General features: G+C 44.5%; 1 protein-coding gene across 1 annotated transcript; it reads right to left on the bottom strand.

Moving 5' to 3' along the window:
* Positions 1-44,365: 44,365 nt before the first annotated feature.
* On the bottom strand, positions 44,366-55,985 carry LOC143363781 (uncharacterized). The gene is made up of 8 exons (XM_076804313.1): positions 55,736-55,985; positions 52,738-54,580; positions 48,488-49,778; positions 46,227-46,434; positions 45,648-46,100; positions 45,262-45,575; positions 44,755-44,980; positions 44,366-44,586 (listed from the first exon to the last, which is right to left on the bottom strand). Exons 1-8 carry the CDS (start codon positions 55,983-55,985, stop codon positions 44,366-44,368), a joined length of 4,806 nt encoding a protein of 1,601 aa, XP_076660428.1.
* Between the last annotated feature and the right edge of the window lie 16,104 nt (positions 55,986-72,089).

Genomic DNA, 72,089 nt, shown 5'->3' with positions numbered 1-72,089 from the left:
TATTCCAAGTTGCACATTGTACATTACATATTTCTTGTGTTATGATAAATTGTATTGTTATTATATATAGATACGCATGGAAAACAAATAACTTTATGTTATAATCAATAATATCTTCTGTGCAGTATTGTATAGTATTATTTTAGTACTCTAGACTTTATATAGTACTCACAAATATTTTTAATTATTTCAGATACCTATTTTTCCAAGAATGCTTTACTACCAGGATTACCACCGTAAGTAATTTGGAACAAATGTCAAAACAGTATTATTTTGAGTTGATTAATGAATTGAAAGTGAGTATATACATTATTCTAGAATTTAAAAAAATTTTTCTTCGAAATATATCTATTGTACAATGAGAACAGAACATATATTGCGTCCTAATGTAAGGCCCTTTTTGTTTGTAGGAAGGAGAAACTAAAAGAGTGGTGTGCTGTCCGTGCTGCCCATGCCTAATGACCTATATTATGTATTATAAATTAATTAAACTCTTCTTAAGCGCCCCCATACCTTATTTTCCATTCGAGGGTTTTATTTCCATTATTTTAAGATTTGAATATTTATTTTTTATTTTATAACAGTTTTGTTATGATAATTGAATTTTATATCATTTTTATTTCCTTCGTGTAACTTGTACAGTTCATTTTTTTAAATTTTATTGTCTATTCGTTTTCTTTCTTAAGATTATAAATATGAAACAAATAAATTTATATAATACAAATATATGTAAAATAAAAATAAATACGTTTGTAAATTCAATTTTCCCTCTCGTCGTTTATTCCGATTTTTCCCGATATTTACTTTCAGAACAAGGTTACCCCTTTCTTATTGCGACGGACCTGCCCTCTATAACGAAGGCTGATCGAAGCGAAAGTGTGGCACGAACAGGCACGAATATGGCGTGGCAGATTTTCTACTGGAATACATATGGTAATGCGGCGGCAGATAGATGGCACTTCCGTGTCAAATTTTAGTGGCAGATTCAAAGCATTTTGCTTACTGGGGCATCAACACTATCTTAAATTTTTTCATATATTTAGCTACTGTTATTATTAATTAAAAAAATTTTTCTTTCATGAATAAATATTTTTTCCACCTCAGCACCATAAGATGACTTTACTAGATGACTTTAAAAAGATATTAGAACTATTTTTAAATAATCTTAATCGAAAACATTCTAGTTTACTCTTTATTTCACCGTGCTACTAATTTTTATGGGCTGTATTGCAGCTCTGTTTAACACTCTTTTACAGCTCAATACCATTGTACCATCCATATTCAAAGAAGAATAATTTTTTGCGACGATCATTGAAAAACAAAATAGTTTCCACATTTCAGTCCTTTAGTGCGTTGGTGACGTAGCGCTCAGCACACCTACCTGTGTTCTATGTCACATCTGGAGTTTTATGGTACGCTAACAATCGCTATTGACTCGTAAGTCAGACCGTACAAGCGAATGCACCCACAACTTCCAGAGACCTGCCTCCAAAACTAATTATAGGAAGGCTAAACTTTTCTTAAGCGTGAGGATACTACGCATGACTAACGACTAAAGTATTACGACTCGCGTGCCGACTACGTCGGCTCGGTCCGGCAACGCTCGGGTTGCTTCGGCATCCCTCTCCATGCATGCACACAGAGATTACTTCCTTTACACGTTTCGTTTATCTTCAAAAACTGAAATATCTCGTGAAGGACTGTAAAAAAAGGACTTTAAAAGAATGTTTAGATAACAGGTGGGCTGTCCTTCCAAAAGGCACCTGTGGCCGATCGAGATGAAACTTGGTGAGTATGTAAAACTCAACATTCTGAATAACTTTTTCCTACACACGTAACCGCGGCTCAGCCATAGTTTCGAAGATATTCGCGGAAAACTGCAGCTACTACTACATTGAATTTTGCCTATACGTGCACGTTCGAGGCGTGCGTATTGTGTTTCCCCGGTGCTTTTCGGAAGTACAGCAGGAGGTATAATTCAAGTTGGTTGGGCTGAGATTGTTGAGGGGGCGGAGTCGACTCAATGATCTGTTTATGTTTTTTCCGCTAGAAATGCGATACGCACGCCTCGGACGTGCACGTATAGGAATATCTCCGAAACTATGGCTGAGCCGCGGTTACATGTATAGGGAAAAGTTGTTCAGAATGTTGAGTTTTACATACCCACCAAGTTTCATCTCGATCGGCCACCGGTGCCCTTCGGAATAATATCCAAAAATTGTTTAATACAAAGAGGGATATAATCCGGTGTAAGTTAAGAAGTAATATCATTGATCTTCTAAGAACTAATATCATTGACTAAGTTAAGAAATAATATTATTGATCGAAAAGCAAAAAATCATTTATTACATAGGAATGCAGATATCGATAGAAATACAGATATAGTAAATGTATACGAAGGCAGCGATGATTGATTTCCCGCTGCCTTCTCTCAATATGTATTATATAATATTGAGCACCTTGGTGAGGAATAGATTGTACACTGTTTTGTTAGGTCTACTTTATTTGTCTATGGTACACGATGGTTCGCGGTGTAAATGTTCGTTCGAGATTTCTCAAGTGATACTTGATGGTTCGCGATATGTTTTCTTCGGAGAGTTCGTCTCGTCCGTCTGCCTGTTCGATTTGTTTCTGGTCTGTCCTGTCGTGTCCTGTCTATCGTCAGTTCGGTTTTTTCGTGATTGGATGATTTTGGATTTAGGTAGGAAAATATAGCGTTTTGTAATTGGACGTGGGTGCATTGGGAGGAGTTTTGAGTTGATGGGAGTGGGAGACTGTCAGGGGTTCCTGGTTTTGTCTTCGTTCGTCAATGGCGTGATTTATTACTGTTTTTCGTTCGTCGTTTCGTTAGTTTGGTCGCATGTGCTGTCCATCTGTCGGGGTCGGGATTGTCGAATTGCGGTGGTCGTAAACTCATTTTTTCGGTCGTTTATAGCTACTTCGCATGTATTTTTAATGGGACATCCCTTTCAGGTATGTCCCTTTGTCGCCTGGAGGAACGGTACGGTGCGATCGACCTTCGGTGTTGCCGTCGCAACAAATTTAAAATTAGTAAATTTACATAGTGATAATGGTAGGGAGTATTTGTCAAACGAAATGAAAGATTATTGCGTTGAAAAAGGCATAAGCTACCACTTAACAGTTCAACGTACACCAACGTATAGAAAGGAAAGGACAGATAACACTGTCCAACAAAATTAAACTTTTTTCGAGTTTTGCAATACCTGTTGGGTGATTCTTATACACTTTGTCATCCTAAAACCGAATCTGAAAGTAGAATTGCTCCATCACGCAACGTTTTCGAAAAATTTTGGTTTTTGTAAAAATGCCCGATTTTGATACAAAACGACGTGTTACGCAAAAACTAAACACGCAAGAAAGTTCAAATTGGAGTCAAGAGATAGAGGGGACTCTCCTCTACATAATCCTCGGCCTGCGTAGAAGTTTTTCGTGGAGATTCATTGTCGTCGACGTTACAACGCCTATAATAGGAGCTGACTTCCTCAGCTTTTACGGCCTCCTCGTCGACCTACGTGGAAAACGGCTAATAGATAGCCGCACGTCTTTGACGGCAGCGGGACGCGTCGCAGAGGCCAACAACAACGGCGTCAAGGCGATTTCCGGTGAATCGAGGTATCATGCTATCCTCGCGGAATTCCCGGATATTACGCGGTATAAATAGGATAACGGATAACGGTACAAATAATAGCAATGAAAATACTTACTTGTCTAAATAATACGTAAATAACCACGTGCAATAACGATGTGGAATAACGCTGTCCAAGGTCCCCAGTTCACATTGCTCGAAGAATCACAACACTAAAGGATAGTTCAGACACGGCGGAAACAGCGCAGTTGAACGAATATGAAGACGTTAATGTAAATAAGCACCGCGCTAACGAAATCGCTCGAAAGTTAAACGAAACACGGCCCTGAACGGTTCTAGGGTAACTGACGAGAAGTCTTCCCCCACTCTGTGACATGTGGTCCTTATTCTTCTGAGAGCGGCACAACCTTAGGTATAGGCCATAAAAAAGATCCCTAACGTTCGAAGCAGGAGTCAACGAATGCGCCCGTAGGTTCTTGGGAGAACTTCGCGTTGCCAGCAATTATCTGGAGCAATCGTACACACACACACGCACGCACGCACCCCCCCCCCACACACACATATACATATGTACATCATCCACGTGTTTGTAATAAATGAAATTTATTTTTTTCGTCATTCCAAACATTAGCAAAATTAAGACACAGTAGTTCAGTTATTGTACAGTATAATAGCCACTATCATAACATCTCCAAAAAATTCAAGTTATTTAGTCTCGAAAAAGACATCCTTAAAACCTCTGAAATAAAACGCCTCGAAAAAGACGTCTTTAAGATGTTTTATTTCATACGTAAAAACGACGTCTCCAAAAAGACGTTGTTACGTATGGAGACGTTCTCCACGTTCATTTCGATTAGAAGTTTTAATCTCTTTTCTGAGAACGAAAAGCGTCTTAACAGGCCCCCTTTATCAATGGAAGCCACTGTATGCCTTCTTTATATCAAAATCTCTAGACACTCCCTTCTGGCATCCGTTAATTAATATTCTGATAAGAAATAGCCCCGATAACCTTCACTAACCCCTTTTACCAAAATCTAGCTGAGGCCTGCTTTTCATTAGAAGTGACAAAAAATGTGACTGTGACCCTACGTGACATTAAATCTTAAACAGAGTACCCCTTTCATTTTCAAGGTATATAAACCCGTTCATTTTCATCCTCTTTGGTTCAGTCGAGTTTCAGAAGTGATTCGGTAACGTCGCGTTACGCGCATAAGAGTCAATTCTAGTGAGATCGGGTTAAAGTCCCTTTCGGATCAAACGTAACCTTATAGATTCCGTTAGTTCGTGTATTCTATTTGGCATTCAATAATTGCTCTCTGACCCCGCATTGCCAGTGCGTCAACACCGTGCATCGTAGGTAACAATTTCTATAATTGTACACTTATTCCATTCACTCGCGACACAACAATTGTAACAATTCCAATTCATAATAAATTGTCTTGTTCGTTAACTCGCGTACCCTTAATTATAGCCTAAAATCCTAATCTAATAATTGAACGTTCCCACACGATACAATCTAACCGCTCGGATTGTATCAATTAAATTATATAGAAGTTACGAGGCTTACTAATACTTAAATTCGATTCAACGAAGATTTCTCCAACCTAGTGGCTCCTCGATTTCGCATCGAGTGCGTCCACGAAATTATACCATCCTAGCGGATCCTCGATTTCGCATTGGGTTCTTCCGTATCCTAGCAGCTCCCTGATTTCGCATCAGGTGCGTCCGCGCTCTTATACAACCTCCTTTCGTATCGGGTTCGCCGCGTGTTCCCTAGTGACTCCCCGATTTCGCATCGGGTGCGTGCACGAAGTTTCATCTTCCTAGTAGCTCCTCGATTTCGCATCGGGTGCGTCTGCGTTTGACACCAACCTCCCAGAGGTTCCCTGATTTCGCATCAGGTGCGTCCTCGACGTCAACTATCCTAGCGGCTCCTCGATTTCGTATCGGGTGCGTCTGCGTACCTAACTAACAATTGAAACCATATTCCTGGGGTAAAAATCCCCTCGCCGGCCTCTCGCGCTGCTCATAGCCCTGGCTCGTAACAGACAAGCAATATGAACATACTGACTGAAAGCATGACAGCAGTGTATGCAAAAACCGTGAATGAATGAATGAATGAAACGGTTTGATTAGTATCTAGCTAGTGGGCTTCTGCCTATTACAGTTATTCCAATTTCTAACCTTCACACGTTTCTCATTACCTGAAAATTGCAATTGAGTAATAATAAAATGGAATTAAAATTGTCTTCTTCATGTTCTCTCTATGTCAAGTTAGAGGCGAATGTTACGTTCCGAACGATTATTATTAGTTTCTAAAACCATTTTGGCTTTATCCGTCGGTAGCACTGTGGTTGATAATTCTTGTAATTATAGGATTTCCCTAATTGATCACAGTGTGGCCTTTGACGTTGTATAGCATTCTAGATTATTCCGCGTTAAATGTATTTATGTAACGAATACCCTTCTTGGAATCAACGCCGTCCGGAAACGTTGCTATGTTTAAGTATTTAGATTAGGATAAAGGCAGAGGTAACGATGCCCGCTCGTCACCTTGTTAGTATTAAGCGACCTCGTCAGTCGGACCATAACATAAGGCGAATATACCAACGGTCGAGGAGAGGCTGGCTTGCGTGGTGTAGAATATGGGAACGTAAGGGTGTTCGGTAATTCATTGCAATTGTGGGATCACCCTAATCGGACACACCAAACGTTCGACTCAGGTATGTTGAGCGTTCAAGGATCTCTTTGTTTACACGGGCTACGCCGCTCGACGACCGTTGGCGAAGCGTACGAAGGAAAGAGAGGAATGCGTAACGCGCGTGGTTGGGCCGTCGAACTGAGACCCAAATTTGATTGGTTAGGTGCGTAGAGAGGGGAGCTGGCCAGCGGGCCGAGCTAGCCGAAACGCGACGAGGAACGTTCCTTCTTCGATGTACAAGCGCGAGGTGCGTATCGAAGTTGTCCGTGAGATCCGTTTAGGCAGAGTTCGTACCAGGTTTTGATTTCACCCGGGCGAAAGTCCTTGATCTTTCGTAAATTAGTTTAGTCTATCTTAGATTCAACTCGTTTTGCCGAGCCTCAGTGCTCGTAGTTTAAGTCTCGGAAATAATATCTTGTAGTAAATTCATTAGCCCCGCGACGGTGATAATCGCGTGGCGCGGTGTGTAACATCAGGTTTTCATCCTGTTAGTTTCAGGTGAATTCAGCAGCGATCAAATATATTTCTCTCTTTCTGTAAGACGTTTCAATCACAAACATATTGTGTTAAGAGAAAGAGACTGTGATTGGCGAGTGTGTATTCCGTTACCATATTTTGTTGCTATTTATTCAGATACCGATTGTTATTTATTTATATCTTGTTTGTTATCTATTTTTATCCTGGTTGTTATTTTGTTATATATACATCTATATATTTTCACCACCGAAGGGAATATACTATCGTTAAAGTGCGCTCGATTGTTTCTCAGAGTTTTGCGTGAATATATATACTTATACATAGTTTAACTATTCGAACCCATAGTCTTTATTTAAAGCCTCCTGTTCCTTTAATGTTTTGCTCGTCGGGGAAGCAGTGTTACAGAGGGGTGTAATTCTTAGACGACTAGAGAGATCCCGCGCTCTCGGTTTAGGATTCTGTCCTTCCGAGAGGCCGCGTAGTCGTCACACGAATAATAAAATAAAATTAAAATACTCTTCTTCGTATTCTCTCTATGTCAAGTTAGAGGCGAATAATAAAATTATTACCAATTTATAAAAAATTATTACCAAATAAAAATTGTAACTTAATCACAGTTTCATTTTTAAAATGAATACATTGTAAGAGTGCACCGCGCCGCTGGCCGTACCGCGGTTTGTATCAGGTTACGGCTAAGTGTTTAGAAGAAGGCGCACGCACTGTTTAGGGTTAGGGCCCGGGTCAGTCACGTGACTTTTCAAGATTCGGTGGTCGGTATCTGCCGTACAGTTTCCTTTACAGAAATGGTATTACCTACAAATATGTAGCTGACTGATGCATACGAGATGGAGCTATCGTCATATTCTATTATGAATCAGAAAGAGAACTCGATTGACGTTGCAACACAAGAGGTGTGTGACGAGGAAGCTAGATTTTACTGCGTTGTCCGCTTTTAAAAGGGCAATGTTGCCGTATCATATTCATACAAACACCGTCGATGATCGCATGGAAAGCGTTCGAGCTGGTTCGAGCGGTTTCTTTTCTTCCTTTCGGATCTGTCGAAATTTGGAGGCTTATTCCTTCTTAATTTAAAATATGGAATTTTCAATTGTAAATAATTGTGTTAAACGATCATTGAATATTGACTTGTTTAAAAATCTTCTTAATTTTTTAAACTTTCTATACGAATATAACACGAATATATGTATATGTAAAATTTACAGAACAAAAGTATTGTTTTAAAAATTACGTTTTTTGTATATTGTTAACAAATGGTAACACATCAATATAATTGATTTGTATTTTAATACGAAGAGTATTATTTTTCGACGTGGAAATGAAAGGTATAAACTGTAACGAGTCCGTTTCCCGGCGGATCTCGTACAACGGTTCCTCGCGGCCGGATTTGGCTCGCCGTGCCAAGGTTCGCGGCGGGATAACGCGAGGGTTACGGCAGGATACGGGCGGTCGGGAACGGGAGATTAACGGCACGAGTTTCTCAAGTGTTCGTCACTGTCCCGGCTTCGCATCTCGGTGGTCGGCGGTCGCGATTCGCGTCTCGCGAGGCGCGTGTCGTATCCCGGCGGGGTCATGGCCGTACGCAGCGGCGTATTCTGGACTCGCGGGTCACGCGGAAATTTCGGCACACTCGCGGTTACAATTTCCGCGGGTAAAATATACTCTCGCGAGTCGTAGCTTACATGCGGCTTCTCGGCGTCGCGAAGGACGATTCCGGTCGTGATCGGGCGGTCGGTATCGGCGGCTAGAGATCGGATCGGGAAAGTACGTCTTATCGCTATGACGGCGGAGAACCGAAGAGAGAGTTTTCCGGCTCGTCTCTCTCGTCCTCTAGGCGAGGGGTGCGGCGCGGCGCCGTTCGCGGCCGGCTTTTCCGGTGTCGTCACGCATCCGGCGCGACGGTGTCGCGTCGTGGCGGGTTCCGGTTCCCGCCAAGATCGGTTCGGCGGCGCGGGGGTGCGCTCGCGGGTACCAACGGATCTCGGTATCCGTCGGTCGTGTTCGGGGCGGTTCGCGTTCGGGGCGCGTACGGCTAGGAACAGGCCTGGTGCAGCCAGGTCTGTTACAAAACAATCACGGCATGATTAAAATATTAAAAATATTAAAATATATTAAAAAGATAAAAATAAGAAATATTATAAAAAAACCCGACTGCGAAAGGAATTAAAAAGAGAAGAAACAAAAAACTAATTTATCAAATAAAATATTGATAACAAATAAAATAAAAAATAAAAAAATAAATAGAAAGTATAAATTATCAATAATTCTTTTCGCAGCAAGATTTTTTGTTTTATTAATAATATTTTTTATTTTTATCTCTTTAGCGTATGTCGCGGTCAGGTTTTTTGTTTGTTTTGTTTGAAACGTGCGTAAATCGCCTCATCTGGATAAGCTCTAAAGGTTCGACAAGGATAGCGAAGAGCCATCCCGAGAGTGAACAAGATAGACATACTACGACGAGCGACCGCGATCGAGCTCTAGCACTTGAAAGCAGAGTTGGGTAAAATATTCATCTAAATAAAAATTTCGAATAACAAATAAAAGATAAAAAAATCTTTACTTGTCGAGAATCGAACAAATAATTTTATTCGACGAGAATTTATCCGACGAATAAAGATAATTTTTTTTATTCGAAGCGGATTTATTCGAACTTCGAATAATTTTTCCATCTTTAATCTGTATCTTTTATTCGAAGGCTTCGAATAAATCTTCGAATAACTTTTGCCAGCTCGAATAAACGGTGACGATTTTCCTGATGAAAATGAGTTCAAATTCGAGTGTAATCGAACAATTTTCATTGATACGTAATGTTACGATAAAAATTACAATCTCATTGAAGATAGTTCAGATGATGTCGTGTTTGGACTCATTTTCATCGGAATAAGCTCTTTTCTTTTCTGATAAAAATTACACCGAACATGATATAATTAGCATCACATTTAATTGACGATTACAAATTCTATCAAATACAAGCTTGCTGCACACAAGTTCTCGTACAATCGACCGAAGCAAGGATGTTTTGTGTGAGTTCTGGGCCAAGGTCGAATATTTTCATTTTATTCATACGAAACTGATCCGATTTCCACATATAATATTTAAATGTTTACTAATCTGTTCAATTCAAATTTTGTAATGTAACAAATACATTGTAATATTTGTTGTAATTTCTTTGAAATAATGCCACAACAATTTCTAGTGGTGGTTCAGAGTCACCACTCGAGTGCAAAGGGTTAACAATTTCTTTTTCTCTTTTGTATAATGTGTTACTGTATGTAAGCTCATCGGTATACAAATGTGATCGCAATTTCATATGATACATGAAGCTACAGCTACGACTATGCTATATGCGTATATGGACAACTGCACATTGCTTGCATGAGTCCGAAACAACAAACTAGCGGAGTATTTGCATGTATAGGAAAATTATATACATATACACACATATACAGACGCACGTTGCCGATGAGCGAATAGGCGTCGAACATAACCACAATCTACGCTTGCAGTTTCCTCCAATCCCACTTCGACAGTCCTTCTACTTAGGCGCCACCTGATGAGCTCCAGCTCAACTAAACTTGTTACATTTTTTGCTCTATATTATCGATATCATGAATTCTGACGCTAGAAAGCCATGCCGAAATGGGAAACAAGTTTTCGCCTTTATTTCGCAACAGAATCAAGACAAATTATAGCTCAATTTGTAGCTGGAGATATTTTCTAATGCGGGCTGGTCTCGACATCATCCAGAAAACTCATCCAATGGCATAAAAATGCTTGAATTCCACGGCACGTGCATCGTCAATGTTTGGCCTACTTCTAACGCTCATATTTCTAAATATCTGCATAATCTCGTCAGCTCATGACCAGCCCGCATTAGATTGAACCTTCCTCTTTCGAATGAGCCCTTTACCAGCGACAAAATATTCCTTTTTAAGGACGAAAACTTGATCCCCGTAAAACCATATTTTGTCGGTAACGTAGTCACTCTACTTTTGGCGCCCCGGGCCCTTAAGGCGCGACGATGCGAGAGGCTGGGACCGAACGACTTTTAGGACTGGAGGACAGTCTCGTCTAATGTAAGCCACGATCCAATAAAGACCATTTTCCTCGATAGGCCATCTGTTATTTAACTCCTGACACATTCCCTAAAATTCAGAAGTGGGATTACACGATACGCGAGTGTAGTTCGATTACAAAGTGCGCAATAAGTTCGCGAAACTAGTTTTGGGATAAGTCCACTAGTTCACTTTGTTAATTGTGCGCGGTCGTGAAAGAACCAAGTGAATTAGTGATTTTTAGTTAAGACATTGACATTTAAGATAAACATTATGACGTCGCTTACGGTAGCAGACTTAAAAGACTTATACCGAGGAAATGATCTGTCGACATCGGGGAGAAAAACCGAACTCGTGCACCGGCTGCTGGAAAGTGCTATTCCAGAATCAGCGTTGCATCTGACAACGCTGCCGACCCCTCAGTGTACTGTGGCGGGGACTGAGACTCAGGAAGAAGTTCAAACGGGGCCCAGTGAACAGTGCGATAGGCCCTTATCTGAGGCTGATTTGTTAAGAAGGGAAAGAGATTTAGCGGAACGTGAAGTTCGATTGTTACGCAGAGAACTGGAACTTGTCCGGCTTTCGCCTTCGAGTAATATGTCGTCGCGATCACGAGAAGTCCGTTGGAAGGACGTCAAAGAATTGATCAGCGACTTCGACGGCAACAATTTCGATGCAGAAACGAGGGTGCAGCAGATGAGGAGACTGATTGCAGCACATGGATTAGACGATTACGCAGCAAAGGCGATGATCTGCAGCAAATTAAAGGACAAAGCCCTGAGATGGTATCAGTCGAAACCAAATTGTGTGGACATGACGTACGAAGAGTTACTCGTTGGTTTAAATAAGATGTACGGGTGTCGACCGAGCACGCTGTCGTTAAGACGTGAATTCGAAAGGGGATTCTGGAAAAGCGATGAAACGTTCACCGACTACGTACATGACAAAGTTGTGCTGGGAAATCGAGTGCCAATTTCAGACACCGAAGTGGTCGACTACATCATCGAAGGAATACCAGACGAAAATTTTAAATTACTGGCTAGAGTACGGGGTTTCCGTACAGTCGAAGAATTAGTGCAGGCGTTTGCCAGGTCAACGCTGCCAGAGGAGCCGAGAAGGCCCAGACCAGTGTCACGACGGGATATCAACCCACCAACAACAAAGGTTACCCGGGAGCGGCATCCGAAAGACCTAAAAGATGTTCGATGCTACAACTGCAACGAGACGGGACATTTTGCGGTTGAATGCAAGAAGCCCAGAAGAGAACGAGGGTCGTGTTTTAAATGCGGCAATATGGGAGACCGCGTCGAACGATGTCCGGCTTCGAGGGACATCAGTTACGTAGTTCCCCACCAAGACGAAGACAGCGATTTTTTCCCTACGGTATTATTGGACATAAAAAAACTACTGAAAGTAATTTTAGGCAATTAGAAATAAGCGCACTGTTAGATTCGGGTAGTCCCATTAGTTTTATTAAAGAAGCTATTGTACCAAGTAATTTGATACGCGATACCGACAAAGCAATTAAGTTCACAGGAATAAATAATAGCGAAATGCATGTTATTGGAAGCGTTGAGGTCCAACTCGCTTACGACGGGATTCCCTATAATATTATGTTGCAAGTAGTCACGGAGAATACTATGCGAAATCCTCTAGTATTAGGGAGAGATTTTTTGAAAAAAGCAGGAATTTCATTTAAACTTAATCATGAAATCAGACAAATAATGAACATCGAAATAGCTTCAGACGACGATAGTCAAACACCGACATTAAACATTAATCCGGAAGTTATGCGAAGTACTCAAGATCAGGTCCGTAAATTGTTTACCGAACGCTATGTGAAACCTATTAGACCAGAACACCCGCAAACAGAAAACGTAATGAAGATTACAGTAACAGATGAAAAACCGTTCCATTATGCCGCACGTAGATTGTCGTATCACGAAAAAACAAGGTTAAAAGAAATAATTGATGACTTGTTAGCAAAAGACGCGATAAGGGAAAGCACTTCCGAGTATGCTTCATCGATAATTTTAGTTAGAAAAAGAAATGGTGAAATGCGCATGTGCATAGATTTTAGATTCTTAAACAAAATTTCAGTTCGTGATAACTTTCCATTGCCCCTAGTAGAAGATCAGCTAGATTTATTAAACGGGAAAAAATACTTCACGCTGCTGGATTTGAAAGACGGATTTTTCCAAATTCGGATGCATGAAGATTCGATTAAATTCACTGTTTTTGTTACACCATGGGGTCAATACGAATGCCTTAAGATGCCATTCGGTCTAAAAGGAGGGCCGTTAAAGTTCCAGCGATACGTTGCACAAATATTTAGAAAACCACTCGAGGCTGGAGATGTTTCTGAGTATTTGGATGATTTTCTTGGACACGATCTTCAACTGCCGTACATCTTTTCATGTGTCTGCCATGTAACGGTAGCGTCTCGCTTGCGTTGAGGCGCGAGCGAGGCGCGCGTTCCCTCCCCTGGATTCGCTCAGCGACCAGGGTTCGTCGGGGAGGGAGGATGAGGTGGTTTAATAACTCAATCTGCGTTGAGAGTGAACAAAACTAATTTATTGTCTTAATGGTATTATAACTGGTGTGTATAAAAGAAATAATAGATAATGATGAATAGAAGTGCAAAAGAAACAAAACAGAAACGGGGAGCGGTCCGCTCATTACTCGCCCGGATTCCCGGACGGTCCGGCGATGGGCTGGCGATGGCCGTTTGCCTGTCCACCGGCCTATTAACAATTGAACAACCAAAAATAAATGGACCGTAAAAGTGGAGCCCGACGCGAGTAGCTTAATCTAATTAATTTACGTATTCTACGCGGGAACTAGCCTAGAGTAACCGCGGGGCGCCGGCACGGTTTTCGGTTTCGGTACGGTACGCGGGAAATGCTGGACGCGGGCGAGCCGTGCTCGCTGGAACGGTGCCTGCCGTCGGACGCCCTCGGCGCGGTTCGGGTAAGATCGCGGTACGCGTAGAGAACGCGGTACGCGGGGAGCGCGGGCGAGCCGTGCTCGCTAAAGCGGTGCCTGAGTCGGGCGCTCTCGGCGCGGTTCGGGTAAGATCGCGGTACTCGTGGAGAACGTGGTACGCGGGGAGCGCGGGCGAGCCGTGCTCGCTAAAGCGGCGCCTGAGTCGGGCGCTCTCGGCGCGATCCCGAACTCTCCCGACTCTCGAGACGTTATTACCACCGCGGCCCAGCGAGATCTATAGTGAATTGGCCCCGGTTTCCTCTGTGGGCTGGGCACGCGGGGCGCGGAGAGGAAGGGATATGGGATCCGCGGAACGCCCCACCCGTCGTCCCCGCCCGACCGCGGCTCGAGCACGTAGGCACAGACGTAAACCTAATGCCTACGGCCCGAAACCGGCGTGGTCGCTCGTCTCCGGTAGTAGACCGAGAGGCGAGTTCCACACGCTGCTGCGGCCGGTCGACGACTAAACGTGCGGAGCGCGACGCAGGGTCCCAGAGGGGAGAGCGGGACGCGGGAACAGGTCCGGGCGGTGGGGATGGCGGTCCGGAGTGTCGTATCTTCGGTGCTCTGACAAGAGCAAGCCGGCGATCGACAGCCTCCCAGGATCCGGTCGCGGTCTCGGTTTCACGTAGGGGACGTAGACCCACCTATGCTCTGCCGATACCAGCGCCTCGTCGTGTTCGCCCGATAGTATACCGCGGCTAGCACGATTTGGCGCGGCTGCGAGAGGATCTGGGCTCGGGTGTTCACCCGAGAGCTGCTCCAGACCAACTCCGCTTCTGGTTGGTTTCGGCGCGATCTTTATAGCCCGAGCGCGGACCTCGTGTGCTCGTTCGCGAGCCTTCGGCGCACGGCGATTGGTCCGCGCCCGGGCCGGTTTCGCGGATTGGCGCGCGGCTGGCCCGCACCGGTGATTGGTGCGGGCTAAGGTACAACTCGGCTCGCAACGAGACACATGTGTCTCGTTGCAAGTGGCAACAGAAACAGTAGAGCATCATTTATTGGTATTAGAAAAAGTTTTTCAATTGTGCGTCGCAAATTAACTAGAATTACGATTAGATAAATGTAAATTCCTACAAACTAGGTTAGAATATTTAGGATATACGATAACAAGCGAGGGTATACGACCCACGGAACGCGGGGTAAATGACGTTAAAAGATTCCCGATTCCTCAAAATACGCGAGATGTACAAAGTTCTCTGGGACTTTGTTCATATTTTCGAAAATTTATCGAAAATTTCTCGTTAATCGCGAAACCGTTATATGACCTTACAAAAAAATCGGTTAATTTTACGTTTGGTTCGGAAAAAGCGCGTGCATTCGATAAATTGAAAAAATGTCTAGTAAATAGCCCTATTTTAAGTATTTATTGTCCGCGCGACACCACCGAATTACATTGTGACGCAAGTTCAGTGGGTTTCGGTGCAATCTTGATGCAGAAAAAACGGGATCAAAAACTTCATCCTGTGTTTCATTTCTCAAAAAGAACAACAGAAGCAGAAACTAAATACCATAGTTTCGAATTAGAGACTCTAGCGATCATTTACGCGTTACGGCGTTTCAGAACATATCTGCTTGGAATACAATTCAAGATTATTACAGATTGCCAGGCCCTCAGCCTCACGTTAAAGAAAAAAGAAACCAATCCACGAATCGCGCGGTGGGTGTTAGAGTTACAAGGGTAAGACTATGTTTTAGAACATAGGTCAGGCTCGAGGATGCGCCATGTAGATGCACTTAGTCGACAAATTCTTATCTTGCACGATAATTCTTTCGATAGAAACCTCGCATTATGCCAGGATAACGACCCTGAAATAGCAAATATTCGTAAAAAATTGGAAAATTCAGAGGATAAATTTTTCGAAATGACAAACGGTTTAGTTTATCGCAAAGTGAGAGATCGCGCTTTTTTTTTATGTTCCTTCTGCTTTGGAAACTAGTATTTTACAAAAACATCATAATGATATGGGACATGTAGGTTTTAAGAAGACAGTGGAAAACGTGCAAAATACCTATTGGTTCCCGAAAATTGGAGAGAAAATCAAGGACCACATAAAAAACTGCCTTAAATGTATTGCATTTAGTCCGAATTCTGGTAAACAAGAAGGAAGTTTGCATGAAATTCCAAAGGATAGCAAACCATTTTATACCATTCATATCGATCATCTAGGGCCGATGGCAAAACAACATTCAGTTAGCAAACGCTATATTTTTGTAATAGTAGATGGATTCACGAAATTTGTAAAATTGTATGCAACAAAAACTACAAATACGGCGGAAGTCATCAAATGTTTCCGAAATTATTTTACGACTTTTAGTAGACCATTAAGAATCGTATCAGATCGGGGTAGTTGTTTCACGTCTCAGGATTTCCAAAATTTCGTAGATGAAAACGGGATAACACACATTAGAATTGCCACTGCCTCACCGCAAGCAAATGGTCAAGTGGAAAGATTTAATCGAACCATTGTACGGATGATAGCAAAATTAGCAGACGAGAGGAATGTACGGTGCGGTGGTACGAAACACTCGACGACGTAGAATACGCGTGCAACAACACGATAAATAAATCGACGGGAGAAACCCCGAGCATATTGTTGTACGGCGAAAGCCAGCGTGGAAAAATGGTCGATAGCATCCGAGATACATTAGAAAAAATAGGTTGTATTATGGACAGTAGAAATTTAGTAGACGTAAGAAATAAGGCGAAGGAAAAAATTAAGCAAAGTTTTGAGGCGAATAAGAAATACCACAACGAGAAACGAAAACCGGCACGGATATATCAAGTTGGAGATAGAGTAATGATTAAAAATTTTCACACAATAGGCGATTCATCGAAGCTAGCACCTTTGTTTAAAGGATCATACGAAGTTGAAAGGGTATTGAGGAATGATCGATACGTGATAAAGGATATCGACGGATTCCAAAACACACGACTTCCTTGTAAAGGAACATGGGCGGCAACGAACATGAGACCATGGGTGTCTCCTCAATTATAAAATGAAAAATATTTAATGTAGCGATCTCATAGCGATTAGGTTTAAGGTACGATATTATAATCACATATTATTTGTTAGTGTCTAGAGTCCTTAGAGATTAGAAAGAAAATTTATAGTTTGTAAAGTGTGTGATAGCAATGTTAGTGCGCAACGGTATGTTTGTGTATACGGGTTAATCGATACGATTAACGGTCAGGATGGCCGAATTGTAAGAGTGCACCGCGCCGCTGGCCGTACCGCGGTATGTATCAGGTTACGGCTAATTGTAAGTGTTTAGAAGCACGCACTGTTTAGGTTAAGGCGCGACGATGCGAGAGGCTGGGACCGAACCACTTTTAGGACGGGAGGACAGTCTCGTCTAAGCCACGGTCCAATAAAGACCATTTTCCTCGATAGGCCATCTGTTATTTAACTCCTGACACATTCCCTAAAACATCGAGTTAGGTTATTTACTATAGTTTCAAGTTGTAAATAAATATACCAATTTAGAGGCAAATAATAACATGAAATTGATATACTCTTCACCATATACTTCTCTTGACAAATTAAAGGCGAATAATAAAATAAAATTAAAATATGCTTTTATCACCTTCACACGTTTCTCATTCGAGCTAATATTCGAGAAAATTGTAATTTAATCATAGTTTCTGTTACGGATTGGGACGGAAAATAAATTATGCTGTACGGGACGAGCACTTTATTCTACCGTCGAACGGCCGTCACTTACACTGAGTAATTTTACAAAGAATATGTACAATGTGAAGCCCACCGGTTGGACTTCAGGTTATAATAAATGAATGAACCGAGAGAAATTATAATTATTCTCAGCTGAGCTGAGGAGAGAATCCCGAAACCGAATTGATGTAGCTAGACCGGTCCCACGACGCGCGACGTCTGAGCTACTATTTAACGATTTTGAGAGAACTATTTCGCGATGTTGACGTTCGGAGATGAACTAACGATCTGATCGTCGACGAGTCGCGAGCGGTTTTCTATCACCGCCGGAATGATGATTTGGCGGAATTTGAACCCGGGCCAATTAGAAGTCTATTAGCGGCGTCGATAATCGATCCGGCGGTGACAGCCTATAGCACGACTCGTCGTCGATCGACTGTCGATCTCGCGGCGACAATAGCACCTGCCAATAGCGGGGCGGCGCGGTGGATCTCGCGTTCGAGATCTGACGCCACGCGCAGCCAATCCCAAACATTCCGCCCGCCTCGTCATTCATTGACGAAACTGCGCAGCATGAATGGATCGGCAACGAGTGGCGTAGTAGAATGAAGAATGTGTCGTGCGGGAATAAACGGTTTAATTTTTAGCCCAGTTCCAAACTGCGTCCTTTGGATCGCTACTAAATCCCCTTCTTTATATTTAACCGCTTCTTTACATTTTCGGTTATGGCCGCGACGATTTTCCTCTTGAATCTTAACAGTATTTTCGGTTGCTGCACGCCTTAAACTATCACGGTTCGCATCGAACATCTCAACGGTTTCTTGTTCGATAAGCGAAAGAATTCTCACATCCTCTTTTTGTCGCATCTTGACACCAAAAAGTATCTCAAATGGGGTCATACCCACCGCACGCTGAAAACTGCTATTTAAACATCGTTGCAACCGGTCGACGTGTTTGTACCAATGGTCGGGGTTATCTAACGAGAGTTTTGTCAACACCGGAATAATGGTACGGTTAACGCGCTCAACTTGTCAATTCGCGCGTGGTACACCCGTTGTGGTCGTATGATGTTCGATGGACTCCGACGCACAATACTCTTTGAATTCTTTCGACGTAAACGCGGTTCCCTTGTCAGAAATAATACGCTTCGGATTTCCGAAAATTTGTTGTTGCGCGACCAACCTACTTAGTACTTCCGCTGTATTTGTCGTCTTCGTTGGGTAAATCCATACAAAGGGCCTAGCCGATTAAGATGGTCAAAACTGCCCTTAGAGGTTTTTCAATGATTAATGAACCATTCGAAAGCTGACCCAGAAAAATCCCTCTGAGCAAAATTTCAACCCCCTATCTTGCCTGTGAGGGTAGTTACAGGGTAAATTAGATTTCGAGCTTTTCCACGCATTTTCCACACTCTGATGCTTCCTAAAATTCTGAAAAAAATGTGGCATATTTTGGATCCTAAGACAGATTTTTGAGAATTTTTTCAGATTTTTTTCTTGCAAACTGTGGTCGTAAAAAATGAAAAACCTCAAAAAAATCGGAAAAATGTACATTTCTCAAAAATATGAAAACATGCTATTTTGCTGTTTAGTGCCCCGATAAAGTACCATAACAGGCAGTGTCCTCAATTTTTTTTAGATTTTTTCTTGTGGGCACTTTTTGTCCAGACAAGAAAAACCGAATTTTTTCGCCGTTTCTGCTATTAGGAGGAAAGTTACACTTGTTGGTTTTACCGCAGGTATATATTAAGTCATTTTAAACATTATTACATTGAAACAAGTAAGTGTTTGGCCTAAAAAATGTTTTAAGAGAAACAATGGATTGTATTTTGTGCGGTATATACCAGAATGTTCGTAACGTTTACAACATCGCCGGTTGGCACAGCAGTTAGGGCGTCGGACTACGGAGCGGATACGCTGGTGTTCGAATCCCGTCGGTGGGAAAGTTTTTTTTTCCATACGTCATCTTTATTTTTTCAATTTCTTATATGGTTTATTCGTGTGATTTTAACAATATTTTTTTAATGTTTTAAAAATATTGAGATAACATTTTTAACTAACTTTTATTTATATCACTCCGATTTTACTTCGAATTTAATGATATTATTTTCTTGGATTAGGCAATAAATTAATATTTATATTATTGTGTTCGTCCACGATTTCCGCCAGATATAGCAATTGCTTGCGAAAATTGGTAAGATTCCGTGAAAAGAATTTTTAAATCTACTTCTGTCATTTCCGGAAAATCCAGAGTATCTACCGAGGATACTGTTTGAAATGGAGTCGTTTTGCAGTTCCAAGTATGTCCAATTTTTGGAAAGGTTTCGTTGTCTACTTGTTTGTGTAGAAGCTGGTACTTTTGACCTTGTATACTATACATTGCCTCTACAACCCAATGAATTTTCGTGACTTTTCGGGAATAATTCGACTCTTTCGTCGAAAGTTGAGAACGATTACCTTTTAAAGCAGGCATGAGAACTCTGAAACCAAGACCTGTTAAATGAGATGTAACATCTCGAAAACCTCTGTCGACAATACAAAAGACTCCCCTTTTCATGATGGTTTTCAATCAAGTAACTATAAACGGAAATACATCCTCATGTACGTTACAATAAAGAGGAATGGCTAAGACTTATTTGTACCTGATACCTCACTTTAAAAATAGTGGTAGTATGTAGCCCTTTTCTTTCAATTTGACAAAAACCAATACTTTGCTGCGTGTTATTTATTCAGAGTTCTTCTCATTTCCTCCCTAAGGGCCTAGCCGAATAAGATGGTCAAAACTGCCCTTAGACGTTTTTCAATAATTAATGAACCATTCGAAAGCTGACCAAGAAAAACCCCTCTGAGCCAAATTTCAACCCCCTATCTTGCTCGTGAGGGTAGTTACAGGGTAAATTAGATTTTGAGCTTTTCCGTGCATTTTCCGCACTCTGATGCTTCCGAAAATTCTGAAAAAAATGTGGCATATTTTGGATCCTAAGACAGATTTTTGAGAATTTTTTCAGATTTTTTGGATGCAAACTGTGGTCGTAAAAAATGAAAAACCTCAAAAAAATCGGAAAAATGCAGGTTTCTCAAAAATATGAAAACATGCTATTGAGCTGTTTAGTGCCCCAATAAAGTACCATAACAGGCAGTGTCCTCAATTTTTTTTAGATTTTTTGTTGTGGGAAGTCTCTGTCAAAAACAAGAAAAACCGAATTTTTTCGACGTTTCTGCTATTAGGAGGAAAGTTACACTTGTTGATTTTATCGCAAGTATATATTAAGGCATTTTTAACGTTATTACATTGAAACAAGTAAGTGTTTGACCTCAGAAATATGTTTTAAGAGAAAAATAAATTCTATTTCGTGCGCTATATACCAGAATGTTCGCAACGTTTACAACATCGCCGGTTGGCCGAGCAGTCAAGGTGTCGGACTACGGAGCGGAAACGCTGGGTTCGAATCCCGTCGAGGGTAAAGTTTTTTTTTTCCATACATCCTCTTTATTTTTTCAATTTTTTATTACATGGTTTATTCATGTGATTTTTGAAATATTTTTTTAATGTTTTAAAAATATTTAAGAAACATTTTTGAATAAAATATATGTAAATATAGTTTTAGAGTATCTATCACTTCCTCGATTCTCTAATTGTATATGATCTTCATTACGGTCCCCTCTAACATTCTTAATATTAAAATTCATTAATCTGGTTTCTAAGCCTCGCGTCTTCATAAATTAGGGAGGAAATGAGAAGAATTCTGAATAAATAACACGCAGCAAAGTATTGGTTTTTGTCCAATTGAAAGAAAAGGGCTACATACTACCACTATTTTTAAAGTGGGGTATCAGGTACAAATAAGCCTTAGCCATTCCTCTTTATTGTAACGTACATGAGGATGTATTTCCGTTTATAGTTACTTGATTGAAAACCATCATGAAGAGGGGAGACTTTTGTATTGTCGACAGAGGTTTTCGAGATGTTACATCTCATTTAACAGGTCTTGGTTTTAGAGTTCTCATGCCTGCTTTAAAAGGTAATCGTTCTCAACTTTCGACGAAAGTGTCGAATTATTCCCGAAAAGTCACGAAAATTCATTGGGTTGTAGAGGCAATGTATAGTATACAAGGTCAAAAGTACCAGCTTCCACACAAACAAGTAGACAACGAAACCTTTCCAGAAATTGGACATAATTGGAACTGCAAAACGACTCCATTTCAAACAGTATCCTCGGTAGATACTCTGGATTTTCCGGAAATGACAGAAGTAGATTTAAAAATTCTTTTCACGGAATCTTACCAATTTTCGCAAGCAATTTCTATATCTGGCGGAAATCGTGGACGAACACAATAATATAAATATTAATTTATTACCTAATCCAAGAAAATAATATCATTAAATTCGAAGTCAAATCGGAGTAATATAAATAAAAGTTAGTTAAAAATGTTACCTCAATATTTTTTAAAAACATTTAAAAAATATTGTTAAAATCACATGAATAAACCATGTAATAAAAAATTGAAAAAATAAAGAGGATGTATGGAAAAAAAAAACTTTACCCTCGACGGGATTCGAACCCAGCGTTTCCGCTCCGTAGTCCGACACCTTGACTGCTCGGCCAACCGGCGATGTTGTAAACGTTGCGAACATTCTGGTATATAGCGCACGAAATAGAATTTATTTTTCTCTTAAAACATATTTCTGAGGTCAAACACTTACTTGTTTCAATGTAATAACGTTAAAAATGCCTTAATATATACTTGCGATAAAATCAACAAGTGTAACTTTCCTCCTAATAGCAGAAACGTCGAAAAAATTCGGTTTTTCTTGTTTTTGACAGAGACTTCCCACAACAAAAAATCTAAAAAAAATTGAGGACACTGCCTGTTATGGTACTTTATTGGGGCACTAAACAGCTCAATAGCATGTTTTCATATTTTTGAGAAACCTGCATTTTTCCGATTTTTTTGAGGTTTTTCATTTTTTACGACCACAGTTTGCATCCAAAAAATCTGAAAAAATTCTCAAAAATCTGTCTTAGGATCCAAAATATGCCACATTTTTTTCAGAATTTTCGGAAGCATCAGAGTGCGGAAAATGCACGGAAAAGCTCAAAATCTAATTTACCCTGTAACTACCCTCACGAGCAAGATAGGGGGTTGAAATTTGGCTCAGAGGGGTTTTTCTTGGTCAGCTTTCGAATGGTTCATTAATTATTGAAAAACGTCTAAGGGCAGTTTTGACCATCTTATTCGGCTAGGCCCTTTATGAAGACGCAAGGCTTAGAAGCCAGATTAATGAATTTTAATATTAAGGATGTTAGAGAGGACCGTAATGAAGATCATATACAATTAGAGAATCGAGGAAGTGATAGATACTCCAAAAAATATATTTACATATATTTTACTCAAAAATGTTTCTTAAATATTTTTAAAACATTAAAAAAATATTTTAAAAATCACATGAATAAACCATGTAATAAAAAATTGAAAAAATAAAAATGATGTATGGGAAAAAAACTTTACCCTCGACGGGATTCGAACCCAGCGTTTCCGCTCCGTAGTCCGACACCTTTTTTTTTTGAAAAACATGTTTTATTGAAGTGGGGATACAATCTTTGGTGTGGAGAGGTAACAATAAACATAGGAAAAAAATACCAAACTAAATAATAATAGTAATAGTGTCTAGCTACTTGTACGTTTGTGTACGTTTCTTGCAGCTAGTCAGTCTTTGGGCGATAGCTTAGAATTAATTACGATCTAAATTATTGCTGGAGTAAAAATAAAGTAACTCTAAACAGACTATGAATTAAAAAAAACGCAGGGGAAAATGAGGAAAAAACCCCAGAAAACAATATCTTTATTTGCTTACAAACTATTACTTATAACTAGAGAGGAGGGTAAACTTTGAAAACTTAACAACGGAGGGATAGAGTGAAGGGGAGGTATGTACGGGGGTACAGGAAGTGCCAGGACCTTAAAGATAGATTTATTGCGGTAAATATCGCAGTCAGGTTTATGTACTAATAGCTTAGGGCTAACGGGGGGGGGGGGGCGCGCGATCTTAAGCTACGACTGTAGAGATCGGATAGATGGGTATCAGTGCGCGATAGCCACCAGTATCTCTCAAGGTCTAGACGGTGGAAGTTGTCGAAGTCCTTCTTTGGGATTGCCGTGGAGAGTTTGAACTTGTCTTTGTTGGTGTAGTAGTCTGTGTGGCGGAACGCGATGCGTTTGTCAGCTTTATTTCGTCTCCAATGGTAAATTAAATTTATGTTGTTTGCGTCTTGGATGATACCTATCTTATCACAGTGGATGAAAGCTCGAGGAGAGGTGTATCCAGTTTCTATTTGTTTTTGGGAGGTTGTAGTATCTTGTAATGCGAGAGATTGAATAATAGGATTATCAATGAATGGAAGGTTGCTGAAATAATCTCTGGTGAGTTTGATGGTGAAGGAATCTATCCTTGGGATATCTGCAGTGTCGTACAGTGTTTTGTTTTTAACAAAATGTTGCCAGTTGGAGTGCTGGGATCTGTAAAGCTTGAGGCAGGCTCTTAAGCATTTCCTTTCGAAACTGCGGATTTTTTCCATTACGGTGTGGTTGATATTCCACCAAGTGGGTGCGGAGTAGGTTAGAATGGGCCTGATGAGAAGCATGTATAGTATGACTTTTGTTCTGTTGGAAATGTGCTTGTTGTAAAAGATTCGGCTATTGGCTTGAAATGCGGTTTTGGCTTTATCAACTTGGATATCAATATGAACGTTGCCGCGCAGCAGGTAGTCAAGATGAATACCAAGGTATTTAACCGTTTTCCTGTGGGGGATGGGTTCTTTGTTGTTTGTACCGGGGGTTGTGGTACGGATCTCAAAGTTTTTGCTGCCTGCTTTAGCTTTTGAGGAGAGGTTGTCAAGCGGTTTTCTAAATAGGATAGTTTCACTTTTATTGGGGTTTAATTTCAGATTCCAAGCTATATAATATTGGTTGATTTTTTCTACAAGTGATTCTAGATTATCGCGAGTGGTTTTGGCTTTATTGCTAGTAGTGTACACAATTAAATCATCTGCGTACGCTAAGGCGGAAGAGTTCGTGTTACAGTTGAGATTAAATAGCCTAGGGAGATCGCTAAGAAAAATATTAAAAAGAATGGGGGAATTAACCGTTCCTTGCTGTAATCCTTCGCTGATATGGAAGATTTCTGACGAAAGCTGGGATCCGTCCCAAGTGTGGAATGATTTGTCTTTAATCATATCCCATATTTGAAGTAAAAGCCATGTGGGGCAGTGCTTCTTTTGAAGTTTATAAAGCAAGCCATTAAGCCACACGGAGTCAAAGGCTTTCTCGATATCTAGGAGAGCTGCGCCTACAAATTGGCCGGAAGGGATGAGAAGTGAGAGGTCTGATAAAAGCTTGTGTATTGCGTGGGTGGTTGAGTGTTTATGTCTGAAGCCAAATTGTTGATGCGGAATTACATTATTTTTCCTACAGAAGTCGTCTATCTTGGAATTGATAATGGCCTCAAAAACTTTGCTTAAGCTAGGAGTTAAACTTATAGGGCGAGTCCGACACCTTGACTGCTCGGCCAACCGGCGATGTTGTAAACGTTGCGAACATTCTGGTATATATCGCACGAAATAGAATTTATTTTTCTCTTAAAACATATTTCTGAGGTCAAACACTTACTTGTTTCAATGTAATAACGTTAAAAATGACTTAATATATACTTGCGATAAAATCAACAAGTGTAACTTTCCTCCTAATAGCAGAAACGTCGAAAAAATTCGGTTTTTCTTGTTTTTGACAAAGACTTCCCACAACAAAAAATCTAAAAAAAATTGAGGACACTGCCTGTTATGGTACTTTATTGGGGCACTAAACAGCTCAATAGCATGTTTTCATATTTTTGAGAAACCTGCATTTTTCCGATTTTTTTGAGGTTTTTCATTTTTTACGACCACAGTTTGCATCCAAAAAATCTGAAAAAATTCTCAAAAATCCGCCTTAGGGTCCAAAATATGTCACATTTTTTTCAGAATTTTGGGAAGCATCAGAGTGCGGAAAATGCACGGAAAAGCTCAAAATCTAATTTACCCTGTAACTACCCTCACGAGCAAGATAGGGGGTTGAAATTTGGCTCAGAGGGGTTTTTCTTGGTCAGCTTTCGAATGGTTCATTAATTATTGAAAAACGTCTAAGGGCAGTTTTGACCATCTTATTCGGCTAGGCCCTTTAGCAAAAGCGTCTACTACGACTAATATATACTTATAATTTTTTCCTGTCGATACCATCGGGCCTTGGTGGTCGATATGATAAGTGTGTTTTGGATCTTCGTTGGGTTCCGTAACGTTGGAACCTTTAACTTACGATCGCGAAATGTTTGAGAAATAAAGTCGGAATTTGTGGGAGAGCTAATCGATTTATTCGTGTTATCACTGCGGTTCTCGGAAAAGAGAGCGAGGGCTCGACGGATTGCCGTGTATATTGACGGGGCTCTCTCCCCTCGCCGCGCACCCCGAACTACTCGGTCCGCCCGAAGTGTGCGGGGAGAAAGAGAGACGAACCGCGACGACGGCCGAGTCCTCAATACAAACAAAGTTCGGCAGTCGCTAATTTGCCGTGTGTGCGTGCGGACGCACAGCGGCACCGAACAGCTGATTGCTCGAACATACCGCCCGCCTCGTTGTCGGGTCGGCAACGAAATAGTACAATGGTTTTCGGATGTTATACAGAGAAGTGAACAGAGTGAACGGCGTGAACGAAGTGAACAAAGTGAACAGAGTGAACGAAGTGAGCTACAGATATTTACAATCATTTACAATATGTACAATGTGCGTCTAAACACCGCCCGCCGTGAAGGGAGTCACGTTTCCTCGCCGGTGGAATGCTCGGAGGAAATGAGCGGTACAAGGCGCTGGATGGCTCTGGTGGTGGTACGGGTAGCGGTCTTCACGACAGCCACACGCACTCGTCCGTCGGATCCCCGATGCACCTCGACGACTCGTCCGAGAGGCCATTTCGTAGGCGGCGCGAGATCGTCCTTCAGGAGCACGACCGCTCCGACGGCAAGATTCTCCCGTGCCCTTTGCCATTTCGGAAGAGTCTGCAGCTGGCTCAGGTATTCGGTACGCCACCGCTGCCAGAAACCTTCCAGAAGTCTGGATACAAGGTTCCATCTCCGTCGGCCTGCGTCGTACGTGATTTCGTCACCCGGTTCTGGAACTGCGCACAAAGAAGAAGCGTTAACCAGATGGTTTGGCGTGAGGAAGGGAGGATCATTTGGATCGTCGGACAAGGCGGAGAGGGGTCGAGAGTTCATACAAGCTTCCACTTGACACAGCAAGGTGGAAAGCTCCTCGAAGGTGAGCTGTTGTTCCCCTATTGTGCGTCGGAGATGCCTCTTCGCGGATTTCACGGCCGCTTCCCACAGACCGCCGAAATGAGGAGAATACGGCGGTATGAACCTCCATTCCGTTCCGTCGGCGGCCAGCAATTCCGCCGTTTCCTTGTAAAAGGTCGATGCAGCGTTGAACATGCGCTTCAGAAGCTGGTCGGCGCCTCTGAACGTCGTAGCGTTGTCACTCAGCATCTGGTGACATCTTCCGCGTCTAGCTACGAAGCGTTTGAAAGCTGCGATGAAGGAGGCAGAGGACAAATCGGACACGACATCTAAGTGGACCGCCTTCGTGCACAGGCACACGAAAACGACGACGTATCCCTTGGTGGTCCGCTGTCCCCTTGCTCTCGTCATGAGCATCGGAATCGGACCAGCATAATCGACTCCGCTGACCGAGAATGCCCTTGCTGGTTGCACTCGCTGGGCAGGCAGCATTCCCATTTGCTGGTTGCTGGTGCGCCCTTGGAGCCGAGTGCAGGTAACGCAGCCTTTTACGACCCGTTTCACCAGCGTCTTGTCTCGCGGAATCCAGTGGCGGAGCCTGAGCGTCGCCCGCGTCAAGTTCACTCCCCCATGGAGCGTCCGAAGATGAGCTGAGCGGATCAGCAATGATGCCAACGGAGACTGTCGGTCGACTATCACAGGATGTCTCTGGTCGAATGAAACTGCTGCGTGGTCCAGTCGTCCTCCCACTCGTAAGACACCTTGACGATCTATAATCGGCCGAAGAGAAACAAGGGTCGAGGTCGATTTGACTATCTTACCCTTCTCCATTTCCGCAAGTTCGTCGCCAAAGTCGTCAGCTTGGCTCATTCGGTGGACGCTCACCCACGCCTCGTCGATCTCAGTGGCTGTCAGGAACCCGTGCTGCGGTGTACCGATGGAGCGAACGTTGTTTGCGAATCGTCGCATATACGCGGTCACTCGGACCAGCCTCAACGCTGACGAGAATCGGAGAGGGTCCCAGGGCGATTCGAAGACGGCTCGCAGACTGGGATGGTCGCCGGACTTCGTCTTCCTTGCCATCGTCGTCGTCACCGTCACTCTGCGCTCCGGAGCCTCGCTCTCGTCGACGTCACATGCGCCAGGCCAATCCTCCTGAGGCCCTGACAACCACGAGGGACCGCTCCACCAGAGGTCATCGTCGACCAGTACCTGCGCTGAAATCCCACGCGTGGCAAGGTCCGCAGGATTTTCGTCTGTCCTCGCGTGTCGCCACTCAACGTCCGGTAGCAGGCGCTGGATCTCGGCCACCCTATGCGCCACAAACGGTTTCCACCTGGAAGCATGAGACCTCACCCAGGCTAGGACGACCGATGCATCGGTCCACGCATGCATAGTCACGCTGTGAGGCCGCATCGAATCTCCTACTGCTCTCAGCAATCGGGCCAGCAGTAGAGCGCCGCACAGCTCCAGCCTGGGAATGCTCTGTGGTTTCGTTGGAGCGACCTTGGTCTTCGCCATCAGTAAGTGCGTCTCGGCCCTTGCACCGGTAACTGGCACCCTTATGAAGACGGCTGCGGAGTATGCCCTTTCCGACGCGTCGCTGAATCCGTGCAGCTCTATACTGTCGCTGGTCGCCGCACGATAGCCAATCCATCTCGGAACTGTGATTCGATCGGTCCTCTCCATCTCGAATCGAAGTTGCTTCCATCGCTCGGAAAACAGTTCAGACAGCGGCTCGTCCCACAACAATCCAGACAACCAGAGGTCCTGCAGCAGGATCTTCGCAGCAATGCTGATCGGAGACAGCCACCCCAATGGATCGAAAAGCCTGGCCGTCTCAGACAAAACCGATCGTTTGGTCCATGGTTGACCTGATGTGGCAGTCCTGAGCTTCGGAGCCGCAAGAGACAGAGTGTCGTTCGCCGTGCTCCATTTGAGTCCCAGTGCTCCTGCCTCTTGGTGACCCTGCAACAATTGAATGAGACCGGAGCTCGACGACAAGTAATTGGTCGCCCACTTATCCAGCGGGAATCCGCCCGCCGTCAGGATGTCCGTGAGTTGACGTCGAGCCTCCTCGGTGTCGTCGATGTCATCTCCTCCGGCCAGAATGTCATCGACATACGAATTCGCTCGGAGAATCGCTGCACCCCGCGGAAATCGAGCCTTCTCGTCGTCGGCAAGTTGAAGCAGTACTCTCGAGGCGAGGTACGGAGCCGACGTCGTGCCGTAGGTCACCGTCGTCAAACGGAAGTCCCGTACTTCCTCGCTTGGATCGTTCCTCCAGACGATCCTCTGCCAGTCTCTGTCCTCTGGGTGCACCTTGATCTGGCGAAACATTTTTACAATGTCCGTCGAAAAGGCATGCCGATGGATCGCCACCTCGTTATTACGGCCCAGAGGTCAGTTTGGAGCTTCGGTCCGGCGGCCAGGTAATCGTTAATGGCACTGCCTCTGCCTGAAACGTAAGAGCCATTAAAAACTACTCTTATTTTGTTTCCAGATGGTTTTTCCCGCCACACGGCGTGATGCGGAAGGTAATTCTCCCCCCCGCCAGTCGAGTGCCGCGAGACGAACTCCATGTGCCCGAGCCGTTCGTACTCCTCCAGAAATTCGGAGTATTTCTGTCGGAGCGTCTCGTCCCTTTCTCGTCTCCTTTCGGACGATAAGAGCAAGCGAACTGCAGCCGATCGCGGAACTCCGACATCGGTGCCTGGGGTGGCAACGAACGGTAAGCGCACAACGTAGCGTCCATCCTGATCTCTGCGGTGCGTATCCTTGAAGTGCTTTTCGCATGCTTCGTCCTGAGGCGTGCTTATTGCACTAGTTGGTACTTCTTCCAGCTCCCAGAACCTCTGCCAATCGTCTCGGAGGTCTCGTGCAGGCTGAACTAGCAAGGATCGCACCCGAGGTCCAGCGCTGTGGTCCTTCGTGGATGAGGTTGTGCCCATCGGCGCCCAGCCGAAGGGCGTTCGAACAATTGGAGGAGTGCCCATTGGTCCGATTCGATTCTCGAGGAGGAGGTGACCACACGCATCTGCCCCGAGAAGTAATTCCACCCTGTTCGGAGAGCGGAAGTCCTCGTCGGCCAACGGAAGCCCGTGGAGGTGAGTCCACTTCTCGTCGTTAATTTCTACCGCTGGAGTCGGAGCGGTAATTTTTCGCGTCACCAGCGCGTTTAACGCGAGTCGGAACTTGGAGTCGCGACTAGACGCGAGTAACACGGACACTTCGTGACGTACCGTGCCCACGTTTATCTCCTGGTATCCGGTCAAATGAACCTCCACGTTCCGGCGCGGAAGACGTAACGCTTGCACGACATCGTCCGTCACGAATGACATTTCGGACCCGGGATCGAGTAACGCGCGAGCGGAGACAGTGCGACCGTTCGGGGACTTCAACTGGACGCGCGCGGTGGCCAGTAAAACAACGCGATTCGACCTGAACGTGTTCACCGAACTTGTGCTTGGCTGCGCGGGAGCTTCACTCTTCCGGAACGCCTCGTGAAGCGAGGTGTGGTGATGACCGCCGCACACCATACACCGGTAGGAAGACGTGCACGCCGCGAGCAAGTGGGTTCCCGAGAAACACGAAACGCACAGTTTATTTCGGTACACAAATTCCTTGCGTTCCGGCGCGCTAAAGGTTTTGAACTGACCGCAGTGCCCTAGCTGGTGATTGTCCGAGCACAGCGGGCACTTCCGAACGTTGCTGGCCTTCGCGGATGGCCCTTTGGTCATTTGCACGGTCATGGCCGTCCTTTGTTCGGATTTTCGCGTCTCCTCTCGCTTGGTCGGTGTTGACGAACACATCGGCTCTTGGGTCGAGGCCAAGGCATGGATGCGTGATTCGAGGAAATCTCGAATCTCCACGAAGGACGGCATGATCGTCGGGTCCGGGAACATCTTCTCCCAGTCCAGGCGCGTCGTCGAGTCCAGCTTCCTGACGAGGAGTGTCACGAACCAGTCGTCCCATGTGTCGACTGGTTTTTTTAGCGCGGCCAGAGCATCTCGAGCTTGACAGAACTCGTCGAGGACTCTGGTCAATTCCTCCGTCGAAGCTCGTTTTACTGCCGGGCAGTCCAAAAGTCTTCCGAGGTGAGCGGTGGTCAGTACACGGATGCCTCCATAACGACGTTCGAGTGCCGCCCACGCCGTCGAATAGTTCGCATCTGTCAGAGATGTACGCGCGATAACCTTCGCAGCCGCACCGGTGAGGCTCGCCTTCAAATATTGTAGGCGTTGGACGTCCTGCAATCGTTTGGAGTTGTGAATCGTAGCGCGAAACGAATCGCGAAACTCCTCCCACCGTAGGAGATCGCCCGAAAACTTCTCGATGGTCAGGGTCGGCAGTTTGGGTCCGGCGTTGCACTCGTGAGACTCGGCTTGAGCCGGAGTTGCTGAGGCGGCGGGCTTCAGGTTTTCTAGCCTCTCCACCAATTCAGAGGAGTTCTGAATGTAGGCTTCCTCGACTTCGTCGTATAGGCCTCTCTTCCTGTAGTTACTGGCGGCGTAATCTGGCATCGGTCTCAGAGCGTTGTGATTTACGATGAAGTTGCGCCAGTAACTTTCCAGCAATTCGATCCTTTTCTTCAGCACAACCGCAGAGAGTTTTGCTGCCCCCAATTTGTCGGTATTGGTAATGCAGTTCTTGATGCGGCCAGCGATCTCCTCCTGAGCGACCACTACATCGCTGAACGTTTGCGGCATTGTTTCGGCAGTTAAAATTCAAAACGAAACGTGAAAACAAACTGATCGAGACGCGAAAGACAAAGGACTTTACGCGTATCGCGGTAAACACCTTGCCTCGGTCGGTTCGAGAGCGGTTGGTGTCCCGGTGGAAGGTCACGGAATTTTCGAATCCGTAACGGTTCGCCACGCGGTCTAAGTACCGTTTTTCGAGAACGGTCTCACGAATTCTGTTCGAAGAATTCACTTGCTCCTTTCCTTTCAGGTGCTTCCTGATTATCTGCGACGGAGCCTCGGAAGATGCTCGATGCACTCGCGGATCACTCGAGGAGACAACGGAAGCGCACAACAGAACTCGCGGTGATGCACAGAATTCTTCGTAATTCTGCGGTGGATCGAGTGGAATAGAGAAATCGGCACACTCTATTCCCGGGTTTCGGCACCAAATGTTTTGGATCTTCGTTGGGTTCCGTAACGTTGGAACCTTTAACTTACGATCGCGAAATGTTTGAGAAATAAAGTCGGAATTTGTGGGAGAGCTAATCGATTTATTCGTGTTATCACTGCGGTTCTCGGAAAAGAGAGCGAGGGCTCGACGGATTGCCGTGTATATTGACGGGGCTCTCTCCCCTCGCCGCGCACCTCGAACTACTCGGTCCGCCCGAAGTGTGCGGGGAGAAAGAGAGACGAACCGCGACGACGGCCGAGTCCTCAATACAAACAAAGTTCGGCAGTCGCTAATTTGTCGTGTGTGCGTGCGGACGCACAGCGGCACCGAACAGCTGATTGCTCGAACAAAGTGCATAATGTTGTGTGTCTCCTTTGGGAACGGGGGAGAGCATCCCTTCCTTTTTACCTTTTTTCTTTTCGGCTAATATGCACGGTACGCAACAGCTAATTACTCTTTCTACTCGCTCGCTTAAATTCGGGATATAAAATTCTTCCTTAATTCGCTCTACAACTTTCTTCACTCCAAAATGTCCATTCTCATGCACTCGTCGAATAGTATCTACAAACATACTCGCTGGTAGTACTACAACAGTTTTATCACCGTATCTCTTTAACAATAAATCGTGTTCTATTAAATAGTCCTCGTACGCTTCCCTTTCCAATACCGGTTTTATGGCTCGAATGCGTTCATCTTCGTTTTGTGTTTTCCGGATAATTTCGTGCATCCTATCTTCCACGATAAACACCGAATATCTACTTAGCGCATCAACGTGTTTCAGACGTTCACCCGATCGGTGTTCGATTTTATAATGGAACTCTTCGAGAGTCAACGCCCACCTCGCAACTCGCGGACACAAATCTTTCTTATACAGAGTCTTTTGCACCGCTTGGCTGGATTTTCGTTTTTCCTCTATAACTACCCTTACAGATGAGCTATAGGGCTAAAACTTGGCTGAAAGGTATCTTTTTTGGTAGGCTATCGAATGGCGCAAATTGGAATATAAATCCCTTCCAGGGCCGATTTGGCCCCCAAAACCGGCTTAGCCTTTGCTGTACTTTCAATAATATATTCGGGCTCCCGAATGGGCATGCCTCTGTTATATCTGCTGTCGACTATTTCGGGCAGCATACAATCTATATTGTTTCGGCTTGAACGATTGTTCGAGTGCCTGAGGCCGGGACCACTCAGAATTGAGCGCCGAGGAAAGTGGTGGAGACTGCAGGTGATATGGACGAGACGCGGAATTTGTTGCAAGTCACTTTAATGTTCTTCGACACGACTAGGCCACACCGCTGGCACAAACAAAGAAATGTGACGGAAATCGCGATACAAACTGTAGCGAGATAGGAAGCGACGATGCCGCGAGAAAATGAATAATTGAACGTAGATGAAGTCACGAGTGAGTCTTAGTGCAAGCGAGCGCTGCGAAGTCAGAACGTATTCTGAGATCTCGTTCGCGCACGAGAACGCACGAAACGTCGGAAGGACGGTTGATCTCATTGTTCTCATGGGTGAATTCGGTTCACCTTTGCGCGCGAGGTGAGATTCAAACGGAGGTGTTTGTCGCCGGTGACACGGCTGTTTACGCGAGCGAGACAACAGCCGCTCGATCGCGCGTTCGTAACGCGAAAACAATTTTGGAACCATCATCAACGGTCGGAACACCTTCGTTTGAATTCTCCCTGTTTATGCCAATACTGAACATATATAAAAGCGCGACAATTTTGGCTCCATTTTATGTTGCCAAAATTCGTCGTCTCTCTCAACTTTAATGGACTTGACACCTTTCCTCGTCCATATGCAGAAGAGGCAGTACTTTCTGCCAGTGATATGTAATTGCCCTTGTACTTGGTAAAAGTACGCGTGGCTTTTATTCATTTCACTGCCAGTACTGTCTGTAAATATTTTACTTACTGCTTTTATTGTTGATATTGCCTCTTCTGGTGTAACATTTTCAGCAGTTTGTGGGCACTTTATCTCCACAATACCGTCATCATCGATTACTCCATCCGGTGATGCTCCCAAATAGGGAATCGATGCATCGATGAAAAGACCACATGGTCTAATTTCGACGTTTTCCTTTCTTGATCATTCTTCGCGAGCTAGGTCTTCATTCTGCTTTCCATACGCTACAGCAGAAACGTCTAGCAGGCATGGATAGAGAAATGTCTGCACTAACTTTGAACACAGCGTTGTCTTCCTTCGGTAGCACACGGTGCGGAAGTTGGACGCTGTCAAAAGTTTTGTTTTGTGCGTCAGCCACTTTCTGTTCTTGGCCTGTCCAATGGTCTCTTGCTCAATGTTCTCTCTATCTTTCTGCCAATCGTTTAGTATTTCCATATGCTTATGCTTTTGAAGATTGAACATGCATTCGTCCATATCTGGCTTCTGTGAATTTGGTCCGTAATCGAAATCTTGTTTTGCGCGGAACTGCTTTCTTGTGTTCCTCGTCGTGCTGTTCTGTTGGGTTTGTTGCACGAGTTGTCGTTTCTTTCTGTGGCGTTCTTCCATCTGTGTTAAAAGTGGAGGCGGCTCCCTTTTCATTGACCGTTGTAGACGAGACAATACTTCTTGCGTATTATACTGGATCACAGCAGCAGCACATCTTGCACTGTATGATCCTCTTTGGCCGAAATTTAATCTTTTTCCACCAATATATTTTGCAACAATATTGTTGTAACTCTCCACTGCGTTGTTGTTGCTTCGATATAGGATGCTTTTTCCGTGCGCTGAAAGTGACCGGATGATATCTCGGATGTTCTGGTAAACTCCAAGGTTTAACAATTCCGGAACAATATTCCGCTCGTCCTTCTTCGTGGTTCCATCGCAGAAGTATCCTGTTCTATTACAATGTTTGTGCTCCCCAAAAACGTGGCTAGGCATATTCATTATGTCTTCGCATACATTTTTTATTTTATGTTGCATCGGCACATTCTGTTCAAATCTGAACTCTGCAGCTTTCATAATCCCCGAGCGCATCCGCCGAATATTATTTTCCACGGCTTGCCTGTAGCGACCGGGCGGAGCTTTCTTCTCAACATCTTTCATTTTGTTGCAAAAGTTGCGCAACAAATGATTTGTGCATTCAATTTTCTTTACGCGGATCATCCATGATTTATATGGATCAGAGTCCAGAATTTTTTATAGACACTGCTGTCGCCATCAGCAATCAATGTCGCATAAATTAATCCGCGTTTTTCCACGCTGGTAATGAAACCTTCTGCAATGGCGTCACTCTCCATTCTGGTGGAGGGCTGGTTTCTGCCCCAGTTTTTGAAGCATGCGTGTTGCCGCGGCTCTGCTTCCCTTTTCGCCGCATTCAAGCAAATGGAGCAGATTTTGTTCCGTACTCCAATGAATAGAACTTTCTTCGTGTGATAGCCCACTATCACGCCGACACCAGATATTGAGTCGTATCTGCCTGTTCGGCACGACCGCTTCATCCAACTTCCGTCAGCCACGACGGGAATATGTGGAGTCCCACATTCTACGACGTCGCCTCTTTCAATGGCAAGTCTTTTTTCTTCTTCAGCCGCTTTTCTTCCATTTCCGCTTCCGCAGCGCGGATTAATTTTTCCACGATGTCGTCATGGACTTTGCTCTATCTCCTCGTTGACATACAAGGGACGTTTATGGCAATGAGGAATCCTTCCATTTGTGCGTAGCCGCCTCCGTTGAGAATCGTTCCTGCCACTGTATTCCGATTGATATCCATTACCTGAGCATTATTAGGTTGACTGCGGATATTTGCTTCGTAATTGCACATCATGCATTTCACGGTCAGGGTGGTCTCCAATCCCGTTCTCTTCATACGTATTGTAGCTTATTGCAACGTTGACCGATTTTGATGAAATATTCAGAATATGTATCATTCAAAGAGATCTACAAATCGTACTTTCTAAATTTCCAATGTAAGTCCACATAAAAAAGTTGCAAGATACAACCTTCAGCATTTTCTCTGCTATTACGACTAATTGCAATTTTTTGTAAACATTTTTTTTCACTCTACGTAGCAAACCAATTGTGTTACATAGAATCAATCATTTATTTGTAGTTTTATGACAATGATATTCCTTCATGCAGTAATAAACAAATGACATCGACTGATTGACGGGTCCGGTGTATTCCTGATTGGGGGTGTATAGGGGCAGCCAACAGGTAAAGGAAAAAAACGGTTTGCAAATATTAGCCTCGGAAGAGTTTAGAGGACACTCCGAAATATGATTTTTACGGTTACTTGGGATGACTCCGTAGCGGCGGTGAAGTGGGGTATCCCTTGGACATGCGGAAGCAGTAAAACATCTGTACGGTGCCCGAATTGTTGCATAGAGAAAATTTAACGTGGATGGTTCTGATGGATGCCAATATTATTTTTATAACATAAGAAAGGAGACAATGTCAGCATAATCTTCTTTTGCTGTATCCTTTAGTTGAGCCGCGAAGCCTTTTGGAAGATGCTGTTGCTTTCGCTGCTCGCTTGAGCACCGTTTTTCTCACGTGCTCAGCAGAAGATGCTTCATTATGTGCCATTGTGCACTACACGGTCTTCGAACTTCACTGCACCAAATGTAAAATGTACACAATCGCGTCGACACGAGTATGCATACTTATTTCCGCGCGGTGTATAAATTATGTACTAAATGAGACAGGAATGATTCGCACGAAATTACGAACGCGTTCCCGTCCATCAGTAAACTGAAGAAACCAAACACCGACGCAATCAGTTTTGCCAGATGTGTCGCCGGTGTCCCCCCTCTCGCCCTTCCGACAAATTTCACTGGACCACGCTTGAGCCTGATTCCGTCCGTGCACCAACAGGCCTTTCTCTATCGAATTGTTTATCTGTGTATACTGAAATATGTTTTGTATTGTTGAAATAATTTTTTTCCGGTATAGTCACCTAAGATGTTTGAAGGATACGAGGTTATCGGAGGCGGGTACCTTCAAATAATGTTCAATCAGGTATTTCGTGACGAGTCGTTTATTTTGCAATACAAAGTCGCGACGGCGTTCAGAGTAGTTCGGCTAGGCTAGACAGCGATTCAACTGAGACTCGATTCTCACTCGGTTGTGACTCTACTCGACTAGCTACCACGCGTCGGTAGTCTGCCGTCTTATATTGCGGAAACGCATGTCGACTGATTGGTGGAAGTCTTTTCGAGGAACTTCCACCAATCGGTTAATTTTTCGTAACACGCCCACGTTCCACGCCCCTTGTGCGTGAGAAGGGTGAGCGCGTCGTTTCGTTAAAAATCTAATTTTGGTGATGCAGCGGGGTGTCTTCCGGGCCCAGTGCTAAGTGCGGTATGTGCCTGCTGGCTTTTGTCCACGGGCACCGCTTTCCCGGTTGATAGGAACCAGGCACGCGTCGCTGGGACACTCTAAGCTGGAGACCCTTCGACTACCCAAAATTGTCTATCTGAAATCGTTAAAGACGTTTTCTCACAAACAGCGTCTTATGCTGTGCAAACCATAAATCTTTCTCGGTGCTGGTGCGCCGAAGATTTCTCTTCCGGCGCCCCGCTAGCCGCTACATGTTCAATAGTGACTCCCAATCGAATTGATTCTGAACCACACCATTTCCCAAAAGAAAATTACGGAAAAATTCGTGGATATTCTACTTGCTAGCATATGTGACTGAGACTTTTTTCGGATTATTAGGTGGAATAATCGATTTTTAACATCGAACTTCAAAAGAGATTAGAATTTGCAGAAGAATACATAAACGCCAGCGACGACTTCTGGAAGAATGTAATATTCTCCGATGAGTCGAAATTTAATATTTTTGAGTTGGATGGTCATAAAAAACTGTGGCGGAGAGCTAGTACTGAATTGGATCTTACTAAGTATCAATTAAGAAAAATTCCCGTTAAATTAATCGCAACACTTGTAATAATGAAATGTTCGAATACTTTTGTCCCTGCAGTTTCTCGCCATTTCGTGAAATTTTTGTCATTGTAAGTTACGAAATAATGTAATTAAGTTTTGTATTTACTCATTTGTTGTTATAAGTGTTGTATACAATATAAAGCTACATATGTTTAGACACAATTAATAACATAAACGATACTGTTGCTTTTAATTCTATATTCCAAGCGTACGAATACTTTTGTCCCCCACTGAATATCGCAATATAGGGCGAGTAAACTATTTTGTATTACATTTTTAAGCTTGTACATTATTTTCCCGAATATAAAAATGTTTATTATCTCATAATACGCTTGTACACGGGGAGAATAGGGCGACGAAAAAATGTATTTTCATGCAATTTACCAAAAATTCTAAAAAGAATTCAGAACAATTGTTTCAATAATATCCAACTACTGAATTTTTATAAAACCAGTATCTCTGAAACTTCAATACGAAAAACGCACTTTCCTCGAGTGTTCGGAGATTTCCAATTTTATTAAACAAACATGTTTGCATAATCCGCAATGGGGAATTTTAGTCATGTGTACTAGTAAGTAGAACACCCATGAATTTTTTCGTAATTATTTGTTGGGCACGGTATGACTAAACATGAATTCGATTCGGGAGTCACCGTTAAACATTTTATGTGGTAACAGCGGAAAAAAATGATTTAAAAAATAAGAAAAATATATCTTAGTTGGATTTTTTAGAAAAATTTGCAGTCCAAATTTCGCTTTGAGAAGTTTTTTTTAGAACAAATGTATATCCTAGAGGTACATACGTGTGTGTTTAGTGCGGCGGGAGGGAAAGGGGTGGCGATGGTTCGCCAGAGTGGGCGATCAACGCGTAACCAAAGGAACAATCAAGCGCGCGCAACCGCGTCGGTAGGTATCAATATTTATAATTAGTATTCTATAATAACATTGTAAAGTGTAAATTGTTGGGTAGAAACGAAAGGTCGCAGGGTTTTTAAATTGAAGTACCAATAATTTAAAAATGCGTGTGGACAATTTCTAACTCTTTCACCCTCAACTTTATCCCACTATTGTTTACCACCTCCACTACAGATTTCACATCCCATTGTAGCCGGTACGCGCTTCGCATCGCAAGACTCTATAGTTGACCGCCTGCAGGTGTTGGGGTGTATGCTAATAAAACCTACCCTGACGTTTGCAGGATGGCAAGATTACTTTATTCGCCAAACGACTTGACGGGTGTAGAAAACCTAACTACCCCATCATAAACGTTGCCAGTCGGATACCGCTGGGGCCTGTCCGACCGTGCGGCACATTTGGCGATCACCTTTGCCGGTGACGAGTTCCGCCTGTAACGTCTATATCAATACGTTGTCATACGAAACACGATTAGATTCGGCTCACTTTGAGACATCGGTCGGCCGCACTTAGGCAATCGGAGACCCACCGTTGCGGGTTTTCGATATTACATTGTATGCGTTCCTTCGAGGTCTGCACGTGGCCGATGGCTCGACGTCGTCGACGCTACGTCGCACGGCCGTGGCGGGCGCGGTGGCCATGGAGGGGGAGGGTGGCAGACCAAAAACCGCCCGGTCATCATGTTGTTACGTATGGAGACGTTTCTCCACGTTCATTTCGATTAGAAATTCTAATCTCTTATCTGAGAACGAAAAGCGTCCCAACAGGCCCCTTTTATTAACGAAAGATACTGTATGCCTTCTTTATATCAAAATCTCTAGACACTCCCTTCTGGCATCCGTTAATTAATATTCTGATAAGAAAGAGCCCGGATAACCTTCATTAACCCCTTTTACCCAAAATCTAACTGAGGTCTGCTTTTCATTAGAAGTGACAAAAATGTGACTGTGACCCTACGTGACATTAGATCTTAAACAGAGTACCCTTTCATTTTCAAGGTATATAAACCCGTTCGTTTTCATCCTCTTTGGTTTAGTCAAGATTCAGAAGCGGTTCAGTAGCGTTATTAGTAATCGTGCAGTCACGTCGCGTTACAGAGTCAATTCTAGTGAGATCGGGTCAAAGTCCCTTTCGAATCAATCTTAACCTTATAGATTCCGTTAGTTCGCGTATATTCTATTTGGCATCCAATTCTCGCTCTCCAACCCCGCATTGCCAGTGCGTCAACACCGTGCACCATAGGTAACAATTCCTCTAATTGTACATTTATCATATCCATTCGCGACACAAACAATTACATCTGTAATCACCTAAATTCAGAATAAATTTGTCTTGTTTGTTAACTCGCGTACCCTTAATTATTGCCTAAAATCCTAATCAAATAATTGAACGTTCCCACACGATACAATCTAACCGCTCGGATTGTATCAATTAAATTATATAGAAGTTACGAGGCTTACTAATACTTAAATTCGATTCAACGAAGATTTCTCCAACCTAGTGGCTCCTCGATTTCGCATTGAGCGCGTCCACGAAATTATACCATCCTAGGCGGATCCCCGATTTCGCATTGGGTTCTTCCGCATCCTAGCAGCTCCCTGATTTCGCATCAGGTTCGTCCGCGCTCTTATACAACCTCCTTTCGTATCGGGTTCGCCGCGTGTTCCCTAGTGACTCCTCGATTTCGCATCGGGTGCGTGCACGAAGTTTCATCCTCCTAGAAGCTCCTCGATTTCGCATCGGGTGCGTCCGCGTACCTAACTAACAATTGAAACCATATTCCTGGGGTTACAATCCCCTCGCCGGCCTCTCGCGTGGCTCGTAACAATGTGTTTTTAAAAATTATATTATATTGTATTATCATTTAATTCATTATTTAATTAATCATTTAATCATTTAAATTAATTATACCATTTTATTTAAATATATTATTAATAAACTTTTAAAAACATGTCGCCTTGAATTCCTTTCCTGCACGCTATCCTTCTCCATGTTCGAAGACATATACAATAAAAAAAAACAAAAATAAATAAATAAACAAAGATAAATAACAAAAAGAGTATATAAAAGTATTATAGTACAAAGTTTATAGTATTATAGTATTATAGTTGTAACGAGTCCGTTTCTCGGCGGATCTCGTACAACGGTTCCTCGCGGCCGGATTTGGCTCGCCGTGCCAGGGTTCGCAGCGGGATAACGCGAGGGTTACGGCGGGACACGGACGGTCGGGCACAGGTGGTTAATGATGCGACTCGGCTAAACGTTCATCACTGTCACGGCTTCGCGGTTCGGGGGTCGGCGGTCGCGGTTCAGGTCTCGCGCGCGTGTCGGGTCACGGCGGGGTCTTGGCCGTACGCAGCGGCGTTTCCGGACCAGGGCAACTTCGGCGGACGGAGAGCCCGTGCCCCTGGACGGCCGGCGTTTCGCCGGTCGCGGGTAGTTCGCTTTCCGAGGGTGTAGGGTGGAGGCGGAGACGTCGGATTAACGGGAAAGAAGGGTACTTACCCTGGTTCCGGTCCTCGATCGCTCGGCGTTCGGGTCGGCTCTCCAGGCGGTCCGGTACGCAGCGGCGTATATCGGGGTTCGCGGGTCGCGGGAGACTAGGCACACTCGCGGTTTGATTTCCGCGGATTCAGTAATACTCTCGCGAGTCGGGTCGGCAGGCGGCTTCTCGGCGTCGTGAAAGCGCCAGTCCGGTCGTAATCGTGGCGGTCGGTATCGGCGGCTGGAATTACGGCTCGGGAAAAACACGTCTTGTCACGGTGACGGCGGAAAACCAAAAAGACCGTTTTCCGGCTCGTCTCTCTCGTTTTGCTAGGCGAGGGGGTGCGGTGCGGTACGGTTCGCGGCCGGCTTTTCCGGTGTCGTCACGCATCCGGCGCGACGGTGTCGCATCATGGCGGGTTCCGGGTCCCGCCAAGATCGGTTCGGTGGCGCGGGGTTCGCGGGAGGCGCTCGCGGGTACCGGCGGATCTCGGTATCCGTCGGTCGCATTCGGGGGTTCGAGTTCGGGGCGCGTACAGCTAGGAACAGGCCTGGCGCAGCCAGGTTTGTTACATAGTTATAGTATTAGTGTTATAGTTATAGTTTATAGTGTAACAGACCAGGCTGCGCCAGGCCTGTTACCAGACGCGATCGCCGCCGAATCCGAACTTCCCCGACCACGACCGACGGATACCGAGATCCGCCGGTACCTGCGAACGCTCTCCGCGACCCCCCCCCCCCTCGCTGCCGAACTAGTCTTGGCGGCATCCCGAAGCCGCCATACTACCGAGACCGCCCCGCCGGATGCGTGACGTCGCCAGAAAATCCGCCGCGAAACACCCCGCGTCGCATCCCTCGCCTAGACAATCGGTAAGGGATAGGGAACCGGCACCACAGACGAGGTATAGGAGTAGACCAATCACCCAATGTATTTTTCTGTCTCACGCTCGAGGGGCTCTAGAGCCCCCGTACCATTCCGTGTCACATGCTACCGTATCATCCAGAACTAATATTGTGGAACCAATATTCTACGATGGCGCTGTTGCTGATAGAATTTTAAATCTCATGTCGAGGATTCTAGTTCAGACTCCGCGCGGATGCTATGCCTAAATGATGAATGAAACAAAAGAATGTTGTTTCCTTTTAATTCTATTGCGCCTGTTACGCGAGTGCGTCGAAGGAAACGTAATGTAATAATAATAATAACGTAACGTCTCCGGCTGAGAATATTTTGGTCCCGAATCGAATCCCGCACGGAATGATTTTTTTTTCGTTAAACACTTTTTTCTTGTTCCTCCTAATACATCAGTCTTCTTCCCTGTGCAATTACAATTACAACAGTGTAATGACATAATAATAAGAAATCAAATTAGTTCAATATTAGCCAAATTAAGAACGTACCTTAAATTTAATTTTAAAAAATACGACGTTGATATCACTAATCTCATTTGACTATTTATTTAATAAGTAGTTTCGAACATTTTTTAAGGGTAATTAAATTTAAAAAAAAACAAAAAGAATTATTTAAAAATACAAAATATATTTCAGTATATACCATTAAACCCGATTCTTTTTAATTTTTTCAGTCTAAATTTCATTTTGGTATCTTTTTTAGTTCAAAAGTTATAGCAAAATGTTCGCCTCGCCGAACCGGGAAATCGAATGCGTTACCTTCAGACAGAGTTGGGCACTATTTAGATAACAAATTATTTAAATAACGATTCGAATAAAAGATGCGGAATGATTGAAGCGGATTTATTCGAACTTGGAATAATTTTTTCATCTTTTATCTGTATCTTTTATTCGAAGGCTTCGAATAAATCTTCGAATAACTTTTGCCGAGCGCCGAGCATCAAAGACCCAGCGATGACAGACGACATACAATGTAAGCGGATGGAGAATCGCGCACGAATGAAAGTTTAACCTTTTAGATTTTTCAACATATCCTCATAAAATTGTGACGAGCGAATGGAGGGGATTTTCCTGATGAAAATGAGTTCAAATTCAGTTTCATTGATACGTAATGTTACGATAAAAATTATAATCTCATTAAAGACAGACCAAATGATGTCGAATTTGACCACATTTTAATCAGAAAAATCCCCTCCATTCGCTCGCCACAATTTTATGAGGATATATTGATAAATCTAAAAGTTTAAACTTTCATTCGCGCGCGATTCTCCATCCGCTTACATTGTATGTTGTTTGTCGTCGATGGGTCTTTGAATCTCGGCGCTCGGTAAAAGTAATACGAAGATTTATTAGAAGCCTTCGAATAGAAAATACAGATAAAAGATGAAAAAATTATTCGAAGTTCGAATAAATCTACTTCGAATAAAAAAAATTATCTTTCTTCGTCGGATAAATTCTCGTCGAATAAAATTATTTATCCAATACTCGTCGAATGAAGATACTTTTTTTATTCGAACCTTCGAATAAGGAAATAAAAATTTTTTTATCTTCTATTGGTTATTCGAAATTTTTATTTAGATAAATATTTTGCCCAACTCTGGTCGGAGAATGTAACATTTGATAATCGATATGGGTCCGTGATGATTCACCTTCTCACCGACGAGAATTTCCTTAGTGGTCTTCTGCACCGACGAAATACCTGTGGGAAATAGGCAGGTGGATCACGACACTATTTAGTTACTAACAATGTTTTAATCACACATGCAAATGAGACAGCAACGCGTGTATACAAAAGTAGGGTTATATACATCGAACGTAGATCGGAAACATAGATCGAACATAGTTCGACGAAAGCGAAGATGGCGCAAGGCGCGCGATATTAGGGCACATTTCCAACACTCCCCCGTAAAGAGCAATCCTTGCGCTTATTCGTGCACGCAAAAAGATAAATGTTTTAAAGATTTAATATTTTAAACCCATCTGTTTAATGCAATTTTGATGCTTTGGCATTGATAAACCTTTGGTTAGGACGTCGGCGGGCATCCTTTCTGTCGAAAGATACTGCACGCGAATTTCTCCCACTTCGACAGAATCGCGCACAAAATGATGTCTGATATCAATATGTTTAGTGCGTTCGTGGAAAACGGGATTTTTTGCTATTAACGCGGCGCTTTGATTGTCGCACGAGATCAGGCCGTTGTTTCAGGCTTTCCGGTGATTTCCGTCAAAAATCTTCGGATGTGGATAGCTTCCTTTGTTGCTTCCGACAACGCCATGTATTCGGCTTCGGCGCTGGACATGGCGACTGTTTTCTGCTTTTTCGACGACCAACTAATCGCTCCGCCAGCCAATTTGAATAAGTAGCCTGTGTAAGATCTTCGGTCATCAATGCTAGCGCCCCAATCAGCGTCTGAAAAACCAATTAAATTATGACCCGTTTTAGTGAAAATTAGTTCCATGTCCTTTGTATATTGCAAGTAACGCAAAATGCGTTTTGCGGCCTTCCAATGCTCTTCGCCTGGGTCTTCATTGAATTGACTGAGAGCGCTTACTGCGTGAGATATGTCTGGGCGTGTACTTGTGGCCAGGTACATTAGCGACCCGATGAGGTTTCTAAACGGAACTTGACTCATCTTATATCTCTCTTCGTCTGTCGTACGACACATCATTTTGGACAGTTTGATCGCGGGGTTCATCGGTGTAGAAACCGTCTTGCAATCTTCCATGTTGAATTGCTTCAATACGTCTTGCACGTACTTTTTCTGACATGCGTAGTTCGTTTTTGGTTTTTTCTTGTGTAAATTCTATTCCAAGACAATAATGAAGCAATCCTAAATCTTTCATGTCCATGGACTTTGAAAGGCTTCGTTTTATTTCGACTATTTTCCTTTGATTGTTGAATGCTATAATTAAGTCGTCAACATAGATTGCGACAAATGTTAGTTTACCATTCACTTTGTGAACGTAAACACAAGCGTCGGCGTCGAGTGGTTTTAAATACAGCTCCTTCAACTTCAGATCAAGCCTTTTGTACCACTGACGGCCTGATTGCTTCAGTCCGTATATTGCCCTATGTAAAAGACACCTTGGTCTTCAACATCTCTTGAGTCTGTTTGTCTTCAAGTATGTCAGACAGACCCCCTGGAGGCTCCATATGGATTTCTTCCTCGATATTACCATTTAAGTAGGCACTGACGAAATCGAGCTGATGAACCTCTAATCCAAATTCTGCTGCAAGTCCCATTATGGTTCGGATGGAGCTCATTCTTGCTACCGGCGCAAACGTCTCGTGGAAGTCTACGTTTGGTTTCTGAGAGAAACCCTTGGCGACTATTCTGGCCTTCCGTTGCTCCACAGTTCCATCGGCCTTGAATTTGGTGCGCAGGACCCATCTCGATCCTATAATTTTTCGACCTTTCGGACGATCAACGAGAGTCCAAGTATTGTTTTTTATTAAGGCTTGGTACTCACTTAGCATGGCTTCTCTCCATTCACGTGCTTCCGGAGATGACATTGCTTCTTTTGCAGTACGAGGATCTTCTTCTTCAGTTAATCCAGCATATTCGCGAAATTGGCATTGAGTCGTTAAGGGTCTTTCGTGATTGACTCGATCTGTTTCGAGGTTTTCTTCTGGTTGAATTCCTGCAGCTCCCTGTACAAGAACCATATGCGGTTGCCTTTTGGGTCTACCTCTCTGACCTGTTAAAATCTTCTTCGGACGTCCCGGTCCAGGTTTCATTCTCGGCACTTCATTCGGCGTTTCATTTTCTTCATGTTCATCTTCCAGGTGGGTTGCTTCTTTGGTGTTTCCGACCGATGAGATAATTTCAATTTTTTGATTTCCTTCCTCTTCGGTGGAGTTCAAAATTTGTTTCCCGCGCTGTAGAGTTTCTTCGTTCGCAAAATCTTCGAATTTTTGTAGTTCTGTGCATATTTTGACGAATTTAACGTCGCGGCTTCGACGAATTTCTCTAGCTTCGGGATCCCACAGTCGGTATGCCTTTGAATCGGTTGAATATCCGACAAATACGCATTCGATTGTTCGCTCACCGAATTTTCCTTTGGATGTCTTTCTTTCATTAGACTTGTCCAACATGTAGGCTTTGGTGCCAAAGATTTGGAAATGGACAGCTGTGGGTATTCTTCCTCTCCAGATTTCATGAGGAGTTTTACCTTCCAGACTTTTCGTTGGACATCTGTTTCGGATGTAGGCTGCTGTTAAAATTGCTTCTGCCCAAAAAACTTGAGGGAGGCTCGACTGAAGCAACATACATCGCGCCATCTCCACAAAATGCTAGAAAGTAAGAGAACAACTATTGTTTGGGACCCCGGAACGAAAATGGTGAGGAGTGGACTGTATGGAAAGTTCGAAAGGATCGGGGGCAAACACAGAAGGGAGGCCGGATTGGGAATAGGTGCAGGAAGCGCGAGCAGGAGGAGGGAATCAAAAGAAATATTGTGGAGACTGAGCACGTGGCTGCACAACCGTGATTTATTCGTCTGAATTCGCGTAAACTAATGCGGGCGCGCAATCGAATCGAACCGGTGGTCGATTTCGAATGGCTACAATAAACGAGAGTTGCAAGAACTGGGCGCGATACAAAGCGTGTTAATCAGGCGGTTGGTAGATCGAGTCTGAGCGACGAGGTAATGCGAGCGATTAACGGTGATCCTCGGTAATCACGTGATCATGCGTCACGAGCGCGATACCGGGAATCGACAAAAACACGGGCGCGGCGTATCGCTCGACATCGGCGTCTTAACACGAAGTTTTCTCTACGCTTAATCCTAAACATACCGCCCGCCTTGGATTTCTTGAGAAATCCGAAATCAAGAAAACTAGTGGTGTTTAGAAGGGAGACGGCAGTGCGTGTTTAAACATCTACTGCCGCCCGCCGTGAACGGTTGGCGAGGCATGACGTAATGTTTACACGAGTCATCAAAATACAGGTGTCTTGCGAGTCGCGGCTAGACAGAGGCGTCATTGCTTATATCTAATTATATACACTATATACATGTGACTTCTGTTTCCCGTTGAACCTCGGTACAATTTACTATACGGTATTGACGGATTGCGTCTTGCCGCGCGGCGGGCAAGGCGGCTCGGACGGAAGGTCGACGGGTAAAATACATAATTTGACGATGGGCCGCTTGTATTGGGATTGCGCGGTTCTCACCGTCACAACACGTACGATGCCGTCACCGCCGGGATGACAATCCACGACGCGGCCGAGCTCCCATTTACACGGGGGGAGATTAGCATGCCGTAATAAAACTAATTGTCCGACAACAATGTTGGGCTTTAGGGTTTTCCATTTAACGCGCTGTTGGAGTCCTTGCATATAATCTTGCGACCATCGTCGCCAAAAACTTTCAGCCATTTGTTGGCATAATTGCCAACGCGAAAGACGTTCTTCTTTTAAGTCGAGCAGTGATGGAGTGGGAACAGCGGTGAGGGCTGATCCAATCAGAAAGTGTCCAGGTGTCAGAGCACAATAGTCGTCGAAGTTTTCCGATAGTGCAGCTAATGGCCGTGAATTCATACAAGCTTCGACCTGGCAAAGTAACGTCGCGAATTCCTCGAAAGTGAGTGTGTGGGCTCCAACAACGCGTTTAAGGTGGTACTTGACGCTTCGCACGCCGGCCTCCCACAATCCTCCAAAGTGCGGGGCGGAGGGGGGCGTGAAGTGCCACGTGACACGATCGAGCGCTAATCGATTGAGCGTCGTGGGATCGCGCGTGGCTGCACGGAACGCGCTCGCGAGCTCACGATCGGCGCCTTTGAACGTTGTGCCGTTATCGGAATAAAGGGCACTGGGGATGCCGCGGCGCGAGCAAAAACGATGATACGCTGCAAGGAAGGCAGCGGTCGAATAGTCACTTACGAGTTCTAAGTGAATTGCCTTCACGACCATACAAATAAATAGGGCAATATACGATTTGCGAGACCGATGACCGCGGCCGGATGACGTGCGAGTTTGAATCGGGCCGGCATAATCGACACCGCAATGTATAAACGCTCGAGCCGAACGGGTAATTCGAAAGTCCGGTAACTCTCCCATCAAGGCACTTTGAGGTGCGGCCTTTTCGCGTGCACACTTAACGCACTTGTGCAGAACGGTTCTGACTGTGGGACGCGCTCGCAAAATCCAATATTCTTGGCGGAGGAGGCTCGTTGTCAGCTGCGATCCGGCATGGAGGGCTCGCAGATGAGCGTTAACAATTATGAGCGTCAATGAAGGATGGGATTTCAATATAATCGGATGTTTTGCTCGTTCCGATAACTTGGCGTTTTTTAGCCGACCGCCGACTCGAATTAGGTTGTCCTCGTCTACGTATGGGTTAAGGCAGAGGATACTGCTCTTTTTATTGAGCGGATGATGGTGACGAAGAGCTTGCAGCTCGTCAGGAAAAAGCTCTTGCTGCATTTGTCGGAGCCAGAAGATTTTGGCGAGTTGGACTTCCGACCCATTGAGGGCCTGCCTTACAAAGTTTGAGCCCACGCCGGGCTTTTCTCGAATTCGGGCTACGAATCGCAAGATGTATGCCGTGACCTTCAGCAATTTTGGCCACGACGAGAAGCGGTCCCGAAGGTCCCATGGCGTGTGAGCTGGGCAAAGATTGACCGAAATGATCGGACGTGCCTCGGTGAACGCGCTAGATGGAGCATCGGGAATATTGTACGGCCAAAGGTCGGTCGAGTGTTGCAGCCACGAAGGGCCTGTCCACCAAAGGTCATGACCCAGGAGTTGAGACGGAAGCAGACCGCGAGATGCGCAGTCGGCGGGATTTTCCTCAGACGGTACGTGACGCCAAATGGCATCGGGCAGAGTGGATTCTATCTGGGCCACTCGATTTGCGACAAACGTTTTCCATTTTGACGCGGGTTGCCGCAGCCAACAAAGGGTGATGGTCGAGTCCGTCCAGCAATAACAAGGAGTCGTCCTCGGCAACTCGTGCAATGCTTGTCGCACGAAGACGACGAGGCGTGTAAGGAGAAGGGCGGCTGAAAGTTCCAGCCGTGGCACCGTCAACGGCTTGACCGGTGCCACCTTCGATTTTGCGGCTAGAAGCGAGATGACGATTCGGCCGGAAGACGTCACGATGCGCAGATACACTGCAGCAGCATACGCTAATGTAGACGCATCCGCGAAACCGTGCAATTGATAGGACGCGATATCTGGGCTTTGTTTCGTCCATCGAGAAAGAGATAGAGATTCTAAGATCGGCAATTCTGCACTGTATTTCTCCCAGCGCCCGAGCAGGTCCGGAGAAAGGGGAGTGTCCCAACTGCACTTCTGCAACCACAGCTGTTGCATGAGCGTTTTTGCGTATACGGTGGCGGGGGTGACCCAGCCTAATGGGTCGAAAAGACGGGCAATGGTCGACAGTATGCCTCGCTTGGTGCACGCGCCCTCCACGGGAAGTGTGACTCGGAAGCGAAAAGCATCAACTTCGGGGCTCCACGAGACCCCAAGGACTTTCACCGTGTCATCGGACTGCAAGATTTTCTCCTGGATTAATCCAGGGTCAGGCGGAGTAATATCAGCGAGCAAATGCGACGCATTGCTTGTCCACTTATGCAAACGGAACTGTGCCTTGCTGAGCAATGCAATCAGCTGATTACGAGTTTCGATTAACGTCGATTCATCGGACGCGCCAAAGACACAATCGTCCACATAAAGGTGGTGTTGGAGAACGCGTGTGGCCAAGGGGAATTGGGACCCTTCGTCTTTGTTGTGGCGTGAGCAAAAGGGGGTTGTCTAATCTTGAGAGAAACTCTCACTGCATGCTCCGCTTCACTCGCTGACTTAACGGCGAGGGAATATTTATTTTTAATTAAGGTGGATGCTGAATAAGGTGCATTCGAAGAACTGATAACTTAACTTTATTATAAAAATATAAACGACTAGGTGTTAGGTTACAGAGTGAGTGAATGTGATTTAACGGTAGGTGTTTTCCGGTGGACGGACTGATCGATTCTGATGTCGTGGAATGATTTTTTGGAGGACTTGGAGTTTGAGTTGGGGGATGGTTTGCTGGTCGGTAGATCGTGATTGGTCAATGGGGATTGTAGGCGGTCGGTTTTTGAAGGAGTTTGATTTGGCTAAAACTTCCTTGCAACGGCTCAAGACCGCGTGGGGTGCCTTACGCAGGTAACGCGACGGTATTGTGCGTTACGGTCATAAAATTGACCATCTGCCGGGTTTTGGTCTTTTAACAATTTAGCGTATTGTAAAGTGATTTTTAATCTCCTAATATTCGTTTTCGTCACGTCGGGGTAATAAAGTGATTTAGTTGACCGGCATTTGGGAAGTTTCAAAATTTTACATTTTCTGGTGTACCTTAATAGGGGTCCGGGTTTATGATTGGTTGTTACGCCGTAACACGCCGCCCGCCTTGAACGTCTTGCGTTCAAAGTTAATCGCTTGGTGGTTACATGTGTGTATTGTTAATGAGAACAATGTGACGATCTTTAGCGAATGATACTTGATAGACTAGCTGTAATGAATATGAATTGCTATACACTAACGCGTGCTTAATGACTATCAATGAATACATATTATGTTGTAAATGCTTATAGCTCCTAATGAGATCTTAGAGATATATATGTTAATGACACTTATACAATTAAACATTGTGAAACTGTTTATCGAACTACACTTCATTGTCTGTGGATATATCGATGGGTAACGGTGCGAGCCTTTTAACGCATCGCTTATACACCCCATCTTGTGTTTTTACGGTCACAACACGCACTACATTGTCTTGTCCTGGGTGGATCGCGATGATGCGTCCGAGCCTCCAATGCATTGGGGGGAGGTTCTCTTCTCTAATTGTCACCAGTTGTCCAACGGCGATTCCCTTTCCATCGCCGTCATGCCATTTGCTTCTTGTACGCAACTGGTTTAAATATTCTTTGTGCCATCGCACCCAGAAATGTTGCTTTATTTGTTGGATTCGCTGCCACATCGATAAGCGGTTGATTGGTAGCTCCCGGAGATCAAATTCAGGCACGCTTTTCAACGAATCTCCGATGAGGAAGTGAGCTGGGGTAAGGGCTATGAGGTCATTTGGATCGCTGGATACTGGAGTTAAAGGTCGTGAATTCAAGATTGCTTCTATCTCAATTATGCACGTATTAAATTGCTCGTATGTGAACATTGATTCGCCTACTGTACGGTATAAGTGATGTTTAAATGATTTGACGGCGGCCTCCCACAGGCCGCCGAAATGTGGTGATCGCGGGGGGGGGGGGGGGAATTGCCAATCAATTCCTTCAGAGAGCGAATAATGTGCAAATTTAGCTTGATTTTTATTGTCTAGAAAAAATGCTCGAACCTTCATAATTTCATTTTTAGCTCCCACAAAGTTGGTTGCATTGTCTGAATAGATGGTTTTAGGTTTTCCCCTTCTAGAGCAAAACCGTTTTACGGCTTCCAGGCAAGTTTCGGTAGTCAAATCAGTGACTAATTCAAGGTGAACGGCTCTTGTGCTAAAGCAGACAAATACCGCTACATAAGATTTTACTTTACCAGTGTTTCGAAATTTCTTTTCTTTGAGCAAAAAAGGACCACAATAATCAATTCCCACATTCGCGAATGGTCTTGACTGTGTTACACGGTGTTTGGGCAAATCACCCATTATATATTCTGGTAGCTGAGGATTTAACTTGCTACAACGTATGCAGTTACGTATGATTTGACGGGTCTTGTTCTTCCCATCTATTGGCCAATACTTATGTCTAATGGTATTAAGTGTGGCTTGTACCCCTGCATGCCAATTCTTTTCGTGTTCATGACGCATGATTAAAGTCGTCACGTGATCATTTCTGGGCAACAATATTGGGTATTTACGCGAGTAACTCATTGCCGCGTTTGTTAGTCTGCCTCCGACACGCATGACGCAGGTTGAATCTAAGAACGCGTTTAAGCATGTAAGCTTGCTTTTCGCTCCTAACTCTTTGCCTTCCTTTAAACAGTTGATATCTCGTGAAAAATGATTGTATTGAATCACCTTAATTATTTGCCAATGTGCATTTTGTAGTTCCCTTGCTGTATATTGTCCCCTTATTTTATTTTCTAATCTTCTATTTGCTACGGCTCTACGGCAAAGTGCAACAAATCTATTTAAGGCGGTAATGGAGGAAAATTGTTCAAACGTATCATTTTTTATTTGCAAGTAATCTTTATTTAAGGTTGCATGTTTTAAATTGTTTTGTCCCAGCCCTGCAACCAGAAGGGCTGTCGCAACTCGTTGATCCGGAATGACTATTTCTGACAATTGCCGTATTTTCCACTGGCTCTCATTTTGAGCAAGCCATGTGGGTCCGAGTAACCAACGTGTGTTTCGAATGAATTCACAAGGATTTTGACCGCGAGAGAGATCGTCCGCGGGGTTGTCGTCAGTGGAAATATGATGCCAATCATTGATGTTTGTTTTTACCTGAATTTCCGCCACGCGATTGGCAACGAATGTTTTTAGCGTATGAGGAGAAGCTTGAATCCAATGCAATGCGATTGTAGAATCAGACCACAAGTGAATTTTGGCGAATGTTAACCTTAAAGCCTCTGTTACGGTTTTAACTAAGTTTGACAACAAGTGAGCCGCGCATAATTCTAATCTAGGTATGGTCATGGTCATAACCGGTGCCACTCGAGATTTAGCACATAACAATTGTACATAACAATCGCCAGTGTTATTAACGGATCTTAAGTATATACAGGCTCCATAAGCACGCTCGCTGGCGTCGCAAAATCCATGTAATTGAATATCAACGGAATTAACTTGGATAATCTGTCGAGGTACTTTAAACTGGCTAAGTATCGGCAACTCATGCTTGAAGTTCATCCATTTTGTGAATAACGCCTTTGGTATTGACTCATCCCAGTTAAGATTCGCCTTCCATAATGATTGCATGATAAGTTTGGCTATTACGATTACAGGCCCTAATAGTCCTAACGGATCAAATAACTGTGCAATATGCGATAATATATTGCGCTTGGTAACACACTTGTCGTTAGACAGCGGTTTGATTGAATAGATTAACGCGTCCTCGATAGAATTCCAATGAACTCCTAACAACTTTCTTGTCTGCATATTTAAACAAACGCTTGACGACGCATCTGCATTGTCGGATTCGACAACTAATTCAGGCTTATTTGATGCCCATTTGTGGAGTTGAAATCCACCGAGTTTTAATAGTTCAACTAATTGATTTTTTATTTTTAATGCTTCTTGAACGGTAGCTGCGCCCGAGAGCAAGTCATCGACATAAAAGTCATTTTTTAAGATCGCGGCGGCTTGAGGATATTTACTCCTTTCATCACTTGAGAGTTGATGTAAGGTTCTAGCTGCAAGAAATGGTGCTGGTGCTGTGCCTTGAGTAACAGTTGTTAATTTGAATACACGGATAGCCTCATGCTCATTTTCTCTCCACAAGATTTTTTGGTAAATCGCGTCTGAGTCTTGAACTTTGATTTGACGGTACATTTTTTGTATATCAGCTGCAAGTACCACGTTATGTAATCTGAACCTCATGATAATAAATATTAATTCATCTTGGATAGTAGGTCCAACTCTTAGCGTGTTATTTAATGAGATATTCGTGCTACTTTTGGCGGATGCATCAAACACTACTCGAATCTTAGTAGATAGACCTTCGTCTTTGAATACCGCGTGATGAGGTATGTAGTAACCTTCATGTGTGTTATCGTGTTGAGTAATTTCACGCATGTGCCCGAGATCGCGATATTCTCTTAAAAATTCTGAATATTGTTGCTTCAATGCATTGTTTCTAGCTAGTTTTTTCTCTAACGCGTAGAATCGATTCAATGCCATATTGTGAGATTGACCGAGGGAATTTTTTCGCTCATTGAACGGTAGTTGTACCGTGTATCGTCCACCTGAATCGCGTGTAGTGGTTTCCGTGAACAATTGTTCACATTCTAATTCTTCTGTCGAATAATGCCTTTTACCAGGAATTTCTTCCACCTCCCAGAATCGAGTTAACTGATTATCCAATGATGTAATTAAGTGACAAGCTCTAGGGTTTACGTTATAATGCAAATTGCCGATTTCACCTACAACTATCCAACCTAATAGTGTTTTCTGCAATGTTAATTTCGACTGGTCTTCTAATTGAATTTGACCGTTGCTTAGTAATTTATAAAATAGTGTGGTTCCTATTAACGCATCGATTTCTGCAGGTTTATCAAATTCTGGGTCGGCTAATTTAATGTTTCGCGGAATGGCAATAGTTCGTCGATTGATTTGTCGCGAAGGTAATACGCTTGTGATTGTCGGTAACGCTACAAATTCTACTTCTGCTTCAAATTTGTTCGCCTTTGACCTAATTTTGGTTTTGACTCGATACTTAGCTCGTGTGGTAAGTTGACCTAATCCTGCGAATGGTAAATCAATGTTATCCCGTTCTAATTTAAGGGTTTCTGCTAATCGCGTAGAAATGAAATTGCATTGTGAACATCCGTCTAACAGTATTCTACATTCACGTTCTCGGTTATTGTTATCTAATATTTTTACTCGTGCCGTTCCTAATAACACCTCCGAATCATACGTTACTGCATAACTTTTCTGTATCACCTCGTTCGAACTACCAGGAATTGCCTTAGCTTCTGGTCTTTTTTCGTTATTTGATTGTGTATGATAATTGTCTATATGCAATAGCGAATTGTGTTTTCGGTTGCATTTTTTACAGACAGATGCGATACAGTTAGCTGTGATGTGATTGTTTCGTAAACAGTTAATGCATAATCGCTTGTCTCTGGCTGCAGCTATTCGATCATGCACGTTTAATTTCAAGAATTTATTGCATGCATAGATATAGTGATCTCCACGACAAAAGGTGCATTCCGGCCGTTGTTGGGTACCAATGTACGCTTGTGCGCGAGCTTTAAATGGTTTTTCGATTCGACTTGCGTGCCTATCGGTATTACAGTGATTGCCTAGCTTGTTCTTCGCGACTGTAAATTCTTCTATTTCATCTCCCCGCTCTTGTTTCCCCAAAAAGGCAATAAGCTCAGCAAACTTCGGCATTTGAGCATTCTCTAATGTGCGTTCCCAGGATCTACGTGTTAACTTATCTAATTTTTGCGTGAGAATATATACCAACAATGCGTCCCAACTATCGACCGGCAACTGCAAGGCCTTTAGTGCATTCACGTGCATTAATGCGTTTTCCTTTAATGTTCTTAGGCTAAGAGGTGAATCCTTGCTGATTTCAGGTAATTCAAAAAATGACTTTAAATGTGCATATACTATTTGTCGCGGTCTGTCACATCGCTGCTTAAGAAGTTCCCATGCTACCAGATAATTTTCCTCGGATGCGTGTAAGGGTTCGATTATTGTGGCGACGCTACCGCGTAATGAATTTTTTAATAGATAGAATTTTTGAACTGCTGGTATTTTGGAATCATTGTGGACAAGAGACTGGAATGTGTCATAGAAACTATTCCATTCAATAGGGTTACCGTCGAATGGACGGATTTCTATTTTAGGTAATAGTGTGTTACTTTGTTGAATCACGAGATTTGAAGTACCTGAGGCTGATTCAGGCGTATTAGTGGCGGGTTTTGTCAATGTTTCTTTAGCTTTAAGTGCCTGAAGCTTTCGACTAATTAGATCGGAACATTCGTAAAACAGTTCATCAAATCGTTCTCTTTCAATATTTTGATCATCTCCAAGCTCTGCTTCTTCGGCAAGCTCCTCAATTTCAACTTGAGTGTTTTCGAATGATTGGTAATATCCATCTAATCTCATCTTACGCGTCTCTAACTGATCGATATCCATGTCCGGATGTTTTTTTATGTGAGTTATTAGACGCGTTATATTCGCCTTGTTTACCGACCGTGCCTTGATTAATGATTTAATCTTCTGTAAAGCGGCCATTTTTATGTGTTCAACTTGACGAATTGATTTAGAGTAGAAGCAATTTGATCTCACGCCTTGGGAATCTTGGGAAGTTTGTGTGTGTAATGGAAACGGAGATTGTTTAAAGGCTTACTTGATGTTGATCTTGTCGTTGGTATTGTGGTTGATGGCGTTGATCTTGTCCGATGATTCTGCCCTGACGCTGCACTCCTGGTGGATGTCCCCTTCTGGATGTTCAGCGATGATGATTCGTTCGATGGTTGATGACCACCGATATGATGATTCGTTCGATGGTTGATGTTCACCAAGTCGTTGATAATGATATCGTATGTGACTGCTCTCCTCTGGGATGTCCACTACGGCTGCTGCTTGTTTGACGTACATACACGTCGTTGATTTCTTCCTTCCGTACGTGGCTGCTCTCCAACAGGATGTCCACTACGGCTCTTTGATGTATGACGTAAATACACGTCGTTGATGTTTGTTTTCCGTACGTGGCTGCTCTCCAACAGGATGTCCACTACGGCTTGTTTGATGGTCGACGTAAATGCACGTCGTTGATGTCTGTTTTCCGTACGTGGCTGCTCTCCAACAGGATGTCCACTACGGCTGTCTGATAGTTGACGTAAATGTACGTCAGTGCTTCAATGTTTTGTTAACAATTATTCACTCGACTGCACTGTTCACTATTGTTCGTATCACTTCGATTTTCAATTCAGCATCCGGCTCGAAGGACCAATGTTGTGGCGTGAGCAAAAGGGGGTTGTCTAATCTTGAGAGAAACTCTCACTGCATGCTCCGCTTCACTCGCTGACTTAACGGCGAGGGAATATTTATTTTTAATTAAGGTGGATGCTGAATAAGGTGCATTCGAAGAACTGATAACTTAACTTTATTATAAAAATATAAACGACTAGGTGTTAGGTTACAGAGTGAGTGAATGTGATTTAACGGTAGGTGTTTTCCGGTGGACGGACTGATCGATTCTGATGTCGTGGAATGATTTTTTGGAGGACTTGGAGTTTGAGTTGGGGGATGGTTTGCTGGTCGGTAGATCGTGATTGGTCAATGGGGATTGTAGGCGGTCGGTTTTTGAAGGAGTTTGATTTGGCTAAAACTTCCTTGCAACGGCTCAAGACCGCGTGGGGTGCCTTACGCAGGTAACGCGACGGTATTGTGCGTTACGGTCATAAAATTGACCATCTGCCGGGTTTCGGTCTTTTAACAATTTAGCGTATTGTAAAGTGATTTTTAATCTCCTAATATTCGTTTTCGTCACGTCGGGGTAATAAAGTGATTTAGTTGACCGGCATTTGGGAAGTTTCAAAATTTTACATTTTCTGGTGTACCTTAATAGGGGTCCGGGTTTATGATTGGTTGTTACGCCGTAACAGTCTTCGATGAGTTGTTTTAGCACCCGAAGCGCGAGGAAGGGTGCCGGAGCTGTGCCGTAGGTTACGGTTAGCAGCTGATAACGATCGATGGAATCTGAAGGGGACGACCGCCACAATATTCGCTGATAATCCGCGTCTTGCGGATCGACCAATATTTGGCGATACATCTTTGTAATGTCGGAGGTAAGCAAGTACCGATATTGTCGGCACCGAAGGATGATAGCTGGAAGGTCCGTTTGCAGTTTGGGACCGATAAACAGATGGTAGTTTAACGAAGTGCCGTTACTCGTGGGGCTGGATGCGTTAAATACAACACGAAGATGTGTTGTGACACTACTCTCGCGGATTACCGCATGATGCGGAATATATACGGCGTGAGGGTCATCGTACTGCGACGGAGGGACCTTGCGCATATGCCCAAGGCGGAGGTACTCGCGTAAGAAATCATCGTACTCGGCATAGAGTTTCGGTTTTGATTGCAATCGACGTTCCAGTTTGGAGAGCATTCGTTCGGCTATTCGGTAAGAGTGCCCGATGTCGATTGGAGGGTTCCGTTTGAAGGGTAAACGGACCATGTAACGACCGGACGAGTCCCGTTTATGCGTGGTGCGAAAATGATTTTCGCATTCTTGTTCTTCGTCTGTGTAAGGTGAGATGGCCGGGATCTCCTCAATCTCCCAAAAACGACGCAGGTCGAGATCCAGCGGGTCGGACGGGGAGCAGTGGTAGATTGGGACAACTGGACCGGACGAGGACTCGGTCGAGCCGGCGGGTCCGGACAAAAACCATCCGAATATGGAATTCTGCGCGATTGGCTCGTGCATGGATCCAGCGCGGAGTCCTTCCACCAATATAAAACCGTATAAGTCCGCTCCTATAATAAAATCGATGGGATCGGAGCTCGTCGGATTTGCGTCAGCGAGATTAAGGTCGCGCGTATGAGGCCACGAGATCGATTGGTCACTTCGCTCAGGGATATAGCGCGTCAATGAAGTTAGGATCAACGCAGTTGTTGACAGACTCGGGCCGATTCCGCGCTTTGATTGAATGTCGATTGTGGCTTCATGTCGTGCATTGATCGCGCGATTTCCGATGCCGGTAATCGCAACGGAGACGCGGCGACGAGGTACGCGTAATCGTTGCGCGAGCGCCTCCGTCATCAACGTGGTGGCGGAACCTTGGTCTAACAGCGCTCGGGCATGTTCACACCGACCGGCGACGGAAGTCACGGTGACCCACGCCGTAGCCAGCAAAATTCGGGGGGTAGCGAACGCGGTGTGAGACGAGGCATGCAGTGCAACCGGGTGACTCGCCGACGGAGGTGCATTTGGCCTGGAGGATGATTCATGTCCGTCGGAACCGGAGGGCGTTGAGTCAAAGTGCAAGAGCGTATGATGTCGGCCTCCGCACTTTTGACAGGCATTAAAACACCGGCGCTCACCCTTCACGAAATCAAACCGTTGTGATGGTGTTTTCGATTTGAATAGCGGACACGCGTTTAAGCGATGTTCGGTCTGGCACAGCGAACATAACACAGGTGCGTTTCGAGGACGCGGTAAACGGTTGGAGGTCGCGGCGTGACTCGTTATGTTTCGCTTCGATTGTTTGGATGTCGGGTGGAGAGCGTCGAGCGCGCGAATTCGAGACTCTAAGAAGTTCTCGAGCTCGGCATACGTCGGGTATTCGATAGAGGCTTCCAACTGCAATTCCCACGCTTTTCGGGATGACCGGTCGAGGCGCGCGACGATTAAAAATACGAGCATGTCGTCCCAGGTATCTACTGGACGACCGAGATTTCGCAGTGCTTGAATCGCTGTGTTAGCTTTGTCGCGCAGAGAGGTCAGCTCGCTCGCGGATTCCGTCGAAACGTGCGGCAAGGAGTGAAGCGATTGGAGATGTAGATTCACGAGACCTCTCTTATTGTCAAACCGGGCAACGAGCAACTTCCATGCAATTTTGAAATTCGAATCGGTAATCGGCAGGTTACGGATAAGATCGCTCGCGGTACCTGTTAAACATGACCCGAGATAATGCAGACGCGATACGTCGGACAACGAGACATCGTTGAGGATTAGGGCAGTAAACTTATCTCGGAAGCTTTCCCAGTCGTGGAAGTCCCAGGAAAACGTCGGTAGGCTCATGCGGGGGAGATCGCGGCGTGATGGAGCTGCGACTGGCGTGGCTGGATGCTGCGCTGCAGGAACGGACGCGGTCAGCTTCTGGATCCAATCGGCGATGAAATCCGCTGCCACGTGGTACTCGTCCTCGCAGAGGATGAACTGCTCGTCCTTGAAGTAGTCCAGCTTCTGGGCTCCCTCAATTTTTCGGAAGCTCTGGAGGCGTCGATCATTCTCTCGACAGACGGAAAATGATTCCTTAAGGAACGCCAGGCGTTGCTGGAGTTTGGCCACGGTGAAATTATTCTGCCCAATTTTCTTCACGTTTGGAAGAACCCGAGCGAGAGTTTTCATGGCGGCTTCCTGCTCCAACAGCAAGTCCTCGAGTTTGGCGGCCATCTTTATTCTTCAAAAACGTGCTCACTGTTCACGATACACCGTGCGAAACCGATCCGGCTCGAAGGACCAATATGTTTGGGACCCCGGAACGAAAATGGTGAGGAGTGGACTGTATGGAAAGTTCGAAAGGATCGGGGGCAAACACAGAAGGGAGGCCGGATTGGGAATAGGTGCAGGAAGCGCGAGCAGGAGGAGGGAATCAAAAGAAATATTGTGGAGACTGAGCACGTGGCTGCACAACCGTGATTTATTCGTCTGAATTCGCGTAAACTAATGCGGGCGCGCAATCGAATCGAACCGGTGGTCGATTTCGAATGGCTACAATAAACGAGAGTTGCAAGAACTGGGCGCGATACAAAGCGTGTTAATCAGGCGGTTGGTAGATCGAGTCTGAGCGACGAGGTAATGCGAGCGATTAACGGTGATCCTCGGTAATCACGTGATCATGCGTCACGAGCGCGATACCGGGAATCGACAAAAACACGGGCGCGGCGTATCGCTCGACATCGGCGTCTTAACACGAAGTTTTCTCTACGCTTAATCCTAAACAACTATCATTTCTTGGGGAATTTGTATCTGCATGGCTTCCAGTTTATCTACGGTGTCGAAGAAGTTTGATACGTGATCTCTCATGTCCTGAGATTCCTCCATTTTGTGGTGAATTAATTCCTCCAGCAGCATTGCTTTTCGCATAGGCCCTTCCGACTCATAAGTGGTTTTTAATTTTTGCCAAACTTCTCTGGACGTGTTACATTTACTTACGTGTTTCAATTCTTCTGGGCTTATTGCGAGAATAATATCAGACATAGCCTTTTCGTCTGCGATTTCCCAAGCTGCAATATCGGCTGCGTTGTTATCTGTGGCAATGGGTTTTTGTTTGATTCCGTTGACGAATCCCCACGCGTCGTTCTTCACGAGCAGTGCCTTCATGTGGATCTTCCAAGTGTCGTAATTTTTTTCTGAAGAAGTGGAATTTTAATCGTTAGGTGGCTCATATTTGTTTTCTATGAACCGAGAAAATAAAACAGAAAATATGCACGAATTTTCTTCGAATGAATGATTATCTGTTGTCAGTTCGTATATAATAAGAAATCTTCCGTTTCTCGCTTTCCTTTCTCGGCGCGAGCACGTGGCGAGAAGAGCGATTATGCACGATTTAGTTTTTCCCCTTTTTTTTCACTTCACTTTTTAGCGCAGTGGAAAAGTTCTGGGCCCATAACCTGTGGGAAATAGGCAGGTGGATCACGACACTATTTAGTTACTAACAATGTTTTAATCACACATGAAAATGAGACAGCAACGCGTGTATACAAAAGTAGGGTTATATACATCGAACGTAGATCGGAAACATAGATCGAACATAGTTCGACGAAAGCGAAGATGGCGCAAGGCGCGCGATATTAGGGCACATTTCCAACAATACCGTCGTTGGCCTTCTGTTTCTTACTCCAGCCAAAATTTATCCTAGAGGGCGGTAGAAAACACCGCATTTTTCGAACGACACATTCTCCCGTAAGGCTGGCAGTCTTTATATATGTCGGAGGCTGGTCGGCAGTATTTTCAAACGGTGCGCTCATTGCTCTGTTCACACGATCGGTTCACAATCACACGAACAAATTCCACCGCGGAGGCACAACTCGATCACACTTTAAACAATATAAAATCTCTCAAAGAACTGAGAGACACGTTAACGAGTCCACGGGTCACTCAGAATATCTACGTCTTTACTTTTATGTCTCTCCGATGCGTATCTGACTCCAAAAAATGCGATGCGACTCCGTACGAGGTTACGAGAAGAATGCCACGAGCATTCAAACAAACAACGCAACGCCGATCGCTTCTTGATATTGCTCTGGAAACCGAGCATGGCCTGTTACGACTCAAATTCGCTCAGGCTATCAGGAGCGTGTACAGAGATGTACACGACAACAAAAATACAGAAACTATTCTCAAAAATACAAAGACGCTATTCCGCCACCCGTGGTCACGTTCAACAGGGCTCCAGGCCATATTTCCACGGAACCCTATCTCGCATCTCTCTATCCGCAATCCGCAAAGAAATAAAACAATAAAACAAATGTTATAAGAGAATATTACAACGAGCATTACACGTCGTTGCCATCGGGCTACGTCGCTGCGCCTCGCCCCGACATATATATCTCGTCGGTGCTGGCAGTCTTTATATATATCTCGTCGGTGTCGTCAATCATTTGTATTTGACCAGATTTGATCATTTTTGTGGATCTAATTCCAACATTAATCTTTCGTCAGCGTAGAGGGCGTAAGAAAACCAGTTGTGTGGGGATTTTATTGGTGGAGGCGTACAGATGTACGCATTGATGAGTTCCGACGGTCCTCCACGGACGTGGGGACTAGGAACGTACATCTCGTAACACACGAGAGATTGGGTTCACGCGTCCTCTGACGAGAACGCTCGAAATAGATATTCAGACGGACTGCGTCCAAGATGGACGCGCCACGTTGTCGCGGGAAGGAGGATCTAGGTTATACACGTGAGGCCCACTCCTCACGAGTAAAGAACACGTCGGGTAGTAACCAAAAGTAACAAGGTTTATTTAAACAACTTCCGACTGAGAGCTCGCGACACTCGAGACGAGTCGCGACTACAATATCCGGAAACCGGCACGGTCAAGCGGTAGTAATCCGCAGAATACATTTACGAAAGCGAGACGCTATGTGCGTAGCGAGGTTCTCTCGAAGAAGACTCGGAGAAGAAGAAGGAAGAGTCGACAACGGATACGACTCGTTCCGTAACATGACTTGGCGCAGGCGCACAACGTGCAGCCTACGCGCCACCGTGCCTCCGCCCCACAGTTGTTTACATGTGAGACACGAAACCCCATATGGTGATTGGTCTACTCCTATACCTCGTCTGTGCCGGCACGCTCGTCTCTTTCTTCTTGTCCGGACCTGCCGTACCACGAGACGTCTCTCGCCGGAAAAACCGCTTGTGCCGCGATACGTTCCCCCGCGTGGGACCCGGGCCTCCGCGAGCCGGAAAACCCGCGATCCGCCGCTCTGCGAGCCGTAACCCGCGAACCGCGACCGCCGTGAACCGCGAATTCTTGTCAAGAGACAGTGAGCATGTAACGGTGGCGTCTCGCTTGCGTTGTGGCGCGAGCGAGGCGCGCGTGCCCTCCCCTGGATTCGCTCAGCGACCAGGGTTCTTCGGGGAGGGAGGATGAGGTGCTTAAATGAGTCACTCTCCGTTAGCGAACGAAACTAGTTTATTAATTTAATCGAAATAGCAGAAAAGAAATAATATATATACTGTTGTGATAAAAGAAAAGAAACGGGGAGCGGCCTGCTCGTTTAATCGCTCGGATTCCCGGATGGTCCGGCGACGGGCTGGCGATGGCCGCTTGCCTCTCCACCGGCCTAATAATAATTAAACAAACAAACAAACAAACAAATAAACGATCCGTGAGAGTGGATGCCCGACACGGGTAGCTTAACCTAATTAATTGAATTATCCTAATTACGCATGAACTAGCCTAGATTAACCGCGGGGCGCCGGTACGGTTTTCGGTTTCGGTATGCTTCGCGGAGGTTCGGTGCGGTACGCGGAAAATGATACGCGCTGGACGCGGGCGAGCCGTGCTCGCTGGAACGGTGCTTGCCTTGGGACGCCCTCGGCGCGGTTCGGGTAAAATCGCGGTACGCGTAGAGAGCGTGATACGCGGGGAGCGCGGGCGAGCCGTGCTCGCTGCAGCGGCGTCTGAGTCGGGCGCTCTCGGCGCGATCCCGAACTCTCCCGACTCTCGAGGTGTTGTTACCACCGCGGCCCAGCGAGCTATAGTGAATTGGCCTTGTGTCCTCTGTGGGCTGGGCACGCGGGGCGCGGAGAGGAGGGAGTATGGAATCCGCGGAACACCCCACCCGTCGTCCCCGCCCGACCGCGGCTCGAGCACGTAGGAACAGACGTAAACCTAATGCCTACGGCCCGAAACCGGCGAGGTTGCTCGTCTCCGGTAGTATACCGAGAGGCGAGTTCCACACGCTGCTGCGGCCGGTCGACGACTAAACGTGCGGAGCGCGACGCAGGGTCCCAGAGGGGTGAGCGGGACGCGGGAACAGGTCCGAGCGGTGGGGATGATGGTCCGGAGTGTCGTACCTTCGGTGCTCTGACAAGAGCAAGCCGGCGATCGACTGCCTCCCAGGATCCGGTCGCGGTCTCGGTTTCACGTAGGGGACGTAAACCCATTTACGTTTCTGCCGATTCCAGCGCTTCGTCGTGTTCGCCCGATAGTATACCGCGGCTGGCACGATTCAGCGCGGCTGCGAGAGGATCTGGGCTCGGGTGTTCACCCGAGAGCTGCTCCAGACCAACTCCGGTTCTGGCTGGTTTCGGGGCGATCTTTATAGCCCGAGCGCGGACCTCGTGTGCCCGTTCGCGAGCCTTCGGCGCACGTCGATTGGTCCGCGCCCGGGCCGGTTTCGTGGATTGGCGCGCGGCTGGCCCGCACCGGTGATTGGTGCGGGCTAAGGTACAATTCGGCTCGCAACGAGACACATGTGTCTCGTTGCAAATTATTTGTTGAACGTCCAAGGATTGTAGAGAATAACAAACAGAAAAGTTTCACTGTAAAAATACAATGTTTTTATTAATTAAACTATTTGCCTAAACTATTTACAATGGTTACAAACATGTAAAAATACAAGAAACAACATTCAAAGTTTGTTCTTCGCAATCTTGTTCCTCGTATGAACCATTCACTCTATTATAAAAGGAATAACTCGTTGGAGATTATTAAATTGGCAATCTTCACACGTGTCTGCCGAATTATTGTTTTTATTTCTCTGCCGCTACTGCGGGCCCTTACTTATCGACTCACTGTATTGAGCGGGAAGATTTAAATCAATTAAGGAGCGCACTCCTTACATACATACGGTGCTCTTCTCCCTGTTTCCATTTTTTCACCCGTATGTCTGCCTGTAATATGTTGATGGCAGCAACATTTGATGATCCTTGGTCACATACAGTGGCAACAACTTCTAATCCAGCTTTCTTCACTGCTTTCACGATGTCCTCGATGCACAATATTAATTGTGGCGTTTTCGTTTGGCCGTCGCAATAATTGTAGGAAATGGGCATTTTCCACCCACTCTACAGTCCTCTTAATATGAAGACAAGGGCGTCATCGGCAAATCTTGAAGTTCTTCTTCTGCCTCAGTCTTCGAAGCCTACTATCTTTCCCTTACTAATGTCGTAGTCAACGTGAGGTTTTAATGACATTTCGTCCCACATTAACACGCACAACTTTTCTTCAGCGCTCATAGTATCCGCTGCGACTGCGTAGATGTGTCATCACAACTTGTGATACTCCAGTCTCGACTGGAATTTTCCTTAACATTTTCTTTAGTGTATTTGCACTTGGCAAATTACACAGTTTCCACAGTAGCTTGTACGATTTCGTTGACTGCTTGAGAAGTGCTAAGGTCAATATCGTCTCATCTGTTGTGTAGCGTCTTCCCTGAAAACATATTTTATAATGTTACAAACAAATTACAATAAAATAATACAATGAAAATACAGCATATATTACACAGCAGCAATAAATAGTTAGAGGTCAAATACAATCATATAGCCATGTCCAAACACAAAACAGTTATAGTTAAAAACCGTAAAAAAACGTGTCAACCCTTTCCTCGTCAAATTATAAGACTGGAACCAACAAACCGATGTAGAACCGAATAAGTAGGAACTATGAAAAGTAAGTAGTATAGAAGAAATTTAGTAGTAGTTATCATATATGAAGAAACTATAAGCCAGCATCAGTCTTTCAAGCACAATCAAGCATGTAGGGTGACTGGGTTCATCGTCACTGGAGCGTATTTTCAGGCACATTGTGCAACTTCATGCATGTGAAACAGCATGTAAAAAAATATTACAATTGTAAAGATTACCTTTCTTACGGCCATAAGATACGGCGCTGCAAAATTTTGCAACGTCACAAGTTGAACATACATTGTTTGTGTTGTGTTGCGTAACTGACTATTTCTTTCGTGCGCGTCCCACCGTTACACCTGCAATTCCCGTCCCGAACGACGGAACAAAATACAAAATGTAAAATTAGAATTAATATACGTACGGATATTTGTGCTCATGAATCTATTAGTATTGCACTCGCCGGTGTAATTGCGACCTTCGATTGCAATCGTTTTTTGAACAACTCTTTGTCACGTTCCCGTGCATTTCATGCAGGAAACGCAACGAGTCGCCGCAAGCCGCACAGAAACCGCACTTCCGACGCTCCTGCCTGACGCTGAACGCGGCTAACCCCCACCACTCGCATGCCGCTGACCCCAAGAGCTCTGTCTCTCTCGCACCAACACATAGTACCTCTCTCTCGCACGCGCAGAGTCTACCATAGTAACTCCGTCTCACTCGCACCCATGGTCAGCATAGGACCGCGTTCTCACTCGCACACGCGGCTATCGCTTTCTCTCTCGCACCCGCAGCTACAACCGGTTTGCGTCCCCCTACCAAGAGCGTTCCTGCCACGCGTCATTCACACAGGAACGATCCCGTTACTATTTCATTCATAAAGCTTTCACGTACGTCTCACTCGCGCCCGTGAAGCTTGCGACGCGTTCACACTCGTATGTCACGCGCAACCTAGAGTCCCGCGCTACACGTACGCACACATGTAAATATCCATTCATAAATTACATATACATATACGTTCATTCATAAAATACATATATTATATACGACGATCATTCTCTTATTACGATTATATCTTCACTTACCTTCGCTAATTTACAATTATCTAAAGTACTAAAATCTATTATTTAACAACATATATATATTACATTATTATGCGTTCCTTATAATTATAATAATTATTTTGCGTCTTATTATTTATCAAACATATATATATATATTGCGTTCTTTTACATACATCATGCGTTTTCTTATATATCTTATGCGTTCTTATACATATATATATATATATATATATATATATATATATATATATATATATTACATACACGTTCTTTCATTCTTATAATTAACAACTTATTTTATATTGCGTTCTTTTATATATGTATATCTTAAAGCTACACCTCGCGTGGCGTTCAACAAACACTTCAAACTCGTACATTACCAACTGCCAGTAATATACCTACATTACAGATGTTACCGTTCGTCTCTCGGTTACCCACCGCCTACATATTATCATATCAGCGAACTTACCTTCAGCGTCTTACCGACAATCACGCCCTACCTAAAACACCAGCGACATCTCAGAAATCAGAGAGTAACTACGAAGTAGCGCTATCTCTCTCGCACTCGTAGCCCAGAACCTCTCACTCGCACTAGTTGATTCTCAGCGCTAGTGCTCTCGCACTCACACCAATGGCCAGTGCGCTCTCACTCGCACCCATTGCATCTCCCGTCTCTTTCTAAACAGATACCGCCTCGCTCGCACGCACAGCCGAATACAAGGCTAGCGCTTTCACTCTCGCAACCGCTCAGCATACAATCTCGCCATCTCTTTCACCCTTATCGCGCTCCGTCCTACTCGTTCTCACAGCCACTGTTGCTTTTTCTCCCTCCGTACCTTTTAGTTCCTTTTCGGGAAAATAGATGGACAAGGCCCCAACATTCTTTCTCGCTACAAAAATTGACCCCTCTTAGATACACCCTCAAGGACCAGCTTTCTCGCTGCTGAAAATATCCGACCTCCCCTATAAGTATCCTAGCGGCGAAAGCCGAAATCGGAAAAGATCTCTACAAGCGACCGCTTAGACATCTCGACCCCAGCCTCCCGATCTTGCTCTCGGTGCGTGTCACTAGCACGAGGACGCAGACGAAGACGCTGCCCCCATAGTTAGATATTCTCATTAAATACAAGTAATGACCGGTGTCATAATCTCGCGGAACCCAAAGAAGAAGAAGACCAGGCGCGGAGGACGCCGCTATCAGCTCAATCAGCTCAAAAAGCTGCTATTCCAAACAAGTCCAGGAGGACTAGCAGAAGAAGAAGACGACATCGCCAACAACAAGGAAGAAACATCATCGCCACCCATCGAGCCACTCCCCCTTCCCACCTGGAAGCTCACCCCCATTTCTCTCCCTTTAACGAGCGTTCCAGACTTTAGCAAAGCCGTAGAATCAGACCCCCGCATTAAATATTATTCACGCAAATTGTTCCCTGCTCCCCCTTCGAAAATATTGTAAATACTTTAATTTTAAGATAGTATTAAGAGTCAGCCGATGTTATTTTTATACGTAAATAAATATTGTTAATACCAGTTGTGTCAAGAAACCTTGAGTATCTACCTCAACCTTCGTTGCTCCGTTTTGGTTCCTCCTCGGGCGAAATTGCGAACAGATCCGCCCTTACGCAGGCCTTGTTACAAAGCACTAGCACGTAACAGGCCAACATTTTTGGTGACAGAGCGGTAGGATTTCGTTCTAAATTTCGAGGAGGAAAAACCCCCGGACAGGATAAACGAGGAAATTTTAAGGAGGTTTTTTGACACACACGCGATTAAAAGTAGAATCATTTTTCAAAATGCCGATCACACGGTCTAATACACTCAATGAAGCTGAACTCGAAATGCTAACTGATCAATTAAAGTCAAGGGAAAAAAGATTAATGGAACAAGAAGAACAATTTAGAAATACTCAGAAAAATTTTGAAGAATTTTTAGAAGGGGAAAAACAACAAATCAGAAAAGAAGAGGGGAACAGATTGCTTGAATTACAAGAAATAATTGGAGCCATGAAAGCGAAAATATTAAATTTAGAGGCACAAATAGAGGAAACGCCGACTATTGTTAAAATTCCAGACAGCCCGGTTAAAAACGTAGAATCACCGTCACAAACATTTTCACTTAGACTCCACGACGTTATATCGGAAATCCCAACTTTCTCCGGTACTAATTTGTCAATCGACAGGTTTTTCCAAGCCTGCCGACGAGCACGGGACGCTCTTTCACCGGCTCAGGAGCCAGATTTAGTAAAAGCAATACGTACAAAGATATTTGGCAGAGCATATTGCATTATCGAGGAAGAGAAATTTCTTACGGTAGATGCACTGTTAGATTCACTTCGGATTAAATTACTACCTCAGAAATCATCATATTTTTACCGTGGATTACTGTCGGACATTTTCAAAAATCCAACGGAGCATATTATAGATTATATACAGCGAGTGAAAAATTTAAAAGTTTCAATACGAGATGCGGAGCGACAGGAAAATCGTACACCGGATCCCGATATAGATAAATTCACATTAGACTGCTTCGTCCGTGGCCTGCCTTCCACTATGCAAATTTTATTAAAATTCAAAGGTTACAATACACTCCTCGACGCGTACAATCACGCGATAATTATATCCAATGAAATGGATCAAGAACAGGCTCGTCTGAAAGCCTCATTAAATTCCGCGGCTCCCCCGTTTATTCCACGAAATACATTGCCTCCTAGAAATGTGCAGAATGCTAGACCTCTTCAAACCCCTCCTAAACAATGCAGTTATTGCAATCGGCTCGGGCACGTCGCTTCACAGTGCTTCCGAAACCCCCAAAATAGGCAACCCGCCTCGGGAAACCGCGAAAATCTCCCGCCGACGGACGCCCGGCGAGAGAAAATCCCAGAGCGTCCAACACGCGTTATTCAGGAGTCGGAAGAACCTTCCATATGAAAGGAAATTTCGACGCCGTTATTACATTAGACCTGGCACCCCCTATAGGCAAAACAGAATTTCTTATCGATACAGGAGCAGAACCGAATCTTATAAAACAAAATCGAGTCGAGAAAATATCATTGAAAAAATATGAAATTTTAAAATTAAGTGGCATAACTCCCCAAGTAGTAGAAACGTTAGGATCTCTAAAAATTCGAATTAATAATAAAGACCACGTTTTCCATGTAGTCCCGAGTGACTTTCCCATACCGTATCCCGCGATCTTAGGATCCGAATTCTTACGGAAATCTAATGCCACTATTTCTTATCAAAATCGTTGTCTCTCGCTCGGTTTAGAACAGATTCCCTTCTCTGATCCTCTTAAAATAAAAGTGCCAGCTAGAAGCATAACAACCATTCCAGTATTTATTAAAAATCCAGAAGTAGAAATTGGTTATATTCCTCGGTTGACTATCGGACATAATATTTTTGCAGGAGACTGCGTGGTAAAGAATACGAATGGACGTGCATTTATAAAAATATTTAACTCATCGGAGCTAGAGTTTGACGCGATAATCCCCCAATTAAAACTCGTAGAAATCGAGAAAATTAAAAATTCCCAAGAAGAGGAAAAATTACCCTTAAAATATTGTTATAATGTCAACTCAGTTACCGGAAAAATTAAGGAAATTTTTAAAGAAGTAAGCACGTCTCATTTGAATAAGGAAGAAAAGGAGCATATTGAAAAGTTGATACTAGAAAACCACGAAATATTTTTCTGCAAAAACGATAAATTGCCTGCAACAAATTTAACTTCGCACAAAATTATTACTACCGATAGCAGCCCTGTGAACATTAAGCAATACAGATTTCCCCCTATCCATAAACAAGAAATCCATAAACTAATTTCGGAGCTGTTAGAACAGAATATTATAGAAAAATCTTCATCACCGTACAATTCTCCCGTCTGGATAGTTCCCAAAAAACCAGACGCCGCTGGCAATAAACGTTGGAGAATGGTTATTGATTTTCGGCATCTAAACGAAAAAACAATTGGCGACGCGTACCCTTTACCTAACATCGTAGATATTCTAGATCAGCTCGGAGGAGCTAAATATTTCAGTGTGCTAGATCTTGCTTCGGGATTTCACCAAATCCCAATGAATAAATCGGATGCAGAGAAAACTGCTTTTTCTTCCCCTTACGGTCACTATCAATTTTCACGTATGCCTTTTGGATTAAAAAATGCCCCTGCTACCTTTCAAAAATTAATGGATACCGTACTCACTGGCCTGCAAGGAACAGAAATGTTCGTTTACATGGACGACATTGTCCTATACGCGAGTTCTCTTCAAGAACATGCGATAAAATTTAGTAAACTAGCCAATAGATTAAAATCCGCTAACCTCCGTCTCCAACCCGAGAAATGTAAATTCTTATGCAGGGAAGTGCATTACTTGGGCCACATAATCTCAGAATCTGGTATCAAACCAGATCCAAGTAAAATCTCCGCAATCGAAAATTTTCCGACACCCCGCACACCGCGTAATATAAAACAGTTCCTTGGCCTTAGTGGATATTATCGTCGATTTATACAGAATTTCTCCGGTATAACAAAACCACTCACATCACTCTTAAAGAAAGGCACAAAATTCCGCTGGCAAGAAGAACAGGAAAAAGCATTCACACATTTAAAAAAAGCATTATGCCAACAACCGGTACTCCAGTATCCGGATTTTAGTAAACAATTCATAGTAACAACAGACGCATCGAATCACGCCATCGGAGGCATTCTCAGTCAAGGTGAAATTGGAAACGATTTACCTATAGCTTTTGCATCTCGCTCGTTAAATCCAGCCGAAATGAACTATTCGACCATTGAAAAAGAGCTCCTCGCCATTGTTTATTGTACACAGCACTTCCGACCTTATTTATATGGAAAACAGTTCTTATTAGTCACAGACCACCAACCACTGGTCTGGTTGCACAGGGTGAAAGATCCCACGTCCCGGCTCGTCCGTTGGCGACTAAAGCTTGCCGAGTTCGAGTACCAAATTAAATACAAACCGGGAAAGATAAATAATAATGCTGACGCTTTGTCCCGTAACCCCCAAGTATTAGTAACGAACGCTCGTTCGGATGGAGAGGTGGAAGAGAATCCGTGGGAAGGATTGGCCGAGTTCTTCGGAGAGGAGGATTCCCCCTCCTCCCCGGGTGCCTCCCCCTTGCTTCCAACCTTAGAGGAAACTACGGGTTCATCGATAACTCCACCCCGCTTCAACGAAGAAAGAAGAAGAAGAAGGAGAACTTCCCTGGAAAGAGAAACTTCCTCGGAGAATATTCAGCTGCCGTCCTTAGGGCCTCGGCCAGCTTCTAATCTTCCAGGAAATCTCGAAGGGTCTCCCATCAATCTCCCAGGGACATCGAGCACCTGCCCGGATAACGGAATGC

The sequence above is a fragment of the Halictus rubicundus genome, unplaced genomic scaffold (assembly GCF_050948215.1).
Source record: "Halictus rubicundus isolate RS-2024b unplaced genomic scaffold, iyHalRubi1_principal scaffold0121, whole genome shotgun sequence".
In the NCBI taxonomy this organism is placed as follows: Eukaryota; Metazoa; Arthropoda; class Insecta; order Hymenoptera; family Halictidae; genus Halictus; species Halictus rubicundus.
The sequence above is the reverse complement of the archived record's forward strand: the minus strand, read 5'-3'. Positions and strand labels throughout refer to the sequence as shown.

Bases quoted from the DNA above. Each gene is read 5' to 3' on its own strand.
- LOC143363781 (XM_076804313.1), bottom strand. From the start codon at position 55,985: ATGGATATCGATCAGTTAGAGACGCGTAAGATGAGATTAGATGGATAT. The intron at 44,981-45,261 runs GTGTCTTTTACA...GTCTTGGAATAG, and splicing joins AAGAGATGTTGAAGACCAAG to AATTTACACAAGAAAAAACC. The intron at 44,587-44,754 runs GTACACGCCCAG...TTGGTTTTTCAG, and splicing joins GCTAATGTACCTGGCCACAA to ACGCTGATTGGGGCGCTAGC.